The sequence below is a fragment of the Mustela nivalis genome (assembly GCF_964662115.1).
Source record: "Mustela nivalis genome assembly, contig: HAP1_SCAFFOLD_737, whole genome shotgun sequence".
Taxonomy (NCBI): domain Eukaryota; kingdom Metazoa; phylum Chordata; class Mammalia; order Carnivora; family Mustelidae; genus Mustela; species Mustela nivalis.
Window position 1 is genome coordinate 232,600 of NW_028135926.1, and position 72,089 is coordinate 304,688.

General features: G+C 41.3%; 2 pseudogenes across 2 annotated transcripts; both read left to right on the forward strand.

The window, feature by feature from the left end:
* Window positions 1-38,642: 38,642 nt before the first annotated feature.
* Window positions 38,643-40,582, forward strand: LOC309857448 (zinc finger protein 131 pseudogene; annotated as a pseudogene). Its single transcript has one exon. The product of its transcript is annotated as a zinc finger protein 131 pseudogene (transcript).
* A 5,916-nt stretch (window positions 40,583-46,498) lies between these two features.
* Window positions 46,499-47,618, forward strand: LOC309857446 (N(4)-(beta-N-acetylglucosaminyl)-L-asparaginase pseudogene; annotated as a pseudogene). Its single transcript has one exon. The product of its transcript is annotated as a N(4)-(beta-N-acetylglucosaminyl)-L-asparaginase pseudogene (transcript).
* Window positions 47,619-72,089: the final 24,471 nt, after the last annotated feature.

Consider the following 72,089-nt stretch of genomic DNA (forward strand, 5'->3'; position numbering starts at 1 on the left):
CTGAACGGGAAGCCTGCTTCTCCCTCTGCTGTCCCCACCCCTTCTTGATCTCTCTCTCTCTCCCTGTCAAATAAATAAATAAAAATCTTATAAACAACACCACCTTAAACAAGAGTAAATTGCTTTGCCTAAGGTCATCAAACTCTTCCTGGTGGTACTTAACCTCTGTTCCCTGTCTTCCCAAATGCAGATTCTTGTGGCTAGCCTCTCCTCCCAATTAATGGGAAATAAAAGACAACCAAAGGATTTAATCCAAAAGAGCCAATGTGAGAAATGGATAAGTCAATAAGAGAATTGGGAAATGCATAAGCACTTAATATATTCCACCTGACTTCTATTTGCGAGGCACTGTGGTAGGTACTTACATGGATTTTATTTCATTAATCCTCACAAGCCCTATGAAATAAATGGTATTATCCCCAGTTAATATGTTAGAAAATTGAGGCTCAAACTAGTTACTTAGGACAGTTTATGCAACCAGAAGATGGCAGCAAACTATCCAGTTCTCTAACTTGGGTTTCATTTCCCCCTAAGCAGAGATTCTCAGTCTTGGTATTATTGACTGTTTGGGTTGGATAATTATTTCTTGTGGGGATGTTTAACAGCTTCTACCCACTGGACTCCAGAAGCATCCTCACCTCCATTTGCAATAACCAAAAATGTTCCCAGATTCCCCAGGGGTTGGGATGAGGGATCAATCTCAGCTGAGAAGCACTCCCTATAGGTATGGATTCCCTTCTTGAGCTTTATTATATTGCGGAATATCCCCCCCAGTGGGATGCTAGTTCCTTAAACTTGGATTCTCTTTGGCTTCCTCTATGTACCTTATTGTGAAATGCTTATTGACAGTGTTGAATTTTGTCTGGGTCTCCAGAGTCTGGAGAGAAGCAATGATTAGGCAATCCCTTTACCCCCTGGTGTTCGGAAAGAGGCTTAACTTCTAGCAGCCACCATTCCGCATTTGCTTTGATAAAACAACAACTGATCACTCTCCACTTTCACAAGACCAGATACAGACCCTCCAAATTCCCCTTCTTTGTCTAACAAATGATTAGATGAACTGTTTTGTCCCCACTGATAAATCAGAATGCTGGTAACCAAATTCCTTAAGTTTCTCTGCTCCCAGGCCTCTGGGCTTGGATCTATCCTAGGCTGAAGCTCTGCATAACTCTTCCTTAAGATCCCCACCCTGAAAATAGACCTCCTGAGAAAACCTCCTACCCACTGCCTGGCCACCTTATCCTTGCTAATCCACTTCCTCAAAACTCATCTTTTTGTAGCTTTGTTTAATCCTCTTTATGAAGAAAAGAGCTTTCCTGGCTGATCTTTGAGAAGCTGGCAATCTCCTGGTTAGACTTGGTTAGACATTCTTCCTCTTGCAATAGCCCCCTCCTGCTATTACAATGACTCATCCCCCCCACTCCAGTGCAAGAATTTTTTTTCAAATAAAGTTTCTCTTTACCTAAATCCAGATTTTTTATTTGACATTATGATAACATACAGAGACAAACAAAAAAGAAGGCCGATGACATGATATCTCTATCATTTAGGACAGACTCAATATCCTGCATTTAACCTAAAATACAATTTTAATTAAAAAAAAAGTATGTGGAATATACGTTGTAAATATATAACTGAGTAAAAAAAAAAAATAGGTATTTCATTCAGTGATTTCAAAGGTTGCTTGCTTATATTCACAGCCTTCTAAGTGGACTTGTTTGGAACCCTCAGGGCTGAAAGCTGCTCAAGAACTAACATCTATGCATTTGTCAGCATAGGTCACAATTGACATGTCAACTGAGTAGTAAAATGGTCAGGGCAAAGCTAGCTGGAGTGAGTGACTCAAAATGAGAAAAGAGTGTGATGAGATTCATTGCCTGAGGCATAGAACCTTTGCTTAAACTGCCTCCCAAAGGTCTGGATTGATGAGAAGCCAACTTGTCTCCAAGAGCCGTCTAGGTGACAAAGAAACGGTTCACCACTGACAAGGTTACATCAAGGGAGCAAAGGTGGAACAGAAATAAAGCCAAAACTTGATCTGCCATGGAGAGGTTACCTTTTGTAGTCATGTCAGAACTATCCCCTGAGTGTATTTCTTCTATCCTGAAACCACTTTAATTTATTCTGTAATTTAACAGGAGGCAGAGCCCATGTGGTGGTAGGGGTGGGGTGAGGGAGGGAGAAATGGGGGAGGAAAACCAGCTCCACCAGCAGCTGACGTCTCTCTACAGTAATTTTCTACCAATTTTTCATTTGCCTCATCTCCTAATTATTGCCTTCAAAAATGATTGCTTCTCGACCCAAATTTTGAACTTGGTTCCAACTCTTTTATTTTTTTCACCCCCCACCCCCAGACTGATAGTCTACATTAGCATTTTCAGTTGCTATTTTAACATAAAACACCATTAATGACATGAATTCAGGCTTTTTTTCCCACATACCTAGGGTTACCCAAATGGATAAAGAGGTCCCACTCTTGACAGAGGAGAGGGATTGTCTTAGATCCTTGAACCAGCCTGTCAACCAATCTCCTAAATATCTTGTCTCCATTTCTCAACCTTACACTCACCCTCTCTTCCACTGATAAGCAGTCACACTAACACTGTCATTGGAATTTTTTGACCAACACTGGTGACAATCTCAAGAGATTCAGAAGTCTAAAATCATATAAAAGGATATGGGGGGAAAAAAAGCTAACAGGCATGACATATTAAGAAATGATAAGGACCCATGACTGAACAATGTTGAAAGATACTAAAATTCAATTGAAAAATTTTTTTGCAGATTTCTGCTATAGTAAGTTTCTAATTTCTCCACGGATCTATTTATAGGCTTAAAACTGGCTGTTGGAAGACCACAGTGATGTATTTTGTGTGGTTTCTATATTGTTCAATAATTTGAACTAGATCCCACATTTAATTGAGAGTTGATGTAAAAGAAAAAACCTATTTCTGACTTGTCTTCCTTTGCCAATAATATCTAGTCCACATTGCAGCAGGGAAACAATTGCTTGACCTTTGTAGATGCTCTCTTTTTTTGAGGGAGCATAGGCTTTCATGTTCACTACAACCCATTGGATTATACCTACCTGTTCAATCTGTTTATATTAACTTCCAAACCTCTGCTGGCATCCAAGTTTGAAAACTAGTCTACAAATGCTATGATTCTTTTATCCTACTCCAGATTCACACATCCACAATCTCCTTCCCCTGTATACTTCATCTATGTCATTTAATACACACACGTATTGATAATGAGTAAATTTTTTTTCCAGGGATAAATATCCATTGAGGGTCTATGTGTAACCATGGGAAATAGCCTGGTCAAAGAGAGAACCAGGACCATAAAAAATAATGTGTGAATCAATATCATCCTGCATGGTCAGATTGACAATAACAATTACAACAAGATTAATTTTGTCTAAAGTAATCTCAAAAGCTTATGTTGATCAAGACATGTGCATACTCAATAATTTGCAATAAAATAAATGTTCTTCAAGCTTATTCCTCCTCCAAACAAAGATGAGAATATATTAATATATTCCTTTTAAAAAGAGAATGTCTTATTTAAAATTTTGCATGTTCAGATTTTCTTAAAAAAGAATGCCTAGAAAAGTTCTATAAATCTTTTGAAATTATAATAAGTAAGACAGTAATGGCACAAATCACAAGTACTATAAAACTGCCTTAGGCATTATATTTTCTAGAAATTAGCATTTTAGAGTACATTTTGAATTTATGATCACTGGTAATGTATAAGAGCATTTTAACTTAAATTTAAAAAGATGTTGCACTATATACACATATACATGTATATTATATCCTATCTATCTATCTATCTATCTATCTATCATCTATGCACCTATCTACCTAGTTTGAGTCACTGTTAAAACAGTATCTGTCCAAATTTATAGGCTTGGTTTTTAGAGTAGAGGCGTTAAGTTTCTAGCTATCTGACATACAGTCAACCTTATAAATAGTCCTTAAAAATGAAATAAAATAAAAATAAACATGTAACCAATCCAAAAACATTTTTGTTGTTCCTTCTTTATTATAGTTCCTTTTTTCCCTCTTTCTCTACTAAATCATTTCTTTTTAAATATAGAGTTCTAATATTTTAAGGAAATTCAGCTTTGTAAACAATTCAACTAAGCAACAAATTGTCAAATAGGTGATTTCTATTCCCTTCAGGATATAATACCCAAATAAAGTAATATAAAAATCATTAAGATAGAAGATTTTTATATTTCTGTTACCACACAAAATTCTGTGTTTGGAGTTATAATAATCTTTGTTAATTAGAGATTATCAGAATTTAGAAAATTGTTTGAGAGAGAATGCATCTTCCAATGAAGCTCTATTTTAGGAAACTTTTTTTCATTCATTTCTAATTCATGCATAGAGTTTTCTCTTGGGACTAGAGTTCTTGCTTTGGATGCCAAAAAAGCCATCTTGTAGGAAATCAGTCACTGTAAGACATTGGCACAGAACAGAAAAATATTCACTTCCTACTTCACTAGAAGATGCTGTCTGTGGAAATTATCAGTAATTCTAAGCATTTACACAATCACTGTTCAAAGTGACATTATCAGAGACATGGCATTGACAGGAAGAATCACAAAATGGTAAGACAGATAAAGTAATTTGCAGAAGTACAGTAGGCCATCACAATGATGTCAACATAGCTTTAGATGATGGAAATCACATGTATCCATGTCTTTAGATCTAGGAAACAAAGTTTAAGAAACTCAGTTATGTCAGGAATTAGTCTGACCCATGCCTTTAACGTGTCTAAACTACACTAAAACAAAAATTAAAACCTTCGTGTTGCCACTGGTGTACTGCATCACTTCCAAATAAGGTCACTTGTTCATTTGGAATCTTTGCTTGTTTATTTTTCCATGTCATCACTGAAAACTTGTGTAATGAAAACAGTAACAATAACAAAACACGGAAGAGTGAATAATTCATCAGATATGTGTGCTTAACTTCAGTACATATCTTGTTAGAAAATATAAATATCTTGTTTGCTAAGGACTGATATCAACAATAGGCTTTGGAACCTACTCAATGATCTATAACTGTGCTAACCCATTTTGATGTGTTAAAGCATATGGATTTTTGGAATCAAAGTGTGGCCATCTAAGAGAAAAATTAAAAGGAAGTACTATCAATAGTGAGGAAGACCTAGACCCCAAATAGGTGCTAAGGATAAATGATAAAATATAAAATCAGTTCTATGTCATCTTAGGCAAGCTAGAGTTTTACCTTGTAACCATGGGGAAATTCAGTCAATTCAGGCAAACACTTATTTTATAAAACAGATTTTTCTTTTCTAACAAAAGATTGAGAAAATGTTTTCTTTGTTGCTTAGGCATTTTTTGATGTTATGTATAAATGTTGCAGGGCAGAGATCTCTCACTGAATTATTGGCAAGGACAATAAAAATGGATTACCTCTTAATCACACTGATGAGATTCACTTAGTGTGGAGAAACAGAAAGATCACGTATATTGTTGCTAAAGATGCAGTAGATTGCTTCTGTTTTACATGTACATAAATGATTTTCCAAGACCCTTTAATGTGGTCATACAAAATATTAGCAAGACATGTATTTAGTTCTCAAAATATAATCTTGACTGTGAAACACAGTAAAGCAAACTACTTCTTTATTCATATATTAAATGGTTATATATTGATATGTGCTAGGAGTCAGGCACAGCTCTAAATACAGATGATTAAGTGATGAAAGACAGACATTAAACTCATAAAACTTATACATTAGTAAGAAAGGGCATGTATTAAGCAAGCAAAACCAAGAAATAAACATGATTATTTCTGATAGTGGGTAGTTTTGACAACCCTAAAAATGGAGAATGGTACCAGGAAATGGGGTGTTGTTATAACAGCTAAATAAACTACAGTTTAGAGGTTGGGTAGCAGGCAGGAAGGGAACCGATGATATTGGAAGCAGTCCAGATGGGAACCAATGTGTGTAGTATATAGCTGTAAACTGTTTGATAAAATTGTTGCCCATAATAATCTGGGAATAAGACCTGGTATCTATCTACTCAGACTGTACCTGGAGAGAAAATTGTTGAAAAAAAGAAGGGTAATATTGTGTATTGAGATAGTAAGATAAGAAAAAAGTTTATCTGGAAAAAGATTGGTTGAATCACCAAAAGAAATAAAAAGGAATTAAAAGAGTCCAGATTTGAGAGTACTAAATGGTTACCAAACTTTATAGCTTAGACCACTAATAAGTGCCTCTGGTAAGAGGCAGAATACTTTTAAAGATTAAGGGCTATTCATATGCAGCCTGGAAGCAAGGATCAGATTACAGCTGTGGCCATCTCCTCTGAAACCATTGTGCCAGGAAGCCCCAACATCTCCACCATTGACTGAAATGTAAAGTGGGAACATAAAACAGTTAAATAAATCAACCTGGCTTAAGATCTAGGAAAAAATTTTGGATGGGATTACAAGTACAAGGAACATGACTGGAATAAAATAGATCATATGCCTACTAAGTTTTTAAAGAAATTGTATTGCCAAAACTTCTATAAATTTCATCTTTAAAAAGCCTTTGGCATCTGCAGCCTGAAAACAATTCTTGGACTCATAATCTTCCAGGAGCAGGAAGCATGTGGTGAGAGACATTCTTCCCCTACGTGCATTTTTAGAAAACACTGTAGATATCATCATGGAGAGTAGAATCAAGAACCACAGAGAACAACAGACAAAAGGAATTTCTGAAAGACAGCAGAGTCAGGATCTGATGAAGAATTTATCCATCCCCAGTTTAGGAAGGCTTCAAGATTCATACAAGAGTTCCTAAATGTTATTGGCCAAGAATTGCATTATGTTTCTTCCTTTACTGAATGAGGTAATCACCACTTATTACCTGCTGGGTTCATCATTGTACATTAGTCAGCATACAGATAATTTTTACATCGGTTGATAGTTTGCTACATCATGAGGAGCCACACCTGGATCTGAAAAAAAAGTGTACCTCACCTGAAAATTCTGAAATTTGAGCTGGTGGCAGTAGCTGGGTGGAATTTTGGGTTATCTCTCTCTAGAAGGTGTTTAATATGTAGAAGGATGGAACAGAAGGATATTTGAGGCACATAAAAATGGGCTGTGACATCTCAACTGACACCCCTTTCTACTTCTTTCTGGAATGATTTCTCATTATTGATTGCAGTTAAGGTAACCACTTGGTCTAGAGAATGTCAGCAAAGTGATATATGCTGGTTCTAGGCCTACTCTATTAAAAACCTCCCTTGCAAAATGTTCCGTGTTCTTTCACCCGTTTCTAATGGTGGTAATGAGGTGCTCTCCACAGTGATTTTGAAGCCAGATTTTGAAGACTGGTGGCTCCAAAATTTAAAGGAAGCCATGGTTCCTCTATCATTGTTTGGAGGTGAGTCACCTGACTGGGATCACCCTGATTTAAATGTCAAGTGAGAGAGATCTGATTTGTATGGTATCGAGCTACTGATATTTTGGCAGCATGATATTTTTACAGCATGTATTGTTGCATTAATTAATCCAAATGGCTAGAGCTTTAAATAAGAAAAAGATCTTAGTGTACTAAGAACTCCAGGAAAGTTTTTTTTTTTTTTAATATTTTATTTATTTATTTGACAGAGAGAGAGATCACAGTAGGAGAGAGAAAGGGAAGAGATCACAGAGAGAGAGAGAGAGAGGGGAAGCAGGCCCCCTGCTGAGCAGAGAGCCCGATGTGGGGGGCTTAACCCACTGAGCCACCCAGGCGCCCAGAACTCCAGGAAAGTTTTGCAGCTCAAGAATATCAGTGATATCCTGGGAGACTATCATCCTTCCACCATTTTCAGTTCATTTCTCTTTTGTTCTTGTGTTTATTGCTATATGGTCACAAAGTAGTTGCCATAATTTCAGACACTATGATTATAGGGTGAGAGGAAGATGTGGAATGGGTAGGGTGCAGAGAGAGTGATTGTGGCTATAAAAGTACATTTTTTATATTACTTTTCTTTTAGTCAATGAGGGAAATCTTTACCAGAATTCCCATATATTGTGGACTGAATATTTGTATTTCCCTAAAGAAATCACATGTTGAAACCCTGTGCTCTGAGGTGATGGTATTTAGTGGTGTGGCCTCTGGGAGATAATTAGGTTTAGATGAAGTCATGAGGGTAGGGTCCTCATAGTGGTATTAGTGTCCTTACAAGAATAGGAAAATCTATCAGCTCTCTTTTTCTTTGCCATTTTAGAATTCATAGAGAAAACAGAGATTTGTAAGACAAGAAGAAAAATTCCAACAGGAACCAAATTTGCCAGTATCTTAATCTTGGACTTCCCAGGCTCTAGAACTATGAGAAAGAAATGTCTATGTAAGCCATCAGAGTATTGCACCTTGTTACATTGGCCTGAGAAGACTGGCATACGTTACTGTATATTCACTGTCTTGACCCAACACTATGTTATTTTCTCCATTCTTCCTATTCATAGTTAGTGAGAAGAAATCTGGACCATGTAGATACTCTGCAGAATTGGTTCTTGTACCCAGACATTTGGATTAGCTCACCATGTCAATGATACATGTTAATTGGACAAGAATAACATGAAATTACAAAAGTGTCAGGTGCCTCAAAAAGACACATGTATGCCAGATAATAAAAGAGAAACCCTATGAAGATTTAGGAGCCAGCCACATCAGTGATATTTTTGAGAACCCAGTGGTCTAGGCATGTTGGAAAAATCTAACAAAATTGAAAGACAAAGTGATCATACCACTTTGGACTCTAGGATCAGCATGTGTCATACTTTGGAATATCTCATTGATCCATTAACTGGGTGAGAGCAAAGGCTGCCAGTTTTCACTGTATGAGAACATAAACTAAGATCTCTGTAGCAGGTCCAGAAGGCAGGTGGTTCTATCACTTGGAGCATATGACCCAACAGATTCTATACTATTACATGTATTAGTAATGGGAAAGGATGCCATGTGGAGGTTTATTGTAAACTCTAACAAAAGAATCACAACATAGACCTGTGGGTTGTGGTACAAGATTTTGCCACCTTCAGTGGAGAACTGCACTCTATTCAAAAACATTTCCCAGAAGATATGGGTTAGCTGACCATGAAATATTCAAGTGATCATTCATCTAAACCTTTCCATCATTAACTAATTTCTGAAAGATCCAAAAAGTCCTAAGCTGGAATGAGCCCCAAAGAAATTCATCATAGGTTGGAATTGTACATTTGGATTGAGCAAGAACAGAGGCAGAAGGCACAAGTAAGATGCACAAGCAGGTAGCTTAGACCTCCTGTCATCCATCACTCTTATACCCATATTTCTCTCTCAGCTCACACCTATGGCTCACCAATACAAGCAGAAGGCCAGTATAACTAGCTAACAGATGAGCAAATGATTGGTAGTTGGCTAATTATGAGAATGCAAATTAAAAACGACCCTGAAGAACAGCTGTATCCGTAAATCTTCCCAGAGTTTCCCAAACAGAGCTTTGGGTGGTACATCTGGTTTTCTACTTGGTGTGTTAAGACCAGTGTGTCAAGGGAAGAAGATATATGGACTCATGGACTATGGTGAGTAGCCTAATTGGTTGGGGCCCTAAAAGGAGGGAGATTCAATGACTGAGATAAAGACACATATGAGGAATAGTTATGTGGATGGATCTATGCGGATAGTCACAAAGTGTGAATAGCTTTTTGTCATAGGTGAACACTCAACAGAAAACATGTAACATAGAAGAAGCCCTTATCAACCAAACTGAAGGGAGCTGGTTTAGGTCAGCCAGGCCTTCTCATCTGCCTTCTCAGAGCTGGTGCACTAGGCAAATAAACAGAGCAGCTGTAATGACTGGGATAGACCTGTCCATCAGTCCAATGGTATGGGCTCATACTCCGTCTGATTGAATTACTACTACTTCTAAATATCCAACCTGCTAACAACAGAAACCAATGGTGCACCTTTAGTATGACACCACCCTTTGAAGAGACCAAAGCACATTGGTAGTGCATCAGCTCCAGTAGATCCCTTTTACCCTGGAAGGAGCAGAAATTCATCTCGACTAGAATTGCCCATATACCAAAGAGTGGATTTGCCTTTCCTTCCCACAGAGCTTCCTCAGCGCCATTAAAAAACAGACTAAAAAGTGTTTGATATTACGAACATGGATTCCACGTAACATTATATCGAACCAGGGAATCGACATTTCAACAAGAGAGATAACCGTGGAATTCACTAACTCCATCACACACCACAGAACTCGGAAATTTCCAGCCTTATACAGCAACAGGAGACCCTTATAAAGGCACAGTTGAGAATTCAGCTTGAGAAGATAGGGCCCCATTTTCCAGTGGATAAAGTATGCACTGTGCATCAATGACCATTATGTATAACTGTGTTCTTAACAGATATAATATACGATATGGGAACAAAGGGATGGCTTCACTTATCATTACTCCCAGGGATGCAGTTAAGGAATTTGTGCTTCCACAAATCTTGATTCCTTACATTTAAAAAGCTAGATCACAGAGGGTCACAAAAGCCTCATTAAAATTTAAGTTATTGCTGCTACCAAGTCACTCTGAGTTTTTCATACAGTAGACCAGCAGATAAAGAAAGAAGTTAGTCATTATCCTGGGAAGATAGTTTACCTTGACCATCAGGAGAATGTAAGGCTATTATTACACACTGGGGACAGGGAAGAAATTTTGTGACCCCCACATGATTTACCAGGCATCTCTTTATATTCTCTTACAATTTTTTATGGTAACTGGACGGTGCAACAGGCAAGGCCCGAGAAACTTATAATACGATAGCCCAAGCCTTTCTAGCAAGATGTCCAATAAGGTAAGGCCCAAACTGTAAGGCACCTAGACTAGCAGTGACACTAAATAAAATGGAGGGGATTCTAGAAATGGTAATGGAGGAGAGAAACAATGAGTATAACTTATGGCTTTGAACTAGCTGTAGGGTGTGGGCTATAGCTCATCTTATTTACCATTTGTATGCTTCCCCAAGAATTCTGGAGGAGCTTGTCCTAGAATTTAATGTATGAAGCACAAGGATCTGAGTAGTAAAGGAAGTGGAATGCAGTGGTTGCTCTTGGATACCATCATTTCTCATGGCAGGACTGAGGCTCTGGGAGTAGTTTTGGCTGATAGCTCTTAGCCAGGACCTTCCTCTGGGATTTACCCTCCCTCAGCCAAAGAGAGTTGATATACCCACAATTATATCCCCACTGCTCATCAATGCTTGACTGAAGAGGAGGTATAAGTGTTTTTCTCCTTTGCAACAAGTTGGGATAATTTTCTATTGACATCCTAGCATCAGAGCTTGTGGGAAAGTCAGTCTGCTGAGGCCTTGATTCTGACTGCATGCCTCTGCCCAGTCTGGTTTCCTTCACTCCTCCATGGGTGTTAATTCCAAGGACATTGACCACTAAACTTCCTACACATACATCTTTGTACCAAAGTCTAATTTCTGGAGAGACTTATCTAAGACTATGATCAATAAGGGTCTCCCTACAAATGTGATATTTGAACTGAGACTTAATGACAAGGATTCAGCCATAAGAACTATATAAAAAAAAATCCAAAAACCAAACACCAAAACCAAAACTAAACAAAACACTTCCAGGTAGCAAGATAAACTTTATTGTTTATCTGCAATCATTGTCCCACTCAGGGTACCCCAATCATACCTATATTTGTTACCTAAGGAAAGTCAAATATGGTTTCCAAGAAGTTTCAGAGACTTATTACACTTTAAAAGTTGTACTCAAATGAATTTTGAGCAATACTTGCACATTTCATTAATGCCATTCTTTAATCAATTACAGGCAGAAAGCAAACTAGTACTTTTATCATTTAGAGATTCTGGGTCATGTTTATCGAGGGATTAATGTGTTACATGTTCATGGTATAGTTTCTTAACTAGACAATAGTGACCATTATCTAAAGAAATTCTTCATTAGTGAGATTTCAGTGATCAAAGAGTACTTAAATGAGAATCGATATTTCTAATCTCTTTCAAAGTATTCTAGCAAAGATCTTCACATTAGAATTCAATACAGATACAGATCTGAAATATCTATATTTTTAAAAATTTGATCCTTTACTAAGATCAGAGATGATCTTAACATGAAGTTAGGGGAACACTGATTATGTGGAAAAGATTTTTTGAGGGTCTTTGCTAGCCAGACTGCAAAAGCCTTATTACTATTATCACCTTTAATTATATAAAGAAATTGTTCCACTATCTAGGGTCTTGAAAATGTAGCCAATTGGAATGTCAGCCACACAGTTACATAGCTATTTCAGTTTAATCTCTACCAGACTAGGCTATCTCCTTAATATCAAAGTGGTTATTTTCACAAGAGTATAATACTGAGATTAGGCAGGCATTCAGCTTGAGAAAACCTTTTATTGCTATTTAAGAGATAGCACCGAGAGAATGAATTTAAACTTGAGAAATAGGTTTAAAATGAGCATTCATTGATTTATTTATCTGAAACACTTACAACTTTCAGAGAAATATAAACTAGATACTATCATATCTGAAATAAGCATTGCCACAAATATAGAATGAATTTGCTAGCAATGATTCTTAGAGAAACTGACATAAATACATATAGGTATACATATGTACATAGAGGTACACATTATACACTAAACTTATTAAGTTGTTTACTCATTCCTTTTGACCCAGGCTATCTCTAATCTACCTCCTATCTTCCTTCTTCCCATTCCCCATTTAAATATTTATTTTTCATTCTATCTTATTTGCCAACCAGGAAACTCTTCATATATTTGAACAATGTGTATCTATATGTCTATGTATCTAAATCTAATCTGAGTTCAGCAAATTACAATGTGGGATAGCCACCCCTTTTTATAAATTAAAGATTAATTAAAATATAACATGCTCATTAAAAAATATATATTATATGGTTGCTTTTGTCCTACAACAAAGTTGAGTAGTTGTGTAAGAAACTATGCCCTAACTCGAAGAGATTATGCTGAGTGAAATAAGTCAAGCAGAGAGAGTCAATTATCATATGGTTTCACTTATTTGTGGAGCATAACAAATAGAATAGAGGACATGGGGAGTTAGAGAGGAGAAGGGAGTTGAGGGAAATTGGAAGGGGAGGTGAATCATGAGAGACTATGGACTCTGAAAAACAATCTGAGGGGTTTGAAGGGGCTGGGGGGTGGGAGGTTGGGGTACCAGGTGGTGGGTCCTATAGAGGGCACGGATTGCATGGAGCACTGGGTGTGGTGAAAAAAATAATGAATGCTGTTATGCTGAAAATAAATTAATTAATAAAAAAATAAAATATATCTTTATTCAAATGATTAAAAAAAAAAAAAACTATGCCCTACAAGCCAAAACTATTACTATGTGGCTGTTTCAGAAACAAGTTTGCTGACCCCTGATATATACACGCTGTGTTAGTTATCTTGTGTTATGACACTAATCATCCTGAAACTTTATGGAGTGAAACACTGGTCCCTTTATTTGCTCTAGATGCTGAATATTGGCAAGTTAGGCTGAATCCATTTGGAGAGTTCTGCCACAGGTTTCCTTGAGGCTTACTCACTCAGTTGGTTGTTCAGCAGGGAGTCAACAGTCCAAGAGAGACTCTCCCTTGTGTTTAGTGGTTGGTGCCAACTGTTGCCTGGGACTTCTCTCACTTGGTTTCTTATCCTTGAGAAGGCTAGCATCAATTTTTTTTTGTTATCAGGGCAGCATTCTAAGAAAATAAGGGCAGAACCTGGAAGGTAGCTTAGAGTCCTAAATGTGGAATATCACTGCCATCAAATTATGAAGGTCAAATTAAGCCATGAGACATAAACTGAAAAACTAACTATTTCTTACTTGGGAGAATTAGAAAGATCAGATTTTAAAAATCACATTTCAAAAGCCTATCATAAAGAAATCAAAGACATTTATGCCCCCCCCCTTTTGGTAATGTGCTTTCTTATACATACCCTAGATTATATGGATACTGTATTATGTGGCAATTTCAGGAAATGCAATGTTCCTTATAGGGGTGCCTGAGTGGCTCAGTCATTATGATCTGCCTTCAGCTCAGATCATAGTCTCAGAGTCCTGAGATCCAGCCCAGCGTAGGCCTCCCTGCTCAGCAGAAAGCCTGCTTCTCCCTCTACCATTACTCCTGCTTATGTTCCATCTCTCGTTGTCTTTCTCTCTGTCAGATAAATAAATAAAATCTTAAATAAATAAATAAATAAACATTTTTTTTAAAAAGAAGTGTCCCTTGTAAAAATGTTTTCCAGCACCTCAAAAACGAATCTATGAAAAAAAAAAAAAAAACGAATCTATGAAAACTTGGAAATATTCATGAGAGAGCATTTTCACTACTGTCTGGCATTTTATCCTATCTTCCAATAGAGAATATGTTGATTATAACTTAACCTATATTCATGAACAGCTTTGTCACTCTCTAGTATCATTTATATATAGTCCTCTAATATAGCAGTGGTCTTGGGAGTTACTGATGGGTATAATTGCATGGAAGAGTTGCCCCTAAAGCAAGTGATTAAATAGCTCTTTATAATTTTCTTTGATGGTTTAGCAATATCCTCAGATTTTATTTCTTCTTTCTAATCTTTAGTTCCCAGATATTGCCTGGAAATTTAAATTTAAAATGATATTAGGGTGCACCTGGGTGGCTCAGTATGTTAAGCCTCTGCCTTCAGCTCAGGTCATGATCTCAGGGTCCTGGGATCGAGCCCCGCATCGGGCTCTCTGCTCAGCAGGGAGCTTGCTTCCCCCCTCTCTCTGCCTGCCTCTTTGCCTGCTTGTGATCTCTATCTGTCAAATAAATAAATAAAATCTTAAATAAAATAAAATAAAATGATGTTAGGATTGTGTCTAAAGCAAAAACATATACATTTTTTAAAAATTTTTATTTATTTAATTATTTTGAAAGATTTTATTTACTCATTTGAGAGAGAGACACACACAGAGCATGAGCAGATGGAAAGGCAAAGGGAGAGGGACAAGCACTGATCTGGGAGCCCGATGTGGGGCTCAATCCCAGGACCTGAAGTTCATGATCTGAGCTTCCAGAACTATGAGAAATTCATTTCTGTTAAGAGCTACCCAGTTTGTGGTATTTTATAACTGTCCATACACATAAAGAAAATAAGTATTAGTGATGATTTGGAAATTGTACTAGCTCTCTCTGTACATACACATACATGCATTATATTTTATATAATACAAAACTTTTTTTTAATCAAATAACCACTAATCTTTATATACTACTATTGGTGAAGTTTTTCAGTGAAAAGTATACAAAACCAAAATTTTTCTTTGGTCTTCATGTGTCTATGTGATCTTAATGGTATTCAAAATTTTGTTTTTAATTAGTTGTCCGTATATTAAGATTAGGAGATTTCACATACGAAATCTAGCTCTCTGACTTATCTAAAGTTAGAAGATCTGACAATGATGGTAGCGCTTTCCCACCTCAAAATCATCTTAAAAAGCTGGAAGATTGATAACATATTTGATACATTTGAATCAACACATTTGAACATTCTGTTTTACTTCTCTTTCCTACAACCGATGTCCTCTCATTCTTCTTGCCCATTCTATGCACGTGGCATTTAAGTCCGAGAGCCCAGGTTTATATTAAACTTTCCTTGGACCTGCATCTGTCCTCACTAACCTGGGTTTATTTACTCTTAGCAGTGCCCTAGGAAGTTCTCTTCTGTGGGGCTCCCCTGACTGTGCACATAGTTAAGATCAATTCTTAAAACACCGGCTTTTCTGCAGGTGTTGATTTTCTGTTTCTGTGACTTCCTGTGGGCTGATGTTTGTTCCTTCACACCTGTACATTGCATGGCATCATGCTGTCAAAAAAAAAATTTTTCTTTTTCTCAGTCTCTTTAGGAAAGCAATGACCGTTCTTTGTGTGTGTGTGTGTGTGTGTGTGTGTGTGTGTGTGTGTTACTTTGGCCCATATTTTAATTTCTGCTGGGTTTCGTTTCCTATGTATATTGGATACAGTTACTTCTGATGTAAGAATTTTCTCTAGCAGGAAGCTCACTCTTTGAAACTGAAGGTCTGAAGGTCTGAAGGTGTAGTTTTCCTTTCCTTTAAGGAGTACCCATACCTTCATGGAAAGGACAATTTACTACTTAGTTGCATCTGTTTTTCATTTTAATGATTGCCTGCCCAGGAAACATACTCACAAATGGGATCTCACCCTAACGAACTGATGCAGATTGCCCATCCAGACGTTTAATCGCTGCCGGTGATTCCCCTCTGCTCACTTTCTTTCTCTACCCACCCCTGCTTTTAAATTCTCGTCATACTCCTAGGAATGTGTGGAAATACAACATAGTACTCAAAAGATTATAGTGAGTATAAGGTTTCCTGCATATGACTGAAATTCCCTCCCCTTCCCACTCTGCCACTACCATATTATTATGGAAAAATGGTGCTATAGGGTTCCGTGCAATTCTTTTAGAATCCTCACTTCTAGTGGGCCCAGAGTTGCTTTGTAAGTCTGTGTGGCTTTCTGGTTAGAACTGTGCAGAATAAAACAAATGTGATTAAGTTTTTTTTTTTTTTAAGATTTTATTTATTTATTGGACACAGAGAGAGATCACAAGTAGGCCGAGAGGCAGGCAGAGAGAGAGGAGGAAGCAGGCTCCCCACTGATCAGAGAGCCGGATGCGGGACTCGATCCTGATGCGGGACTCGATCCCAGGACCCTGAGATCATGACCCGAGCCAAAGACAGAGGCTTAAACCACTGAGCCACCCAGGCGCCCCTGTGATTAAGTTTTTAAATCACAATTACTCTGACAGATATACTCAATATTTGGCTTACTTAGCCTCAACAAATCAAATGTACTAGAAAACCATGACCCAAGAAAGGCATATACATCACCTGAGAGATTACCAAACTTTCTGGATCATAGGATGTTTAGCGGCTTAGTAGTATTTTGCAAAAGTAATGATAGTTTATGTCCTAACAACGTGTTGAGCAATGTGCCACTTCTCAAACCTTGGAATCAGATTGTACACCACCCGTCACTTCCCACCCTGCACTGATTTTCACATGGGGCCTGCTAGTTTGCCAGAGCACCTGCCTAAAAGCCAGCTCCTAAAAGGCAGGACATGACTAAAAGGAACGAGTTGAAACTGAACCACAGGTATCTCCCACTTTTCGCAAGTTCATGTTATGAGGCCACTTTGCTTTTACAAAACACCTGCATTCGTACCTGTTTTCTCTAACCAAAAGAAACCTAAAAAAGATTTTCACTTTTACAAGAGAAAGAAAAAAGCAAAGGCAGTGTTCAGCGTTTGTTTTAAAGTGATCTGCTAGGGAGAACTGCAGGCGCCGGGAGCTGCGTGCACGGCCCCGCCAAAATCCTCCTGGGGGAAAGTGTTCGGCATCTCAGCATCAAGCTGCCACAGCATCTGGGCTTCGTCTGACTTTATTTTGTATAATGGTTAGCAAAATATTAGCTTCTCCTGGTGACATTCAGTATCAGAGAAGCCTAAGTGAGGTTACTTTTTGGGTCTGGGAACACCGGAAAAATTTTTGTATTTTAATCAATGGTAAATGCTTCTTTGCTCTATGCTATTTTTGGCTTATGAATAATTTCATGGGAATGCTCTACTTTTGGATGGTGGGGGAAACCTGTATCTCCATATAAAAGTTTGCACAGTGTCTCTTTTGAGTTCCCTGTGGTGCCGGAGGAAGCTCTGGCATACAGTTTGGGAGCTAAGGGTCTGTGTGTTAAATGAGTACACACACTTACACCTGTGCATCTTAGGGGGTTTGATGAGTCATTCTGCACTTCAGACGTTTAACTAATAGAAAGTTCATGTCTTCCTGGCATTTCGGAGATGAATAGGTCATTAGCAACCATCAGGTAAACCTCTTCACCTGACCCATGAGATGCTAAGGCTCCACAAAAGGGTAAGGGCCTTGCCCACCTTCATAGTGCTTCAGTTTTTCTTTCGAAGTTTATCATTACACCACTTGAAGTTTCCCTAGGTAAGATATTTTAGTTTGGAAAATGGCATGTGACTCCTTTTTTAATGCAACATTAACGGACCGCCGTCTCATCTCATTTAAAATACAAAAATGAGTTGATTATAGTTCGTTTCCATTGTTCATGTGTGTTATATTGCATGTGCTGTTTAGTTAGAAGTGCAGAATTCTCGAACACCTGGGCTACTCAGTTGGTTAAACATCCAACTCTTGGTTTTGATTCAGGTCATGATCTCAGGGTCCTGGGATCGAGCCCCACACCGGGCTCTGTGCTCAGTGGGGAGCCTGCTGGAGATTGACTTCTTCTTCATCCTCTCCTTCTCCCTCTGCTCCTCTCCCTTCTCTCTCTCTCTTTCTCAAATAAATAAAATCTTTAAAAAAAAAAAAAAACCACAAAACAAGTGCAGAATTCTTTTTGGCAAAGGGGAGCACAGTTTCCTCGCCTCTGTCTAATATTTCCTAGTGCTAGATCCTCTTTTTTTAAAAAAAGATTTTATTTATTTATTTGACAGCGAGAGACAGAAAGAGACAGAGAGGGGGAACACAAGCAGGGGGAGTGGGAGAGGGAGAAGCAGGCTCTCCGCTGAGCGGGGAGCCCAAGGCAGGGCTTCACCCTAGGACTCTGGGATCATGACCTGAGCCAAAGGCAGATGCTGAACAACTGAGCTACCCGGGTACCCCTAGTGCTAGATGGTCTTGTGTCAGAAGTCAGACCTCAAGGACAAATGGCCTGCTTTGCCCATCGAGCAGGCAGTGGCTCCTGCTCCAATGATCTAACCCTCACATTGTTCTCAAAGTCCATTTGATTATGAACTTCCTACTGCCAGGAAGGGTATGTTCTTTTATCTAGATCTATCTGTTTTCTAAGGTGCACTTTAAACTCCATTGATTTTTGTTTTCTCCTGATGATGTCATTCTCAGTAGAATCTCCATATTTATTTAAGCCCTATTATCCACATCACCCACACAGCTCCCAGAATTTGCTAACTTATGTGCAAAAGAAAGGTATAATTAAACAATTCATTTCATTTGTTTACTTTGAATTCACAAGAAATTGATTTCAATTCATCACCTGATTACCATTTTGTCCATAAATTTGCATCATGAAGGACCAAATCTACAGAAATATTTAGGTCAGCTCTGTGAACAAAATCTTCAAATTTATTGCACAAGGTTCTATTTCAGAGGTCAGCGAAGGACAACCCATGAACCAAATGTGCCTGATACCTGGTTTTGTATGATCTGTGAGCTAAGAATTATTTTTATTTTTTTTATTTTGTATTTTTGTATTTTTTATGATTTTAAATGGTTACTTTTTCTTCTTCTTCTTTTTTTTTTTTTTTTTCCCTTACAGAGAGAGAATGGGAAAGAGGAGCAGAGAGTGAGGGAGAGAGAGAATCTTAGGCAGGCTCCATGCCTAGTGCTACGGCTGAAGCAGGGCTTTATGTCACAACCCTGAGATCATGACCTGAGCAGAAATCAAGAGTTGGATGCTTAACTGACTGCCCCTTAAATGGTTACATTTTATTTATTTTTATTTTTTAAAGATTTTATTTATTTATTTGACAGAGAGAGAGAGAGATCACAAGTAGGCAGAGAGGCAGGCAGGGTGGCAGGGGGAAGCAGGCTCCCCACTGAGCAGAGAGACTGATGCAGGGCTTTATCCCAGGACCCTGAGACCATGACCTGAGCCAAAGGCAGAGGCTTAACCCACTGAGCCACCCAGGCGCCCCTTAAATGGTTACATTTTAAAGAGGTAAATAAATACCACATCATAGCCTCAATTTTGCTTTTTGATACTCTAAGCTTAACATATTTACTATCTGGCCCTTTATAGAAAATGCTTGCAAAACTTTAGTATACTTATTTCAGTGCTCATTTTAATGCTGTTTGTCACCATCAGCTAAGTATAACTAGTTATGTTTCATGCATTGCTTAGGTAATTCAACTACATTTGAATACAGATCGTTAAATTCTGCTAACTTCAATAAATACGCATGGAGCTTCTCTTTCAAAATAGGCATTGTGCTAAGTCCAGGGGATGTAGAATTTAATAAGACAGGAAGCTCACAATTCAATAAAACCTCCTCATTTTACTCAAAGAACATCTCCTTTACATTTCATTTCGTATATTACAATTGAAGTAGTTTACCACCTGTTGTAAGCTAGAGGATTGAGGATTGCCTTTTGACTCTTAGGATCAATGAGAAAGTTTGCTGAAGGTAGGAAAATAATTTTTTCTTTCTCCCAAGATGTATACCCAGGGCAGATATTTGACTTCTTTTATCACTTTCACTCAATTCACACTAGAAATTGAATAACATCCACAGAGCTTTTGTTGCAGTAAAGCATAACCATCAAAGTCAGCTGCCATCATATTTTTAACTCTGAATGGAATAAATCTATTTAAATGACATGATCTTGATTCTAATTGGGGCATCACTATGTAGAGTAACAGTGATTAAACCTACTATGGAACATTTTTCTCTTTACATTTAGTAGAAACATGAACTCCATCCTTCACAATTCATTACTTAACACTTCAAAGTTACCTGACACCCCTGAAACAGTAGGTGAGGCTCAAATTCTCCCACTCAGTTTTAAAAGAAATCATACTGTAACATATGTGACGTTTTTTAATCCCTAAGTTACCCATTCAGTTTCATAAAATATCACTGAAAATATATGTTTCACAAACACAAAGAGGAATTTCTTCTTTGTTAGAAAGTTAGAAAGGAAAAGACGATCTCTCTCTCTCTTCCTCTTTCTTTCTTTCTTTCTTTTTTTTTTTTTTTTGGTGTGAAATGGTGGTATGTGAAAGCATGGGGCAGGACCTGTGGGCAGGCAGAAAGAGCTGCACACTGGGGTTGTGAGAGGTGGTTGGTTTTATACTATGGGGTTGAGGGAGTAAGGAAAGGGAGGTTTCAAAAGAAGTTTCTTCTAGGAATCTCTCAATTATCTCTATGTTAACGCCTTGCTAGAAAGGGAAAAACAACCTAAACTTGACAATGGCAAAGCCTCTAGTATCTTATAGGTTCTTCAAGATGGTCTCTTTTTAAAGTAGTTCACAAATGTGTCCACACAGAGGCAAAATACACTCTCATAAATGATAATAAATTTACTTAAGAGAATAATCAATGCGTTAGGTGACATATAATACATTTCCCTAAAGCTTACAGTTCTTTAAAAAAATTATTTTTATTTATTTACTTATTTTTAAAAGATTTTATTTATTTATTTGACAGAGAGAGCACAAGTAGGCAGAGAGGCAGGCAGAGAGAGAGAGAGAGGGAAACAGGCTCCTAGCTGAGCAGAGAGCCCAATGCAGGGCTCGATCCCAGGACCCTGAGATCATGACCTGAGCTGAAGGCAGAGGCTTAACCCACTGAGCCACCCAGGTGCCCCACTACTTTTTAAATATGAATTAATGTCCCAGTACTTACTGGTCAAAAGAATCCTTGTTACCGCCTTGTCATTTACCCAGAAAGACTGTCTCGCTTATGTTTTGGTGGCTGCCATTCACTGATTCACTCAACAAATATTAGGTATATACTGCTTCCCAGACATTAGGTAACATAAAAGTATTGCTATGTCTCCAAATTTGGCTACTCCACGAAACAAAATAAATAAACTTTTTATAACTATGCATTTTAAAGTCTGGATTAAACATGGAAAGTTTCATTTTTAATTATAACTATCTTTTAGAATTGGCAAGTAATAGTGTAAAGGATAGTGTAGTCCTTCACTCTAGTATATTCCTTGTGTTAGTCAGATCAACACATTACTCATTGTTGATATTGACAATACTATCCTGTGATGCATATCATCATGTCTATCGGATTCAGAACACATTAGCAGATTCAACAGGAGCACCCCTATGTCAACTGTTTTACACAACTGTATCTCTGTGTAGTGAGTCAGTAACAGTTTTCACAGGTCCTCTCTACCCCTTCTCTAAGGTGGGTCTTGACTTATCATGGTTTGTTTCCTTGAATTCTAGTTAGACTTTTACCTTATATCTACAATTTTTCCTGCTTTTTATCTTCTAGCCTTTGGGAAAGCCCAGAGGCAATGTAGAGCTAGGTCATTTAGGCCGGAGGAAAGACCTTGTCAACAACTTCTGCAACTGTATTTGAGGTTCACAGTCTTGGCTTTACATGTTGTTTTTGTTTGTATTTATTTATTTATTTATTTATTTATTTATTTTTGTGTGTGTACTATATAGCTGCCTAAAAGTCACTTCAATAATTAGTCAATCAATAGTTTTTTAGTTACAATGATAAAATGTAATTAAATAGCACTTTATGAGTTATAAAACACTTCTGCATCCATTATTCTATTCAATTCTCTCTTGAAGTGAAAAGTAATGCAGTGTTGTTATTATTATTACCATTTTTCCAAGAACAACATGATTACGCAATACCATTGCATCTGCTAGCATTACACTGCTAGGAAGTGCTAGAATTGAACTTTAAGTCTTATGTCAAGTGCTATGCTATTTTTTTCTTCGCTTTTTCATGCTTCCTCTCTTCACATTATTTTTTGAAATCAAGTACTGAAAACAAAAACAAAAAATAAGTGTGTACCAGATAGAATGGAAGATGCAAAATACAATTCTCGAGACCTAAAGATGGTAAGTGTTTTTCCAACATGAACTGGTATGTTAAAAATAAGCATTAGAAACAGGCAAACCTTAGTAGAATAGAAAAAAGAAACATTACTTCATTCAGAGTAGTCAGGGGAAGGGAAAGATAGAAGATGAGATACAAACTAGCTCTTTAAGACTGGAAGGGATATTTTATGTTAAAAAGAGTGGTAGAACCATTTTGGAAATGAATGATAAAATGAACTAATTAGTGAAGAGGTGAATCTTCACCCTGTGTCTACACAAATTGTTTGGAAAGTGAGTTATTCGGTATTAGTTTGGATAGTATTCAAGTGTATAGACTGAAGTCAAACAGGGAGATTCTACCATCTACTAGTGAGAGGAAGTAGTACAAATTATTTAAGCTTTCTGAGGCTTAGGTTCTTTATTTAAAAATGCTACTAGACAAGTCCCAGGCTGCTGAGGTGATTAAAATTTATAAAAGCCCTTAGCAGAGTGCCTGGCAAGACACATGCACTCAATGACACTTACTCACAGTAGTAGTAGTAGTAGTAGTAGTAGTAGTAGTGTCTTCATGTAGCTAGAGTCAGGATCCCTATTTTTTTTTTAAGATTTTCTCCGTTCATTTGAATGAGAGACAGAGAGAGAACACAAGGAGGGGAGTGGGCAGATGAAGGAGACAAGCAGACTTCCTGCTGAGCAGGGACCCTGCTGTGGGGCTCTATCTCAGGACCCTGAGATCATGACCCTAGCCAAAGTCAGATGCTCACTCAACTGAGCTACCCAGGTACCCCTCAAGATCACTATTTAATGGCATGCCCAGAAAGTCTCAGAGCACCACTGTGACTATTTTCAGTTTATACTAATAACGGGATGTTTTTCTCAGTACTAAATGACAAACAAACATAAAACCAGATAACACAATAAAGAGGCAGGTGGGCTGCATGTGTACAGTAGGTCCCTCTTATCTACTTGGGAGTATATTCTAAGAACCCCCAGTGGTATCTGAAGTCACATATAGTACCGAGCTCTGTACATACGGTGTTTATATCTACCTATCTATCTATCTATCTATCTATATCTATGATCAAGTTTAATTTAAAAATTAGGCACAGTAAGAGATTAACAATAATAGTAAAATAGAACAATTATAGCAATATACTGAAATAAAGGTTATATGAATGTGGTCTCCCTCTCTCTGTCAAGATATCTTTCTGTCCTATACTCACCCATGTTGTGATGCTGTAAGATGATAAAATGCCTGTGCAATGAGGTGTATGACACGGCGACTGTGACTTAGCATTAGGCTTACTATTGACCTTCTGACAATTCCTTAGAAGGAGGATCAGCTGCTTTCAAAAGGCAGTGGACCGCAGGTAAGGAAATTGCAGAAAGCAAAATCGCAGATAAGAGGTGCTACTGGACACTCCGATGGAGAGAAACTGAACTGAGCTGCAGGTCAAACGAAAAGAAAATGAAGCCTTTCCTCAAGCAAAGTATAGCTACAAACAGGTTTCACTTTTTTCTTTGTAATTCTGCCTCTTTAGTACATTGCTCATAAAGATCATTTCCATGTAACTTGACAGGGCTTCCAGTGAAAATGGCAGAGTTAAGTCATTTTTATTCTACCCCTTCCCTTAAGTCTCACTGAACAAATATATACACAAAGGGGAAGAAGGGAGGCAACACATTTTTTTCAAAGTGCCGAGAAAGCCCCTCACTGCAAACCTAAAACCAAAAAATGTTCTTGTCACACGCTAAAATTTGGACCAAACTGGCTATGGCTGCTTAAAGTCAATATTTATCGTCTCAGACTTTGGATAACTGCAGCCTTCTCTAAAAGAGATTAAGACTGTCGTGAAAAGGTGATTTAAAAATACTGTGGGGAGAGTGTTGACAAGATCCAGAAGTGTGCATGATATGAGGGAGGAAGGGAGAGTCACCCTGTGCAGACCCCAAAGTAACAGGGCAGAGCAGGAGAGGGACCCTACGATATGGATTCCTGCTGATGCGCCATTTTATGATCTTCGACTGTGCTTCTGAGCACAGGGTGGTGACTGGCCATAAGAGAATAAGGACAGAGGACTTCACCGTGAGCTGCAGTTTTGCCCTAAAATCTAAATGCTAAACAGAGAGATGTTCCTAAATCCGAAGACATATTAGATTTTGTGAGAGGGAATTTGAAACAACAAACCAGAATGGAAGTTTTAGTGTGTTCCAAAGCACGTGCACCCCATCCCCCACTTTAGTCTCCACTCCATTCATCTTCAAGTAACTGCTCTCGGGGGCACTCATGGCCATGCCACCACCTTCTCTGAAACAGGTGTAATAACTAAGAGAAACCAGCAGGAGACTCAAGGAGGACATGTTTTAAATATGCATAGTGTTGTGTTCAGAATGTCATTTAATGAGTGCCAATAAAGGTCACCTCTGGGTGAGCAGAATTCTTCTTTGCACTTTTATGTCTTCCTTACATTAAAAAAAATAAAATGTAAGCATTTGGCCAAAGGATAAGGAAATGGAACATCATGCAAAAAGTAACAGCGAAGAAGAGAAAAATAAAGGGAAATAACTAGGAGACACAAAATAAGAATCAGGAAAAATGCGGCGATGGAAAGAGAGAATTCACCCACAGGTTCATTTACTGAGCTGTCCCTGTGATGTCCCAGCTCCTAAGCCAGTTGTTGGAATCAGAGATGAAAGGTGAGAGTTCCATGGAATCAAAAGTGTACAGTCTAGTTTGGGAGACAGGGCAGGAAAAATACGGTTTCAATAGAGTGAGGTTTTGCTTTTGGTTTCATTTTAATGGCAAATGGAAGTGCAGACCACTATGGGTAGGCCCTGTTTCTGAACACTTAAGGGTTGCCTACTTTCTCAGGCACTACCCTGGTGACGGGACATAGAAAGTGCAGTGGGGAAGTTCCCCAGCACTACCCCTGTGCTGGCTCTCATTTCTGCTCTGTGCTCCTCTGAAGCAGCAAGCGGTGAGGCACAGACTAGTGAAGACAGAAATATCAGCACAGGGAAGGATGAAGGAAGCGGAAAGGGATAACTGACTGGTGGTATTATTAATAATATTATTTATTTTTTTACTATTACTCTTATTTCATGTGGCTGGCATGGGAGGAAAAGTCTTTTTCCCAAGGTAATGGACAAAGGGACTTCAGTGGGCTGTGGAAAATAACAGGAAGGACTAATCAGGGGGCATAGACAACTACTGCCTAAGTAACGTTGCGGTTCACACCTTTCTTTCTTTTTTTTTTTTTTTTTTTTAAGATTTTATTTATTTATTTGACAGAGAGAAATCACAAGTAGATGGAGAGGCAGGCAGAGAGAGAGAGAGGGAAGCAGGCTCCCTGCTGAGCAGAGAGCCCGATGCGGGACTCGATCCCAGGACCCCGAGATCATGACCTGAGCCGAAGGCAGCGGCTTAACCCACTGAGCCACCCAGGCGCCCGGTTCACACCTTTCCACTTGCAAATTCACATGATGGCTCTACTGTCCATTTCTAGCAATGATCAGTAATGTAGAAGTCAAAGGGAAAAAGAGGATTGGATTGGATGACTTTGGCCACATACAGGAATGACAAGCAATGACATTTTTAAAAATAGAAAGACATGATCATTTATTTGTGACTGTGATGACTGCCCATACAGTCTAGGTGTGTTCAGAAAAATAAAGAAAACCAAAGGAAATGAATTGAGAACTTCAGAAAAGAGGGGGAAAAAGAAGAAAACAGATCCTGGAAGCTTCAAGGAGGTAAGAGGATGGCATATAAGAATTTAAAACATAAGAGACGGAGGAGCGTTGCATAATGACAGTTTTCCAGGATGCTACTCTGGGGGTGAGTAGCCAAAACGGGAGAGCAGTAATGAGTGTGGACGTCTCCTTGTGCAGGAATTCAGATCTGGCTAGAATTGAGAGTTTTCCACTCATTGTTCAGTGGAAATGGAATGCAAAATTCGTAAAACCCCATTGTGTGTGTGTGTGTGTGTGTATGTGTGTGTGTGTATGCTGTTTTTAAATTCCTTGTGGAAGTCAGTGACATAGCACCATTTTTTGTTTTTCTCAAACAATTCTCAAGTAATGTTTTAGTTAATTCTGATGAAACCCAGGTTGAAGAACCCTCTTTAATAGTTATTGCTCTAGGATCCCTGAGGGGCTCAAGAGGCCAGCAATCTGTGGTTTAACCAGACTTCTGTGTGATTCTGATACATGCTTGAGTTCTAGGACCACTGCTCTAGAAGTTATTACATTAGTTCATCGGATGATTCTTTTTTTTTTTTTTTTTTTTTTGGTGAAACCCCAATTTTCTACCAGTTTTTGATATTCGTCTCTGCCCTCAGCTCTTTTCTGGACGGTACCGACCATCATCATAACACCACTATTTTAACGTCCAGTGTGTTCAGCTGGGGGTTTCAGTTTGGCAGATTCAGCTTCTTTTAACCAGGATGGATCGAACCTGTTTACTATAAGACAAGATAAATGACAGCACTGTGAAAGAGAGCAGCAAAATAAATAAAATACATTAAACTTAAGTTAGAACACACAAAGTGTTTATTGGCTGAGGATGTCGTCCTGTGACCGGTTAATGTTCGTGGGATGAGAGGAAGGCGCACACCCAGAAGTAGCTGCGATCATGGGTTAAGGCCACAGTTTGGAGGATAATGTAAGGTAACTTAGCTGTTTCTAAACCATATTTTATATTATAAAGTAGTTTGCATATAAACCACATTGTAATGAGCCAACACTTAGAAGGCTGATTTCAGTGGGGTATTGTTTGAAAGAATGCCTTTTTCGCCCCCTTCTTTCCTTCCTTCCTTCCTTTCTTTTAATTTTTAGTTAGAAGTTGGACGGGGAACCCTGAGATTTCCTACCCTATATTTTTATGGATTTGGCCAAATATTCATGTGACATCTACTTCTGATTTTTCAGTTTAAAATACAGCCTTTTGGGGAAGTATTATTTTATTAGAATGCTTCCTTTGAACTATGGATTTTCTCATTTATTTATATTCGGGTGATTTATTATAATTTGGAAATGACTGGGTTGAAATGAACACTTCTGTTCTTTTTTCTTTTTTTCTTTTTTATTTTTTTTAAAGATTTTATTTATTTATTTGTCATAGAGAGAGAAGCGAGAGTGAGCACAGGCAGACAGAGTGGCAGGCAGAGGCAGAGAAGAAGCAGGCTCCCTGCCAAGCAAGGAGCCCGATGTGGGACTCGATCCCAGGACGCTGGGATCATGACCTGAGCCGAAGGCAGCCGCTTAACCAACTGAGCCACCCAGGCATCCCAATACTTCTTCTTCTTCTTCTTTTTTTTTTTTTTTTTATTTCCAAACCTGTTATATTTAAGGGGAAATATTTAACCTGTTCCAGCAAATGGCATGCTTTCAGTTATCATAACTGAATGGATATGAACACACACACACAAACTTACACATACCCCGAAATGATATACACAGGAAATCAGAGTATTCTACCTAAGACATACCTTCCCTGACTAGCTGACTAGACATTAGTGTTATGAATGTGTTAACACTAGCCTTTACTCTCTCAGTTTCTTTCTTTAAGTATGATATGTAGATTAGAATAAAACTACTTTTAAAAATCATTACATGTTTTAATAGAATATGTTCTTATTTCAACCACTCTCTGTTGTTAATCCATTATTATAAATAAAGATACAATATTCATATAACACCATTCCTTCTAATAGAAGTTAGTAAAAATATTTTTCCTTTTTTAATTTAGTGTTTATCCCCAACTTTTGATATGTTTTTTACTATTGCCAATATTTTCTTAAAATTTCTTCCCCTGCAATATTTACATGTTTACTAACCTATTTGTCTTTGCAAAGTGCTAAGAAACCAATCTCTACTCTTATCTGGAAGCTATCTGAGTATATAGAAAACTCAAGTCATAAGATCTATTGTAGTCACTCAGCCAGATAGTCTGATTTATAATGAATATGCACGTATGCAGATGGTATATATTTATATGTGTATCTATTTATATATCTATTTACATATGTATCAATTTATAGATATAAATTTGTATATTTATATATCTATAAATATAGATACACATATAAATATGTGTATATGTATAGGTCAATATATATGTATTTATATATGTATCTGCTTATAGATACATCATAGCTATATGTATATACATGTATATATGTATATGTGTATAGATAGCTGTATGTATATGTGCACACATATATGTACATATATTTTATATGTACCTGTTTATAGGTATATAGCTTTTTTGTGAGTATTTAATTTATACAAACACAGAGAGAGAATGAAAGAAAGAGGAGAGAAGGGAAGGAGGAGGTAAGGGAGAGTAAGGGAAGGGAGGGATTGCTTGAGTAGATCAAGCAAATAGTACAAAAGAGCACATAAAACAAGTCAAGTGAAAGTTTTGTATTCCCTGGGTAAACTATTGGCTCAAATTCAGTCTATTAAAATAAAGAAATAAATAAGCAAACAAACAAATCCTCACAGGTAAATACAGATTGCACTTTCAGGACGTGATTCATTTCCAGGGGTCTTAGCCCTGAGGTAAACTCTTTTACAAGAGATAAGCCAAGAGACAGTTAGCATCTTCTCTATAACCACACTCTGTGCTATGCGCTCTCCCCAGAAGAAATGTTTCACCCAACTGAACAGCAGTGTGGTGCAAAAACAGAACTCTTTCTGAACCAGCGCACTTGCAACTCTGTAACCAGGAAGAATAAAAATAAACTCTCGTCTTAGAAGTGCTAATCCATTTTTCTGAGGTTGTGTTGACTAACAGAGCGCATTTAGGTATACTTGAAACTGTGAGCCCTCTGGGGGGATATCAACCCCACACAACTTGAGGCAATCATTATTACAATGCAAGCAGCTCTCGGGGTCCAGCATATGGACCACAAACTGGCAGAGAGCCTGAGCTCTCCCAGGAAGGACGCCAGTGCCCCTCTATCGTTTCCTTAGCTGTTGGGAGAGATCTCAGCTCTTCAGCAGTTTCCCTTCCTGACCAGCTTTTCCCAAGATAAATCTTAGCTAGCGCCGTATGTTTCAAGAACAAAAAAACAGCTTCTGAATTATTACAGCACAGTGTACTCTAGCCCAGGAAATTCAAGCTGCTTAGGCACTAAAATCATAGCACCAGGCAGAATCTGAGGGAGCAGTGAACCCGATTTCACAACCCTTTGTCAAACAACTCTTGTCTACACGGTATAGGACTCCTTGGGAATTTCTCTGAGATAAGAGAAAATGTGGGCTATAGCCATTAGTTATTTTGGAATCCTAATCCTGGCTGAATGTTCAGTTCTCAGATGATGTTGAGTCCACAAGTATTACTGAAGCTTGGGGGGTCGTCAGTGTTTTCCTGAAGTGGTTTTTTTTGTTTGTTTGTTTTTATTTTTCTATTTTAGAGCTATTGAATGACTGTAATTATCAGTAACTATGCTAAATGCTGGGAATATAAAGACAGTTAAGATATTATATTTGACTTCACATAGTTCTAATAAAGTAAATGGACACATCATCCAAAAAAACCTGCAAAATTGTATACAGGTCTATTTATAGGGATCCCTATAGGGCTGAGCAGGACCACAAAGGAGGAGCATCTAGATGTTTCATAAAGGGCTCCTAGAAAGAAAATAGAGTTGAGTCCTAAAAGAAGGGCTGTGGTGCATGCAGTGACTAGCAGAAGAGCAGCTGGGCATTCCTGGTTGAGGACAAAGCATCAGGAGAAACAGGGAGGCAAAGAAAGAAAGATATAAGAGAGGGACAACAAGAAGTTGGATTTTTGTTTGTTTACTTTTGGGTAAAATGTTCAAGAAGGAATGGAAAAATTAATTCAGAAGATATGGACAGGGGACAGCCGATAAAGAATTTCTCATTGACTCCATTCATTCAGCCATTCAGTACAGCAGCTTAAAACAGGTACAGATTCGGGACGCCTGGGTGGCTCAGTTGGTTAAGCAGCTGCCTTCGGCTCAGGTCATGATCCCAGCATCCTGGGATCGAGTCCCACATCGGGCTCCTTGCTTGGCAGGGAGCCTGCTTCTTCTCTGCCTCTGCCTGCCACTCTGTCTGCCTGTGCTCACTCTCGCTTCTCTCTCTATGACAAATAAATTTAAAAAAAAAAAGTCTTTAAAAAAAAAAAACAGGCACAGATTCTTTGACACTCTCCTGATCAACAGGCAGAATCCCTTCCTATTGAATCTGGGCTGCCCTTGACCCTTGCTTTGCCAATAAAATATGATGAAAGTGACGTGAGGCTTCCAAGGTCATGTCCTGCGAATTGTTTTCCAGTGCAGGCCACTCAGAATTCTTGTTCTTCAAATCTAGCCACCATGCTGTGAGGAAGCCCAAGCAGCCCCATGAAGAGCCCTACATAGAAATAGAAGTTCCTTCCCACTGCAGTGGCTGAGCACCCCGCCTAGTATCAATACCACTTTGCCAGTCGTGTGAATGATGCATCCTGGAAGTAAGTGGCAGCATGAGTGTCATGTTCCAGCTGGTGGTGCACAGAGCCTTCTTCTCTGAGCCCAGCCCAAATATATAATTTTGAATAACGTAAGTTATTATTGTGGCTATAAGCCACAGAATTGGGGCATAATTTGCTATGCAGCAATATAATTAACTGGAAGAGTCAGTCCGTATTTACTGAATGCTTACCGTATTCTTAAAATACAATCTTAAGGAGTTTACACTTTAATCCTGACAAAGATTTTTCTCCTTGACCAACCTGTAGCCAGACTCCTCTAATCCCTCTTAATGACTAGGTCTCAACCTTGGCCTCTAAAAACTGCATACTCTTAACACAAATAATTCTGTCCACTCACCTTCTCTCACATTAAAAGAATTAAACAAACACTAACACAGTTTCTGATAGCTCAAGGCCTCATTCCTAGGATGACTCTGGCCTCCCTTAAAATATCTGCCTAAGAAAACTCAAGGTTCCCAAAAAACTTTACTGGGTTTGTTTTGTTTTGTTTTTTAGGTCAACACTTGAAGGTAGGCCCAAACCCCTTTTCTTAGAGCATTTACTAAAAAGAGGTTTCAACTGTCAATCTTTCCTCTGTCCCCTTAAGATGTATATGTATCTTCTATGACTCAAGTGTATCTTTCTTAAGGACCTGAAAGCCATTCCTTCCTTCTTTTCTTTCTTTCTTTCTTTCTTTCTTTCTTTCTTTCTTTCTTTCTTTCTTTCTTCTTTATCTATCTATTTAAAAGTTTTTTAAAAATTATTTATTTATTTACTTATTAATTTCTTTTTAAGAGATACCTTGGTGTCTCAGTTGGTTAAGCTTCTGCCTTTGGCTCAGGTCCTGATCCCAGGGTCTTGGGATCAAGTCCTGCATTGCACTTCTTGCTTAGTGGGGATCCTGCTTCTCCCTCTGCCTGCCTCACCCCCTGCTTATTCTCTCTGTCTGAAAAATTTAAAAAAAAAAGGTTTTATTTGTTTATTAGAGACAGACAGTATGAGCAGGTGGAGTGGCAAAGGGAGAAGGAGGCTCTGTGTTCAGCAGGGAGCCCAAGGCAGGCTCCATCCAGGGATCCTGGGATCATGACCATACCCAAAGGCAGATGCTTACCTGAATGAGCCACCCAAGAGCCCTAACAGCATTCCCTTAAAATATGAGCATCAGAAAGGATATTGCCTCAGTCTCGGTCTCTTTGGAGGATAGAATCCTAACTTCTGTATTTACCTTCTAGCAGACACAGATAGCCTAATCAACATTTACACCATTCAATCCTTTGCAATTTTTCTCTTCCCTCACTCTACTGAGCCCCAGTATGCCCTTCTTTCCACTTGCTCATTCTCCCTTTAAAATACCCAGTCAACTCTTTACCAATCAAAATGAGTTCAGTTCATGCTAGATCCTCTTCCCTGTTACAATAGCATATAACTGATTAAAATCTGTCTTTATGTTTTAGTGTCCAGCTTTGTTTACCCTTGACAATCTGAAGGTAAGTAGATTTCAGCTTTAAATCTGCCTCCTGGCCAATAGTAGTAGCTGGACTGTCTTGCAGAGTTGGAGTCAAGGCTTACCATGAACTAAAACAGGAATCACTTTGGGATTCTGTTTCTGTCAGAGGCAGAGAAGATAATCGTGGTAACCTATGTGCTTAGGATTTGCCAAACCTGTGCAGTAAATGCTAAGCTTCTGAAAGTTTTTATTTGTTTGTTTGTTTTTTAAATAACTTATTTTCGCAGTTAAATTTAAGGTGGTTATAAAAGAAAGAAACTAGATTTAGGGAGACTAGTCTAGAAGCCATCAGTGTTTCAGGAGAGAGAAGCAGAAGGCCAGGGCTGGGGCAGAGAGATGGACATAGAGAAGACACAACTATGATAAGGAGGACAGAGTCCAGTAGAGTCCTGTGTTACCTCCAGGTTTCTCTAACTGGCCACTGGAGGACTACTTAACAGGATAGGAGATGGAGGAGTAGCCAGCCAGCCAGCAGGTGGCAGAGAAGAACAGATATTACACAGTTTGGGATACGTTCAATTTTAGGGTCTGGGGACATATATCTAACTCAGCTAACTGTCCCATTACATATTCAAGTCTGTAATGCAGGAAGAGGTTTTGTACAAAGATAGAGATTAGGTCATCATAACCACACAGTAGGTTGTTGAAAGAAAAAAACAAGGGAGGAGAGCCCATGGGAGAGTTTGTGGATGGAGAAATGGCAAGAAGATTGAAACCTGGTTAACACTTATCGGAAAAACCAGAAGAAATAAAATCTACAAGGGAGATGGGGAAAGAACAAGGCAGAACTTCTAGTAGAATCACAGGAATCAAGAGTACAGGTTTTAAAATAGTAACCAACAGTGTCAAATGGTATAAATGGTCTCTTTAGATAAGGGCTGAAAAATGCTCATTAATTTGACAATTAAGAGGTTTTTAGTGACTTTAACAAGAATAATTTTAATAAAGTAACATAGGTATGTGAGTTAGCTCTTTCTGAGAATGAAACCACTTTTAGATTTAGTGGCTTCAAACACAACCAGTTATTTAGCTCATGAAACCATGGGTTGACAGCCTTGGCTGGGCTTGGCTAAGTGTTTCTAGTCTGGGCCAGAACTGACTGATCTCAGGCAAGATCGCTCACGGATCAGCAGTCAGTGGGGGGGGGGGGTTCCCTGCTTGAGCGAGTGGGGAATCTCCCCATGTGGTTTCACGTTCGCCAGTAGTCTAACACGGCTTACTCGCTCAGGTGAAGTTCACAGGGTTCCAAAAGTAAGAATGGATGTACTTAGAGATTCTTGAAACTCTTCTCAGAACACATATCCATCTCCTTTCTATAGCATTGTGTATACCAAAGAAAGATAAAAATCTGCTCAGATCCAAAGGGTGGGAAGGGTCCAGTGAATTACAATTTCTCAGTCTCTTGCAGCACCAGCAAACAGTTCCTGGAATTCTGGTTATCCGCCATAGGCACAGCCCTTTAAGGACAAAAATGGCCTCAATTTATTTTAGAATGAGCTTTTTAAATGTCAGAACAAAAAAAAAAAAAAAAAAAAAAAAAAAAAAAAGCATGGCGAATTTCTACAGCCCTTTATGTCCACAGAGAGTTAAAGACTGACAAATTTCCCCTGCCCCACCAAGGCAGCAGAATAAATCATTCTCCTTAGCAGAAAGCTAAGGCCTCATTTAACCTAGCCACCTTATTTTTTTAAATGCAAGTCCAGAAGACTTCTGGCTTCTAGTAGTGCAAGGGCCAGGTTATTAACATGTACGCTCCTGTTGAAAACAACTTTAGAAAACTGGATAAAATATTACAAAAGAGCTTCTGAGAAGCAACATACAGACAACAGGACAGTAAGGAATTACCAGGCCCAAGTGGAAAATATAACAAAACCCAGAGATTTATGCCAGCACAGGAAGCAATTTTGCCCTGAAGGTATATGACTTTTCTGAGAATGGGACCAAAATCAAAGCCCAGAACTGAACAAACCTGGGAAGCTGAATCAGACTCCTTCTTGGTCAGCCAGACCCTAAAGAAGTGACAGAGCCTGGGTAGAATTTCAGTCAACAAAAGACACCACTCCTGACATTTCCAGTCACATGACAGAAGTATGGGATGGCCCCCAATCCATTTTTCTAGGATAGTTCTGATTTATGATTGTTAAGTATTAATAGCACGTCTTCCATTTAAAATTGTCCCAGTTTGGACAATATATTGTTTGGCCACTTGCATTAATTTCCCATGGCTGCTATAACAAATCACAACTAACTTAGTGGCTTAAAACAACACAAATTTATTATTTTACAGTTCTGGAGGTCAGAAGTCTGCAGTGAGTCTCAATGAGCTAAATTCAAGATGTCAGAAGGCTGAATTCTTTTCTGGAGGCTGTAGGGAGAATCCTTTTTGTTGACTCTTCCAGCTTCAACAGGCTGCCCACACTCTTGGCCCATGACCCCTTCCATCTTCAAAGCCATCGGTGATTGGCTGGTCTTTTCACATCATATAATTCTGACACTGATTCTGCCTTCCCCTTTCTCATTTGACTCCCATAATCATATTGGATCCGACCATATAATCCAAGATAGTCCTATTCTAAGGTCAGCTGATTAGCGGCTTTAATTTCATTTTCAACCTTAATTTTCCCTGGCCATATTAAAAAACATATTCACAGGTTCTGGAGATTAGGATGTAGGCATCTGTAGGGGGTCACTATTCTGCCTACCTTGTCATCCAATAGGCTTCCCAAATTTAGCATGCCCCCAAATTGGCTCTTGGCTTTCCCCAAATCTTCTCCTTCTGCAGCTTCCTATCTCAGTAAATTATGTACCATTCATTCAGCTGCTCAAGCCAAAAGACTCGTGTGCATTCTCAAACCTCTCTTGCTCTTAAACTACATATCTAATCAACACATACTGTAAGCTCTTAGTTTACCTTTAAAACATGTATTCAAACATATTTCATCCCCCTCCAACCCATTACCATCTACTCCAAATCACTGTCTCTCTCATTTAGACTATTGCTAGGCCCTATGTGGTCTCCAGCTTCTGTTTTGCCTACCCCATTTTCTGCCCCAGTTTATCTTCCACAAGACAGCCAGAGAGATCATCTTAAAACATAAATTGCATTATGGTCACTCCTCTACTCAACCGAGCTAATGATTTCTCATCACTTGGAATAAAAGGCCAAAGTCTTCACCATGGCTTGCAAAGCCTTTCCGAATGTGGTCCATTGCACCCTGTTCTACCTCATCTGTTACTTTGGCTCTAGGACACTGTAAATATGGTATCTCCTACCTCTTTTCTTCCTGTGACTCTAGGAAAAATGTTCAGGTGATTGCCGGGCTAGCAAACCAGAGCTAGGATAGTGCTATTATCAAAGGGGAACATATGGGATTATTTTGTTCTCTGCTTATATTTAGATATTTTCATAACCAAGAAGAAAACGTTACTGAAGCTTAGATCCTTTCTCTAGGCTTTGTGAAATAAACCACCAGTGACCCAGTAGGATCAGTTCTGTGCCAGAGTTTTGGAGGGTATTAAAGCATGACAATAACTAGGTTTAATAATAGCCTTTGCACTAAGACCTTGGGGGATTTCTGGCAGCCTCAATTACTCCAGTTCTTACTTTCTTTTGCCCTGTATTATCTTTAGTTGCCCTTGAATGCAGAGAGACTTTCAGCCGGAAATTTTCAATTTCCTATTTCAAACTTGCCACAAAAAATGTCCACCTCTCCCACCATATATTCTGTATACATGTACAGATATTCTGTAGATGGTATAGACTCTGCTTCATTTCATGTGATTCTGTTTGCTTAATTATTGTTTTCTCCTCTTAATTGCTCACAGTAATCTAACTCTACTGTGCTTGCTAATGAGCACAGCTTAGACGTTCCACATATAACGAGCTTCAAGAGTCTTTCTCTCATTATCGTCACTAAATGTTCCCATATATATTCTCACTTGACATGTATGAAAGCAAAAATAATAAAAACTATAAAATTCTATGGTGATCTGAGGAAGTGTAATGTTCATAAGTAGAAAGTTGTGGCTTTAGCTTATACTTATAAAATGCTAGCTTTGAAAGAACCTGGAAAAATCATTTAGTTAGCCCCTTTGTTTTAATATGAGGAAACTGAAGTTCAGAGACATGGCATGCCTTTGCTGGAGTCACACAATGACAAACCCAGCCAGCTCCTGGTCCTGTAAGATTCCCACTGTGGAGCCTTTGTCCTTAAGAACACATTGCTTCTCCTGTTACTTAAATTGAGTTTCTGCAAATAAATGGACTAGCATGTCCCCTGGGTTGTTATTTATAACTGAAAACTTGAAAACAATCTAGGTAGCTAACATTAAGAAAACCAAAAAATAAATGGTGATATACTTAGGTAATATTCTCTAAATATTATATAATTATATATGGATATTATAATTATATAATATTACACAAATATTAAAAATAATTTTTAGAGATACTTAACAGGGTCAGTCAGTAGAGCATGGAACTCTGATCTCAGGGTTATGAGTTTGAGTCCGATGTTGGATGTAGAGATGGCTTCAAAATAAAATCTTAAAAAAATTATTTTTAGAAAATATCTAATGACCTTTTGAGACCTCACAATATAATGTTGAATGGAAACACGTCAGGCTACCAAACTGAATATAGTGTGGTAGCAATTTTGTTTTATCTATGTGGTAAGAGTAGGACACATCAAAAAGAGCTTTTGAGATGACAGGACTGCAAATTACTTTCGTTCCCTTTTAAAAACTTTTCTGTTTTACAGATTTTCTACAATTTGCATGTTTTCATTAAATTTATAATTAGAACAAAATTGCAGTTTTTTAAGAGAAAAAGATATGATCAAGACTTAATAACTTGAAAGAGATTTTTTTTCTCGGACTGAGGGGGCAATTGCAGAGGATTATGAAGAAATTTATAGAAAGAAGAGCTGTTTTCACAACTGCTGTTGAATTATTAAGTGGCAAAACTTGGGCCAAGTAAAGAAGACAAGTCAGCACCTGATGCTGTTATATTTCTTCCAGTGTCTTCTTTCTCCAAACAATATTTGCTGAGGGTCAGAGGCCATTTCTATGAGCATGCATTGTTGTGTATGTTGGCAGCACTAATGAGGTGAAATGTAACTTTTCTTTTTACGTATGTGTGTGTGTATAAGTGACTGTTTGTGTTCACAAGGTTGATTCTACCAGTCCTCTAGTGATGTGACACTGGGTGGCTAACTTAAGGCTCTGTTTTCTCATCTTTTAAATATAAGATCATGAAAGTTTCTGAGCTTTAGAAATAACGTTTTGATTGTTTGCCTCTCCCAGGGTGAATCAGATAACTTCTGCCACAAAGCTTTGTGGAGAATCATATTATACTCTAAGCTGTGGGCAGAGTCAAAATAAGAGATACAGGCAAAGCTTTGAGTTGAGGCAAAATCCTAGTTAACAAGTCAGAGAGCCAGGTCCAAAGGCTTTACCTATCCCAGAAAAAGGACTAGATCCTGCCAGAGAGTAGCAGAGTGATCCTGAAGGAACTGTAAGTTGAGGGTGCCTGGGTGGTTCAGTGGGCTGAGCCTCAGCCTTCAGCTCAGATTATGATCTCAGGGTCCTAGGATGATCTCAGGGTCCTGGGATCGAGCCCCACATCGGGCTCTCTGCTCAGCAGGGAGCCTGCTTCCTCTCTCTCTCTCTCTGCCTGCCTCTCTGCCTACTTGTGATCTCTCTCTGTCAAAGAAATAAATAAATAAACTTTTAAAAAGGAACTATAAGTTGAGAGAGGGTAAGAAGGTAGTCCTGGGGGCGCGGCCGTCCGGGTCTCGGAGCGAGCACACGTGCGCCGGCCAGACCCAGCGGAGGCAGCGACCGGGCGCTCGCGAGGAAATGGAGGGCGAGGCGCTGCTCAGAGCTCGGGAACAGTGTGGGCTGAGTTTCGCCCGGAGAGGGGAGAGCGAGGAAGGAGAAGCTCTGACAGCCGGAGAGGAGAAAGGGAGGATGGCGAGCTAGAGCAACCCGACGGCCATGGAGGCCGAAGAGACGATGGAATGCCTTCGGGAGTTCCCGGAACATCATAAAATGATCCTGGACGGATTGAATGAACAGCGAGAGCAGGATCGGTTTACTGACATCGCCCTGATTGTCGACGGACACCATTTTAAGGCTCACAAGGCTGTTTTGGCTGCTTGCAGTAAGTTCTTCTACAAATTCTTTCAGGAGTTTACTCAGGAACCTTTGGTGGAGATAGAAGGTGTTAGTAAAATGGCCTTCCGTCATTTAATTGAGTTCACATATACAGCAAGGAGAAGAAGCAGCCAGTGATGTATGGAAAGCAGCAGAGTTCCTACAAATGCTAGAAGCTATCAAAGCCCTTGAAGTCAGGAACAAAGAAAACTCCGCCCCATTAGAGGAAAAATACCACAGGAAAAAGCGAGGCAAAAAAAAAAAAAAAAAAAGAAAAGATTGCAGAAACTTCAAATGTTATCACTGAGTCATTGCCCTCTGCAGAATCAGAACCTGTTGAAATTGAGGTGGAGATTGCCGAAGGCACAATCGAAGTGGAAGATGAAGGCATCGGAACGTTGGAGGAAGTGGCTTCTGCCAAGCAGTTCATAAAGTACATTCAGAGCACAGGGTCCTCTGATGATTCCGCCCTGGCACTGTTGGCAGATATTACCAGCAAGTACCGGCAAGGTGATAGAAAAGGGCAGATAAAAGAAGAAGATGGTTGTGCATCTGACCCCACAAGCAAACAGGAACATATGAAATCACACTCCACTGAGAGTTTCAAGTGTGAAATATGCAATAAAAGGTATCTTCGGGAGAGCGCATGGAAACAGCACCTCAACTGTTACCACCTCGAAGAAGGTGGAGTCAGTAAGAAGCAAAGAACTGGGGAAAAAAATTCACATATGTCAATACTGTGAGAAACAGTTTGACCACTTTGGACATTTTAAAGAGCATCTTCGAAAACATACAGGTGAAACACCTTTTGAATGTCCAAATTGTCATGAACGATTTGCTGGAAATAGCACCCTCTAATGTCATCTGACTGCATGCCAGACTGGAGTAGGGGCAAAAAAGGGAAGAAAGAAGCTTCATGAATGTCAGGTCTGTAACAGTGTGTTTAACAGCTGGGACCAGTTCGAAGATCATTTGGTAATACACACTGGAGATAAACCCAACCATTGTACTTTATGTGACTTGTGGTTTATGCAAGGAAATGAATTAAGGAGGCATCTCAGTGATACTCACAATATCTCAGAGCGTCTAGTAACTGAAGAAGTTCTTTCAGTAGAAACACGTGTGCAGACTGAACCTGTGACGTCAATGACTATTATAGAACAAGTTGGGAAGGTGCATGTGTTACCATTGCTTGAGGTTCAGGTGGATTCAGCACAAGTGACTGTGGAACAGGTCCATCCTGATCTGCTCCAGGACAGCCAAGTGCATGATTCACATATGAGCGATCTTCCAGAGCAGGTCCAGGTGAGGTATCTAGAAGTGGGTTGAATTCAGACTGAAGAAGGTACTGAAGTACACGTGGAGGAGCTGCACGTCAAGCAGGTAAATCAGATGCCAGTAGAAGTACAGACTGAACTTCTAGAAGCCTACTTGGATCAAGTGACCCCTGAAATCATGAACCAGGAGGAGAGAGAGCCCACCCAAGCAGATTGTGATGAGGCTGCCAGGGAAGATCACGAAGATGCTGTTGGTTTAGAGACCAAATCAACAGTGGATTCCAAAGCTGAAAGGGCAGGGAAAGAGAACAGAACACCTATGCCTGTTTTAGAACGAAATAACAAATGAATATATTTTTAAATTTATGTTTTGGGTTTTTGAACTGATGTTGGGCAGTGTGACTGTCCTTGGGCTAACAGACAAGTGGACCAAAGTTAAGTCTTTCCTGTTGTGAACTGTTTCTGTTGAAACAGATTTCCCCCCACTTAATGCCACAGAGGAGGTATCTTTCCCATAAGTGAATGGAAAGCTTTGAGAAGTGTTATTTCTGGAAACTTAAATGGATTATAATCTTACTATATAGTTGGGTACGAATATCTATTTTCATTGTGATGAGGGTTCTCCCTTCTCTCTTTCCCAGGTCATGTCCTTTCTCAGATTTTTTCAATATTGTAAAATCAAGCGTAAAATCATTAGAATACAAATTTACGTATTCTAATGCATGTTAGAAAATTGAATGTATAGGAAACACAAGGCTGCATGAAGAAAAGTACATTGTTACTGTGCAGTTAAATTTTTGGCTTCTGGCTTGCTTTAGTTTGAACAACCTTCTTGTCTTTACTGATAGTCACGGATGTCATCTCTGCAACAGGAACAGAGTGGTGGTGGCAAAATTTCTAGAATGTAAAAAACAAAAAACCACACCCATGTGCTACAAAACTTCTATAAAGTGTCTCTGGTTCTTTCAAAGTTTGTGTTGTAAGGAGCAATGTAGGTGATGCTGTAGTAGTTTATGTTTTTGCTTATAATGACAACTACCAATTCTTTTTCTTGGTAACTTAAGTTAGGTTGGGAAGTTTCATTTAATGGCAACCAAAGGGCCATTTCCAATTGGGAAAATTCATTTATATCTGTGGTAAACTTTTTTTTTTTTTTTATGAAAAGTTGCACTAATATTTTACCACCAGATGAAAAAAAGATGAGCATCATTTAGAAATTAATGTATTTAAAATAAAGTACAGAGAAAAACATGTATATAATATATCAGGCTTTGTTTTGAATGAATCTTTTCCCCCCGATCCTTAATGTAAAGATCTTGTGCTATAACTTTTAAAGCCATACAAATAAGAGTGCTAAACTGTGGACTTAAAAGTAGGTGTGTAAATATTTTTAATCAGTATTACTTGGAAAATAAAATATAACAACCACATAAAATAAACCAATATGCTATTTTCTTTACCTGTTAAATATTGGGAGATACTTACATTTTTAAAGTAAAGCTTAAAATTATGTGTTAAAAAAAAAAAGAAGAAGGTGGTCCTTGGACAAGGGCCTAATTTCTGTTTTTGCTTGTACCCTTATTTATCTATCTGTCTGATTATCTATCTATCTACAACTTTGGAAAATTCCAAACCTATGTTAAATAGAAAGAAAGATGTAACAAACCCTTATATATCCATTACCAAGCTTCAACAAAATGAATGTTTCATCTATCATCCCACCCATTCCCCCTCCCTGGTTAATGTTGAAGTAATAATTCTATTACTACATCTGTAGATACTTTGGTATGTATCTCTTAAAGATATAGACTTTTATTTAATATGACCACAGATTATCAGAACTAAAAAGTTAGTGATTTCTGTTAAAGGTGCAGTTTGAAGACTTGTCCCACAGAGAAGTGAGTGGAAGGGTCTGATACACTTGAACAGTCAAAGGAGCACCCTGGGATCCCAGGCCCATTAGTCTGACATCACTCCTTCCCCTGGCACTGCGGAATGGACAGCTTTGAGAACCACTTGGGTCACCATCCACTGAGTAGGAAGTTGGCAGATTCGGTACAGAGCTTTGCACTATATAGGTACTAAAGACCTAAGTCAGGACTCGGACTCTGGAAGAGTCCTTCAAATAGACCCCAAACAGGGAGGTCCCTTTGCTGGTCAGGGAGGCATCTATGCAGAGATACGTGGAGGTAGGAGAGCACAGGATGGGAAGCCCAAGACCCCCATCTCCATCTGACCTCAGATCAGCCACTTACCTTCAGATGCATCATTTGCAAAGTGAGGACAGCATTGGTCTTTGCATGAATTAAATGAAATTCGGTATGGGATAACACCTAACACATACTGGGCATTGAATACATTTTAGCTGATATAATCTAAATATATCTGCCAAACTGAAAGACTAACATGCTGAGAAACTGACAAGATACCATTTTTCAAGAATTTTGGAAAAATGGATTTGTCATATTTCTGCATATTAGTGTATGTTAATTTACATAAATTATTTTGTGTTCTCCCAATGACCTAATTCTAAGCCCATGGATTAAGCTAACCTCTCGCAAACTAATTCCAGTCCAGGATTCACAATCACTGCACTAGGTGGGACAAAGGAACTCTTCAATAAAGGCGGGGGGGGGCATCTAAGGGATTATTCTTCTGAGCATGATATAGCCAGAGGTAAGGAAACCAACTAACAAGTGTCCCAGATCCTAGGCACATTAAGTGGCCCCGAGACTGGGATTCAAATGTACATATCTTTCTTTTACTGTTCTCTCTTGAGAAAATGAGACTCAGAAACATTTTGAAGTGTGATTCATAGTGACTCCATCTGCATAAAATCAGGGCTCGGAGCTTTCGTCTTACAGGGGAACTGTTATGTGACGTGACATTATTTGCTATGATTCACCACTGCATATCAAAGAGGAAAGATGGGTAGTGAGAGGCCCCCTATCTAGGGGTTAGGGAGGTGTTAGTGAGCACAAGGGGAAAGGATGAGGATGGCTTGTCAGGGCAGCAATGAGGAGGCAGCAGGCTGATGCAGACTGAGGTCCTGGAAGGTGAATTTTTCCTTTGCTAAAACAGAGCTGAGTTCAGCTGGGACAAACAGTAGCCCTGAATGTATCCGAGTTTCTTTCCCTTTTAGCTGTCCCTGGCAGAGGCAACCCCCCTGGCAGCAGTAGTAGGATTTTCTGGATTTTTAGCCAAACTTCCTGCTTCCCAGGAGAACCATTCTCTGCTCCCCCAGGGTAATGGGCTGTGAGTTTTGCCTGATGAAACTGCTTTTGTTTTCCAGCTCACCAAAATCTGGCTCTTGACACAGAACCCGACACTGTCCACCATCAGCTATAAAAACAGGAATGAAATGTTTGCTTGGCACTTGTCAGCCCAGAATTGTGACTGAATGAATTTCAGTAATCCTCCGTTGTCATGGAGATGTGGAAATAGAAGGCTCCAGATGGGGTGTACACAGGCAAAACCACAAAGATGGGGTAGTGTGAACTGATGGTTTCCTCTGGCTCCTCTGACATTAAAATTCAAGCTCAAGAAAGCTCCTGCTCCACATAAATCACTTACCACTCTGCTCACCAGCCCGAATACGCCCATCCCCAAACTATCATAAATCTTTTTTCCCTCTTTCCCTCCACTCTCACTTTCATTTTCCCCAAACACACTCTTTTGCATTTGACTGCCTTTAATAAATGTGTTTTTTTTTTTAATATGGGATGCCAATTCCCTGAGAACTGCAGCTCTCTGATATTAAAGGGGCCCTTGATTCACTCTAACCTTTTCTTAAGCAAGGGATGAAATGGGAATTTCAAGGTCCTGCACAGAAGTGCTCTCTCTGGACAACTGAGATAGTGACTGTAAAAATATATTCCTGGGAGTGAGTGTGGGTTAGAGAACTCTGTCTTGGAAAAAGAGGGAACCATTTATTACCTCTTTTGCTTCCAAAGGGCAGTAGTGTCGTAGGATACCAGGAGAAAAGTAGCAGCTCTTGAGTGTTCTGGCTGAGACTGAACCAGGGAACTGGAAGATAGTCTAAAGACAAATACTAAAGTCTAAATAAAGCCAGAAATGCCCACTGGAGATGACCTGGGGGAAATAATCTTGGGTGAAGTTGGGGAGGTGCCCGTGTTCATCACAGGTAGATAAACTGACAAGCGGGAAAACAATGATAGAAAACAGGCTCTCTGGTTCTTAATCTCAAGCCCAACTGAATTTAAATGCAGCTTTGCACTTGTTAGCTATAGAGGGTCACAGGGTCAAACTTGAAAGCCAAGGCACAGGCTGGTGGGTTTATCGTGACATTCCCACCTCTCACTCTTTGTGTTTCTGCTTCAATGAGACCACTCCTGATGCTGTAAGTTACATAAGAAGAAAATATGCCAGCCCACAAAGGAGCTCGCAGTTTAGTGGGGTCATATAGACGATCAATAACCTGGAAGGTTGGAAAGAGAACAGGGAAATGTTGAGGGTGGTTTGTGTTGCTATCTTCTGCGTCCACACTCATCTTGGCTCTTGGGTTTAGTCTCTGCCCTGGAATCGGCCCTTCCTTGGGAGGGATTCTTTGTCTTTCTATCAGGATACCCACTTCCTGGAAGTTTCAGGTGATCCTCAGCAACCACTTTAGGGGACTCCCTGTTCTCTGCTTACCCACTAGCACTGTTCCATCTGTGATCTGTGACACCAGCCTCCCATTCTCATACTGACCTCCTCCTTCTAGCCCTTTTACTTTTTTTTGCTACTGATACCTTTCTTCTCCCATCTCATCACTCCATGTGGTCCCTAGACAAGTCCTGTTCTCTGAGTCGTCAGCTGCCCCGTGGTTTCAGGTCCTTCCCTATCCACCCGGAGCCCACATTCATTATTCCCTCCATTCGAACCTTCCTGTGGCTTGAGATGCCTCTCCTTTCTAGTTTACTCATGTGCACTTGTTGAAAGTACTCTTTAAAGGTTTTTCTTCCTTTGTTTATCTTTGTCTATCTAGTCTATCAAGCTTTCCTTTGGCCCTTTACTTTTCTTCCTCCGTACACTCTCAAGGTGACCTTCTAGATAAGACTTGCATTCTGACACTCCTGAGTCCTTGATTCTCCTCTGCTAACTTGTCTGTAATCAGGACCTATGACCTATTTTGTATTGTCTCCTAAAGGCCCATGTAAACCCCCACTGATTCATAGGCCTGGGATTGGATTGAGGGAAGCGAAAGAGGTCTCTCAATTATTGGGTCGTTAATGACCTGAGCTTCTGTTGCTTTGTGGTTTTTATTAGCCACGCTCATTTGATATACGTCACCACTGGTTAGTGGATCCCATTTTAATTCCTCATTTTTTAACAACCACATCCAAGAAAGCAATGAGAAACCTAAAACTTGTATCAGAACATGTCTCCACTCTTCTGGAATACTGACCTTACACCATATGTTACGATAAACAGATTGGCCGTGTTCACTGCTCTTTCCTACTGGTGATAAGGGGAACTGACATGGGCTTGGCAAAGCCCCCCAGATTAACGAAAAGGAATCACAATCAAACATGCTATGTCTGAGCCCAAAGAGGAAAGCGATTCTATAGGAATGAGGACAGACGTGAAACCTGGTATACCAGACCCTGACAAGTACTTCATTTCTCATGGAGAGTATCCTAGGATCCTCTGGGAGTTTGGACTTCTGTGGTCTCTGTCTGCCCACCAAAGGTGCCAGACAGAGAAAACAATGCCTGGTTTGTAGTTCTAACAACAGTGGCAGCATGTTCCTGACTTTGTGAAGAGAAAACGAGTTCATGCCATAGGAATAAAAAGAAAGAAAGAAAGAAAGAAAAGATGTGAAAAATTAATTTTGTTGCTCAGTTTTTAGTTCTCAAGTATGAATAAAAAGATAAAGGTGATTTTTCTAAAACCTCCTACTGGAATATTAATTTCAGTCATGAAAAATAGCTCTGAAACAGAGATACTATTTTAGGTGAGGTGGGTTTTTTCCACTGATTTTTTTTTTTTTTTAATTTCAAGCTTATAGAGAAATGAATAGAAGAGTTTGATGAACACCTGGGTATTCTTCACCTGATTTCACCAATTTTTAACATGTGATGGTAGACTGGGTGGTTAATGTCTTTTGATAGTATTGGCAGTTTTGTGTTCATTTATGATTTAAACAATTTAAAGACAAATGTTTATTGAGAACAAACCCATAGGGACCAGACACTGCTCCGTGCCCAGAGATACACTGGTGACAAGGACACACAAAATCCCCATCCTCGTGGAACTTAGGTTCATCTTGTAGGGAAGACAGACAGAAAATTAATGAATATAACATGAATGCAATGTAATTTATGGTAGTAATAACTTAACTGATTCAGTTTTAAATGCCTATAAGCCAATTGGCTAATTTATGGAATTTGATCATGCTATTCAAAATGTCTGTGACTCGGCTCGGCGCGGGGCTCGCGCACTGCTCCGGCCCCCTGCCCCTGGTCCTCAACACTTGGCCTTTTAAGAATGCAACCGAAGCGGCATGGAGGACGTTAGCCTCTGGAGGCTCTGCCCTGGATGCGGTTGAGCAGGGCTGTGCCGTGTGGGAGCGGGAGCGGCGTGACGGCACCGTGGGCTTCGGAGGGAGTCCCGATGAGCTCGGAGAAACCACACTGGACGCCATGATCATGGACCGCACGACTAGGAACGTAGGAGCGGTAGGAGATCTCAGGAGAATTAAAAACGCAATTGGTGTGGCTCGGAAAGTGCTGGAACATACAGCACACACGCTGTTGGTGGGAGAGTCAGCCACCAAGTTTGCTGAAAGTATGGGGTTTATCAATGAGGACCTATCTACCGCTGCTTCTCGAGCCCTTCACTCAGACTGGCTTGCTCAAAACTGCCAGCCAAACCACTGGAGGAATGTTGCACCGGATCCTTCAAAATACTGTGGGCCTTACAAGCCACCTAGTATCTTAAAGCAAGAAGGTCCTACCCATAAAGAAACAGGAGATAATTACGGTCAGGATACAATTGGCATGGTCGTAGTCCATAAGATGGGACGTACTGCTGCTGGTACATCTACAAACGGTATAAAATTCAAAATACCTGGTCGAGTAGGAGATTCGCCAGTCCCCGGAGCGGGCGCCTACGCAGAGGACAGCGCGGGAGCGGCTGCAGCCACTGGCGACGGCGACATTCTGATGCGCTTTCTTCCCAGCTACCAAGCTGTAGACTATATGAGAAGAGGGGAAGATCCAACCGTAGCCTGCCAGAAAGTGATTTCCAGAATTCAGAAGTATTTTCCAAACTTCTTTGGGGCCGTGATATGTGCCAATGTCACTGGAAGTTATGGTGCTGCTTGCATTAAACTTCCCACATTTACTCAGTTCAGTTTCATGGTTTATAATTCTCTGAAAAACCAGCCAACTGAAGAAAAAGTGTACTGCATCTAATCCATCTTTTCCGTCGGCATCTCTAGAATAAAGAGGAAAGAAACAAAGGCGGAAAAGGTGACTCACTGTCCTCGGGTTCTACGCCTCACACATTCGACCTTCCTTGTGTAGAACAGGCACAACAGTAAATGTGTGCTGAAGCAGCACTTTCCCTTTCAAAAAACAAAAAATGTCTGTGACTCTTTCGTAGAATGCAATCATAGGGTCAGAAGCCCACGCAGGACCAGCAAACACAGGGTCTGTTGACCACCAGGCCCAGCTGACACGTCCTTTGAGAAGTTTGCCTGAGAAGGGCAGAATAGGGGTTAGTCTGGGGGTGGAGGGGGACTTGGGAGACTCTACCCGGTGTGGAAGTGGACCCCACCTTCACACTGGGTGCTCCGGAAATGCAGTGGGGGTGGCAGTGAAGAGGAAGTTATGTGGAGGGAGGGCGGCTGAGGGGGGTGGGACACAACCCAAGACCCCATGTCCCTGAGAAAGTGCAAGAGACTGGGAACCAGAGCGAGGAGGGGAAGTAGCTTTTGCCCCCTATAGAAGGGAGAGGAAGGGAGACCAGCTGGGAGTGGCCACTAGCTGCCCTGACTTGGGGATAAGAGTTTTGAGAGTTTCTAACCATCTTCTTCACAAACCTGGAGGCGAGGAAGTCAGCTGAGGTTAGGAACAGAGGACAAAGCTTGGAATGTTCCCTGTAAAGAATTTGAGAGTGAGGTGATGGGATTTCTGCTGGTGCTCAGAAAATCCTTTTTGATTGAATCTGCATGTGTCATTTTAGAAACTCCCACCCGCATTTTGTCAGAAGGGAATCAAAAATACAAACCCCCGCTCCACCTCCCTCCAGCCTCCATCAGAAGTTGCAACGAGGTGGGGGGGGTCTGTTCTTGTTCAAAATATAAATGGGTGGCTTTGCAGCCCTGGCCTGCCTTTCAGACTGCTGGGTCCCCTAGCAAGGAGGGGACTAACAGATAGTTGGGTATCCGGGCTCACCAGACGACAGGTCAGTGCCAGTCCCTAAAGTGGGCAGGGAATGAACATAGTTACTCAGTGGGGCAGGGACTGCCTTCTGCTTTCAAGTAGAACGGTGAGGTCCCTGGAGCCTTCTGCCCTGCGGCAGTGAAAGTTGTAGCTTATTAGAAAGGGAAAGACCTGAATGAATATTGAGTACAGCCCATGCAAATGCTTAATTAGAATGAGTTTTAAAAATCTTACTGTAGCCAGCTGGGTCAAATGTATGAGAAAGGTTGTATTTATCACCCCCTCCAGTCCCAGGTAGCTCATTAAGAAGAAAGTGAAGGGTTCTAAATTTTACCAGCCCCTCTTGCAGCAACACTCTGTGGATTGATCGCTCAAGACATTTCCATTTAATTTACAGCAAAACCTTTCCTTTTAACTCATGTGTAAGGGGCTGAGGAGAGAGGAGATGGGCTGCTGGTGATGGATGTGTGGACAAGGAAAGGAAAAAGAAGGGAACTGGCTTTTTTAGTGATCTACAACCGACAGACATTCTATGTCTCCATCCTAGTTTTCCCTTGCAACAACCCTACACGGTAGCAGCCTCTCCCCTACCACTCTCCTTGCCTGGGTCTCCTGGAAATGTCCTGCTTTACAAAAGGGTCAGACAGTTTTATAAGTTGCTTGAAAATCCAGAGATAATAAGAGAAGGATCTTCCTGTCCCCAAAGACAACTTGTTTTTAACTAACTGTGTCGCATGGAATCCCAGAGTTGAAAATTTGGTCTTAAGAAAAACGGTATATGTATGATCTTCTGGTTCACACTGATGGGAAATGCTCTCAGTCAATAAAGATACATGGGGTGGGGGTATGTGGGTGGCTGTGCAGCTTAGTCATTTAAGTGTCCAACTCTTGGTTTTGGCTCAAGTCTTGGTCTTGGGTGGTGGGATTGAGCCCCATGTCAGGCTGCACACTCAGTGGGGAATCTGCTTCTCTCTCTCTCTAACCCCCCTGCCCCTCCTTCCATTCACATTCTCTATCTTAAATAAATAAATCTTAAAAAAATAAATAAATAAAGACACATAGGGTGTCTGCTATGCCTCAAGCGTCCTGCTGGATTGGTTGGTATTTGGGGTTGAGTAAGATATATTCCCACCTGTAGGAGCCCAGAGAGCCCCAAATATATGTCACCCCCTCCGTGGAGCCATTGCTATGCTATGAAGGGACAAGAAGAATAATGTGAATCTCTGCCTTTGAAAGAGAAGACATTCAGGCAGAGTTGTCTAAGAAGAAGCCAACACCTTACATGCCTGTCAGCGTAGATGTTAGAGCATGTGGGACAGGTACATGCTCCAGGGCGACGAGCAAAGTGGGAGATGACAGAGGCCCAGCTGCTGGGAGAGGGTTTCTGTAGAAAGAGGCATGACTGGATAATATATCTAGTGGGGCCAGGAAGGGCTCCCGCTAAAGTGGTTTCCCCTCCGGGGTCATTCACTTGATATAATGGAAAAATAACATTTGGTGATCTTGCCCTGACTCGGCTCCTCCCCACTGGATGGCCCTGACAAAGTAGCTAATGCCTTTGACCTAGGCTTTGTTCTCTGTCTTTCTTATCTATGAGCTGAGAGGAATGTGGAGTGTGATAGGCTTTTCTTTTTTCTTTTTTTTTTTTTTTTAACCCCATGGCTCTTTGGCCCAGAAGGAACCACAGATTCATCCTCCAAGGGTCTCTTGGAGGACACAAGTTCATTTGACTTCATGGCTATGCTACACATAAAGTCAAGGGATCTCCCAGGACTTAACGCAGAAAGATAAAACATGAGACAGAAAAATGAGATGAAAGTTAAAACAGGTAGAGGATGCATCCAGGTTATCCAACATCTGTCTAACAGGCATTTCCACTAAAGAAGATGGAGGTGATGGCGTGTCTGGGTGGCTCAGTCAGTTAAGCATCCACCTTCAGATCAGGTCATGATCCCAGGGTCCTGGGATAGAGCCCTGAATCAGGTTCCCTGCTCAGTAGGCGTCTGTTTGTCCCACTCCCTTTGTCCCTCCCCTGGCTCATGTTCATTCTCTCTGTATCAAATAAATAAATAAAATCTTTAAGAAAAAAAAAAAAAAAGAAGATGGATGTGAAACAAAAGTCACTAAGAAAAGAACATTTCCTGAGATGAACAAGCATAAGAGTTTTCACATTGAGAGGATTCACTGAAAACCAAACAATTTTAATGAAATACCCCCCCCCCAATTCACTCTCATTCTAGTAAAACTACAGGACTTCAATAATGGGGAAATAGTTTGAAAACTTCCTAGCAGGATGAAAGCAAGGGATTTAATAAAAACAAGACTAAAATTGCCACCAAAAAATTCCTTCAATGTTCTGAAAGTTATTTTGAGTTTAGGATTGTATCTCCAGTCCAGTGATCAAAGAAAGGATATCCAAGTGCCCAGTAAATGTATGAATAGGTCCTCAACATCTCTACTTAATGCAAACCAAAGCCACAATGGGGATGCCCTTGGGGATGATGGAAAGTAAGAGCTGTCGCTACCGAGTGTCAGTGAAGTGGGTTGACTGCAAATCCTATCCTTTGCTGGTAGAATGGGAATGGTTCAACCATGTTGCAAAACTGACTGTATCTACTCTCTATCCAAGAGATGTCCACAAAAAGGCATATGCATGAATGTTCATAGCACACTCATTCGTAATAGCCAAACCCTGGAAACAGTCCAAATGCCCATCGACAGGAGAATGGATACACACCTTACTACCAAGCAGTTTTAAAAACACACGCTACTGGTACACACAACAACATGGAATAATCTCATAGCTAATACATTGAATGAAAGAAGACAAATATGGAGTAGAAATTAATCAATTTATGTGACTTCAGAACAGGCAGAACAAATTCATGGCAAGAGAAACCACAATAGTTTTCTGAATTGATGAGGCAATTGCTTTGACCCAGGAGGGAACTTTCCGGATAATGAAAATGTTCTCTATCTTAATATGGGTGGTGGTCCCATACAAAAGTTCATCCTACTATATGCACTTAAAGTCTTTTTTCTTACAATGTATGAATTATGCCATAAGAACCCCCAAAATGAAAGCAAAAAGAAATTGTCAAACAAATGGGAGTAAATGATAGATATGTGGGGTATGCAAGGATTCAGATAAAGTTGCACATTTTTACAAACTATTACAAACAAAATTATTCATGGACACACACCAGCAAAATAAAAAATGAAATATTATAGATCTATCTATGCAATTTCAATGTTTAAAATCAACTTAAAGATGAAGTATGAATGACGTATTTAGTCACAAAACCAAATGTGTAAAGTTTGCAAGCCTGGAGGATGTAAAGTTGATATAACTAACTGTACTTACGTCTTATTCCCTAAGTCTGTAAGTCTATAGATAAAACCTTAGGTAAATGAATCAAGAAATTGGGGATTATGTATATTATATAAATTCATACAGGTGATTAAATATTATGAAGAATAAAAATAGCGCCATAACAAAATTGAGAAAGAGAGGAGATGGTGAGAAGTAGTATAAGGTAAATCCCTTATCTTTCAAAGCAGATTGTCTGCAGATACTATTCTCAATCTGTGGACAATCTGCTTTGAAAGATAAGAAACAGAGCTATAAGGAATGATCATAAAAGTTTTAGAAAATAAGGCAAGAGGAAAAAAAGACAGTCAACTTCCCCGGAATGAGTCCAGAGATGGAATTATAAGGACAGAGGCATTTACATTTTATTTTGTTTATGCTCTCCCATATGTTTAATTATGTTGCGTATATTCTAGATTATTTTGGGAAGGAAGGGGAGGGAGGGAGAGGGAGGAAGCAGGCAAAGAAGGAGGGAGGAAGGCGGGAGAAGAGAGAGGGGACAGGGATGGTGATGGGGGTGGGCGACGACAGGGAGAAAGGCAGACAGACAGACCACAGCTTTTCTGCCTGAGGAGCCCCAAGATGAAGTGCTAAGGTGGCAGAAGTGGGTCAGCTGAGCTGGAAACTAGGGTTTCTTAGAAAGGCATTGAAATGATCATTTTGGTGGAAAGGCAGAAACATACATATTCTTCTGCCTACAATGATTCATGATGAAGGAAGCAGAAGAATTTCGGGCTCAGGAATCTGAGAATTGAGATACCAGAAGAGATCGACTCTCCAGTCGGAAGGGTAAAGAACTCTGCCTTACCTCTGGGGAGCAGTTTTCTGGAGATGAGGCGAATCTCTAACGTCCTCTTCAGTTCAGACAATACTTTCAGAAATTAGACACCATCTGAGAAAATAGAGTCCCTCAATAAGCCCCCCAACCCCGCATTCATTCTATAGAGACTTACAGAGCCCCACTCTGGCCAGCACTGTACAGCCTTGGAATAAACAGTGAGAACCCCTCCTCCCCCTGCCCGCCACGGCAGTTTCTCCCCTCCTGGAGTATGCAGTGGGGGAGAAGGGCCGGGCAGGAGCCAGGGTAATCTCAGTGAGAATGGAAATAAGACCAAAGGAGTTTATGCACATGAAGGAAGCCAAAACCCGTGAGCATGGGAGCCAGATAGGACCTGGTTTCAATGCCTGGCTTAGCCTCTTACTAGTGAGCTGACCTCAGTTTCCTACCTGTAAAATGGGCACAATAGTTGTAAAGAGCTGAGAACAAGGCCAGTCAGGCTCATAGTAAGTGCTTCAAGAGGGTCAAGATATATGGGTGAGGCTACTCAGGACATGTGGAAGGACCATGAAGGAGCACAGCTCAGGGTCAAGTGCTATCAGCCAAGGCTTGGAAACCCAAAGAGGGAACAATCAAATCATGTCCAAAAGTCTCCATGGCTAGGTGCATCGCCCCCAGCCTTGCTTTCAGATAAGCCAGCTGGAGCCAGAAACTGCTCCAAGGTAGACTGGCCAGAGCAGTAAAATGGTATGGGAGGAGCTCTGCTGCCCCTGGGCCTCATCGTCCTCTGCCTTGTTGATATGCTCCCCACTGCTGGTCCTTTCTCGACACCCTACTGCCCGCCTCCTGTTTCCAGGCCACAAGGACTATGCCTCTTCCAGCTGAGCTCTGGGACCCCCCCCCCCCCACTGCTACAGGCCAGGCTGCGGAGGTACCTAAGCTCCAAGTAGACAAACTAGGGGCTCAGAAGCAGAGGATGGGAAGGGGCTGTGATGATGTAGAGCTGCTCTGGAGAGCTGGTCCCAGATCACCACACAGCGAAGGCGAGCTTTTGTCAAGATCAGGATGGTGCCTGTGCCTGTCTTGCTCAGGAGCCCATATTTCTACAGTTGAGTTGGGCTGGCTTGTGAGACATTCACCTCTCCTTGCAACCCTGTTAGTGTCTTCCTGTTCAGAACCATCTCTTCTGTTCAACAGCCTCAGTCCCCAGTCTGAGTCCTGACAGTGTGGTGCCTGGGCATGTAGCCCTTGAAGTATGGGGCTGGCATTGAAGGCTACAGTCCTAGGTCTGCACCTTTGCTTCACCTGAGGCCATATACCTGCGGGCTTCCTTGACACCATGCCAGTCCTCATCTTCAGATCCTTGTGCTCTCACCCTTTTCCAAGTGGGGCTCAGCAACTTGCAGATCCCTCTCCTCCCCTCCATGAGCTGTGTGTGGTCCCTTCTCAGACTTATCTAATGCCACCTTCTTCCAGGGTAGGGGTACTACCAGGAGAATCAGCCTGTGTTCTTGGCCTTGCTCTAGACCTAGCTGAGGTGTCCCTTGAGGTTTTTATTATCTGGTTCCTTTCACCCAACCCTTCACGGAGGCCCAAGCAACATCTTAATTCAAGAAGCATCTCCTTCAGACTTCTCTAAGTATCTTCCAGTGCCAGGAGGGATTTTCCCCTTCTGGGTGGCCGGCTGTCCTCTGACACCATTTCCTGCTTTCCCTATATACTACATCTTATGGCAATACTCCATGTTGACATGGCCAATGGCCAATGCTTGTTCGTCTCATATAAATAGAAGCTTTTGAATTTAGAACTTTTCTGCATCAATGAAGTCTGGCTTTCAAGACTACTGTTTCTTTTCTGAAGAATCTCTAATTGGAGTCTCAAAATGAGTAAGGATTTCTTTCTTCAAGGTGGTATCCACCTTCTCCCCCTACTGCCAATAGGGGGAAATACTTATGTGGTAGAAATACCTTATGTGGTATAAATAACACATCAATATAATATGATAAAAGTGCACACACTCTCTTCCCATGACACAAATTAATTAAAAACCAATCAATTAGCAGTTAAAATGAGAGTGCTACTTTCTAGATCCTAGACCCAAGAGGGCAGGTGAGCCCACTTAGGCATCAGTCTGTGGATTCCTCTCTCCTTTGGGAGGAGCTGAAGGAGAACTGCCTTTGTAACATAGTAGGTCCTCGTATCCAGGGTTTTGCTTTGTGCGATTTCAGTTAGCTGTGGTCAACCATGGTTCAGAAGCAGACAGTCCTCCTTCTGAGTCAGAAAGTCACAATGCCCACATAATTGACCTTGCTTGGTCTCATTAGTAGGCATTTTGCCATCTTACATCATCAAGGGAAGAAGGGTGAGTGCAGTACAATAATGTATTTAGAGAGAGGGAGACCACATTCATTTAACTTTTTGTATATTGTTATTATATTTTATTATTAATTATTGTTAATCTTTTCATGTGCCTCTTGTATAAATTGAAGTTTATCATAGGTATGTATGTACAGGAAAAACACATAGTGTAAAGGGGGTCTGGTTCTATCCTTGGTTCCAGGCATCCACTGGGGGTGCTGGAAGTCACCCGGGGTGATAAGAGGGAACTGTTGCATATAAGGTCATTGTCATTGTCAGGAGAGAGCTCTGAGATGCAGTGGCAGGCATAGACAGAACCCTGATGCTAAGTGAGACCAGCCATGGAAAGCAGAGCTAAGTTAACCAGTGTCTGCCCCAAAAGGGAGGCCGCTGCAACAAAACTGTTCTTTCCTGTATGATACAGATATGGCATTTGGACAAGATGCTAGCAAAAAGTAGTAATTCTGGGAGAGGGTTCTGGATGATGATAAGGTTGGAAATGGGTTTAGCGGGTAAGAGGCGCCCCAGTGCCTCTGCTTCCGAGGGTCAAGATTCCTCTAATGCAAGAGGCCAAGAGGAAAGAGAACTCATCAGATTTCTCCAGACTGTGGATGGTGAGGTTCTGAGAAGTGTAAGCACAGGTGGGTGGCCCTCAGAAGACAGAGAGAGAGCCTGGCGGGCATCAGCCTGAGCCAGCTGGGCCACTGGTTGGCTGAGGAGGAAGTCGCTCATAGGCTGGCTCCCCCTCTGCCCACAAACAAGCCTTTCCTTGCAGGGAGACTGTCACACTGACTAAGCCTTGAGAGAGCACCGAGGGCCAGAGGGCCTGAGCCATGGACAGCCCTCCACAGCGTCCACAGCTGCCTACCTTTCCTTGTGTGGCTCCTCCTGGAGGGTGGTAGGCAGGTGTCTCTAAGTCAGAAGTGACACAACTGTGGTTCTGACAGGATGGGGGGTCCATGAGAGGGACAAGTAGGACCCAGACAGGGAATGCTTGGGGGACACAAGGGCTGCTGCTTGCCCAGGACTTTGGAGGCTTGAATGAAGGGCTCCCACCCAGGGTCTGAGTAAAAGCCAGTGCCCCCCAAGTCAGCCTGACCTGCCATTACTGCCCCATCTGCATGTTTTATGCTCATTTATGACATCAGACTCTGCTTGTGTGGCCCAGAACTTGCAGACTCCCTCACAAGTCCAGCCCATGCCTTGTGGGGTAGAAGCTTGACTTGGGGGCTCTGACCTTGATACTCCTTGATCAGGCTGCCTTCTTCCTTATCTTCTCTCAACACCACTGATATGACCCTGGAGGTCAGGGAGCTGTATCTGAACATGAGTGTTTGGTCAATCCCGTGACCTGGGGGCACGTCTGACCGACTTGTTTGTTTGATCGCTCCCACAATGAGTGTTCCCCGTACATACTATTACTGCATCAATGTGGTCCCAATGGTAACTTTCGGTGGGGAAGTAGGATAGCTTCTCAAAGTGATTTTTTAACTGACAAAAGTCCATGGAATAAAACTGTTGAAGGCACAAGAAAGCAGATTTGTAAGTTGAGAAAACCAAAGTCGAGATTCCATTACTTTGTATTAATGTAAAATTTTACTTTTCATGGTACATGAAAAATAAAACCAAAACCTTAGGGGCTTTGGCATAATTCAGCTGACCTGACATTGCAACTGTGCTATCCTGAGAAGAAAACTTCTTTTCCCAATTCTAGTGATGCTCTGCTTGTAGAGCGTTGGCTCTAAGAGGTTCTGACACCTGATTTCTAATGTGTGAGATGGTGGAAGAAGGGGGTTTCAGCACACATCCAAGGAATGCTTCACAGCACCAGCTGAGTGTCCAACGGTTCAACTCAGTTCTGACACTATCTACCTGGGAGCAGCATTGGATTCCATGCATTGAGGACTAAATCCCAGGAGACTTCCCTTCATTTCAGATGTGCCAATCACAACTCCAGGTTCTGATGGTTCGGCTGTAAGTCAGAGGGCCCATGACCCCCTCCTTGAGTTTGATTCATTTGCTAGAGCTGCTAGAGTGGCATGCAAAACTCAGAGAAACATTTTACTTACTAGATTAAAAGGCTATAAATCAAGAATAGCCACATGGACCACATGGACCTTGCCCTCTAAACATAGGGCAAGGTATAGGGAAAGCCATGCTCTATTTGAGCCTAGCACTGCCTCCAAAGCTTTCAAGCCAGAAGCTCTCCAGACCTTATCCTTTTGGGGGTTTATGGAAGCTTCATTAGATAGGCATGATTGATTAAATCATTGCCCATTAGTGATTGATTCAACCTCCAGCCCCTCTCCCTTCCCAGAGATCAAGGAAATTTCCAACCCTCTAACCCCTTGGTCTGTTTCTCTGGGAACTGGCTCTCATCCTTAGGCACATTCCCAAAGTGCATAACAAAGACACCTGCTGGGGCCCTCTTAGGAAATTCCAAGGATTTTAGCAGCTCTGTGCCAGAACCAGAGGAAGACCCATTGTATATTTCCTACTGGAGATCACAGTATCACTGCTGCCTAGATCAGTGGATCTAATCCCACAGAAGCTTCACATCCAAATATCTGTGATGAGTATGGCTCCAAACTGATGCTTCTTCTAATGAAGGACCTTGACACTCTTGGTCAGGGCACCATACTCCTCAGTGTCTGGTTGGCTCCCAGGATGTGTCTGTTTGTGCATTCTAAGAGCAAGCAGCCCAGAGGTAGGAAAATCAATCTGCCTCTAAACAGTGAATACAACCCACTCTGTAGGTGCCTGTCTCTCTCCCTCTTTTCAAAAAACCGTTTCAAGAAATTCTGCGAGGAGCCAACAGTGGGGCAAGGGGTTTGGAAGATACATCTTTGTTCCAAGGGGTACCTTCCTTTTGCTGCAGAACATTGAGCACCAGACCCAGATGAATATAAATCCTGAAAGCAAAATCTATTCCTGAGCCATGGCTGGGTGTCCTCAAGTGGGCAAGGCCAGATTCCTGGGCCATTAAGAGATTCCTTGCCATTAAGAGTCTCACTCCTTGTGTACCCTACCCTTCAAAGGCAACAAGAGTAGGTTACCTCGAAGGCCACAGGTTACTTCACAGACCAATAGGGCCACATGCTTGTTGGTAGAGAGGGAGTTTTGGGGAGATGGTCATGGCCTCTTTCACTTCCAGACAGCAATGACATTGGGTTCATTTCATGGGGCAGCTCAAATGGTTGGTAGTAAATGGAGCACTGAGTTCATGAGGGGGCCCCTCGATGGAGAGATGAGTCTTGTCTTCAGGGGGCAGAGAAAGGAGGTATGGGAGACAGGGCTGCTCACTATTCATCTGCATTGGCTAAGATGCAGGTATGTGACAGAGACCCGGAAGAACAGCGGCTTAAACAAGGAAGAAGTGTATTACTGTCTCTCAGAAAAGCCTGAGCTAGTGTGGTGGCTGCTCTGCAGAGCCCTGGGGACCCAGTGGCTGTTTGTCCCACACGCCTTCCCTGGGCTCACTGCCAGGCCCATTCCTCTGGGGCCTGTAGCAGGCATGCTCATGAGAAGCTGTGTGATGCCTTTGAAGGGAGCCTGTCTTGGGTGGCAGAATGTGTCTCTGATGTAAAAATCTGAGAAAAGATGATAAACTGCCCTTAATAGGCTTTGTTTAATTAGAGATGAAGGGTTGGATAATAGGAATCTGAATCTTTTCTGGTGCCTCAGGAAGCAAAGTGATAAAAGGTGAATTAGCAACTGTAGATAAAATGCATTTTAATTCATTTTATGTTCACCCAACCAGGGCCAGAACCTGAAGGAGCCAAATATGTAACCGTAAAGTAAAGTTCAATCATCCAGAATCCTGTTCCCTAGTCCGCTCCAGACTGTCATTGGAAAATTCTCTGATAGAGAATACAACAGGAGACACACAGGCCTAGTTTTAAATTTTGAATTGCTATCTGTTTGGGCAAATAGTAAAGTGTTGTTCTCTTTTACCTCACTGCAGATTGGTGGGAGCGTTCAATGAAATGCAAGTGCCTGGTCTCATTTGGTATAAAGTGTTCCACTAATACCCACTGTTACTTCAACCGAGGAAACCCCTGGGCTCAATCTCCTTTATCTTCTGCATATTCAGCAGCCTGCTGGAAGGTACTAGGTTCCTAAAAAAAACAATCCAAAGAGCCCTAAGTAGATACTTTCTGACTCTAAGCAAAATTCACCCATGTTCAAATAGTCTGACAATATATATTTGTTACTTTATTTTTGTCATTTAAAAACTTAAAAGATTCACAAGTAAGCACATGAAAAGATGTCCAACATTAAGGAAACGTAAGTTAAAGACATAGAGAGATATTACTACACACTGACCAGAAAAACTAAATAAAAAATAAAAAATAGTGACAACACCAGGGGCGCCTGGGTGGTGACTCAGTCATTAAGGGACTGCCTTTGGCTCAGGTCATGATCCCAGTGTCCTGGGATCGAGCCCCACATCAGGCTCTTTGCACAGTAGGGGGCCTGCTTCCCCCCCTCTCTCTCTGCCTGCCTCTCTGCCTACTTGTGATCTCTCTCTGTCAAATGAATAAATAAAATCTTAAAAAAAAATAGTGACAACACCAAATGCTGTCAAGGATGCAAAGAAATTAGATCACTTAGATATCACTGGTGGGAATGCACAATGGCACAACCATTTTGAAAAACAGTGTAGCAGTTTCTTTTAAAACTGAAAATGGGGGGGAGGGGCGCCTGAGTGGCACAGTGGGTTAAAGCCTCTGCCTTCAGCTCAGGTCCTGATCCCAGGGTCCTGGGATCGAGCCCCACATCGGGCTCTCTGCTCAGCAGGGAGCCTGTTTCCTCCTCTCTCTCTGCCTGCCTCTCTGCCTACTTGTGATTTCCATCTGTCAAATAAATAAATAAAATCTTTAAAAAAAACCCGCAATGTTATAAAAAATTAAAAAAATAAAAATAAATAAAAATAAAACTTAAAATGGATTGCCGGGTGACTTAGCAGTTGTACTCTTATGGCATTTATCTCAGAGAAATGAAAACTTATGTACTAAATACAATGTACAAAAGTATTTATAGCAGCATTATTCAATATAGCCCCAAACTAGAAACTGCCCAAGATGTTCTTCAACAGGGAATGTTTAAACTAATGATTAAAGTAAACAGTCGCGTCGTGGAATACAATACAGCAATAAAAGGCAGGAGCAATTGATATACACAACAGCCAGGGTGTATCTCAAGGCAACTGACTGAATGAAAACTGCCAATCCAAAGTGTTGTTTATTGTGTGATTCATTTATACCATGTTCTTTTTTTTTTTTTTTAAAGATTTTATTTATTTATTTGACAGAGAGAGATCACAAGCAGGCAGAGAGGCAGGCAGAGAGAGAGGAGGAAGCAGGCTCCCTGCTGAGCAGAGAGCCTGATGCGGGGCTCGATTCCAGGACCCTGAGATCATGACCTGAGCCGAAGGCAGCGGCTTAACCACTGAGCCACCCAGGTGCCCCTATACCATGTTCTTGAAACAACAAAACTACAGAGATGGAGAACAGATCACTGGAGTCAGAAGTGAGGGATGGATAGAGGAGGGAATCATTATAAAGGGGGCCCTGTGGTGATTGAATAGCCCCTGATCTTGATTGTGGTGGTGGTTACATTAAACTACATGTGTGATTAAATTGCACAGGACTCCACGCATACACAGACACACACGCAAGTGTATGTGTAATTGGAGAATGCCAAAACAACTCTGTGGATTGTACAAATGTCAACTTCCTGGGTTTTATCTTGTTGCACAAGATGTTAACTTTGGGAAAGACTGGAGGAAAGACGCATGGAACTTCCCTGTACAATTCTTTGTAGTTTTTTTTTTTTTAAATCTATGATTATTTCAAAATAAAGACTTAAAAGACTTCTTTTTTTTTTAAGATTTTATTTATTTATTTGAGGGATAGAAAACAGAGTGAAAGAAAAGGCACAAAAGATGTCTTGCAGTGTCAGAAAGCAAGAAAGTGTTTAAAAAAATGTACACTAATAGTAGTATGTCAGGGCACACAGCAGCCAACAGAAGGAGCTCTCAATGGCCAAACCTGGAGCAGTGTGGACAACAAAATAAATAAAATAGTTTTGTATTATGACTTGAAGTATAAAATAAATACCCATGAGTTTGTACTAATATAGACAAATGACTGAAAAATAAATAAATGGAGAGAAGAGACAAACCTCTCTTGTAGGACAATTCTAAATAATTTATGTAGATACTCCACCTCAAGGAGTTAAAATATAATTCTTTCCTTAAGTGTGGATTTTGCATAGTGACTTCTTGCAAAGGGTAACATATGGAATGGGAGAAAAAGAGTAACTTTGCAGTAGAGAAATCTAACAAACACTCCCTCAGCCCAGTGATCAAGTGCGATAGAGACAGTGATAAATCATGGATGTGCCCTTGCAATGGTGTGAGGTGAATGCCTCCTTCCTCTGTGGTCTTCATCCCCAGTCTAATCATAAGAAAAATCAGACAAATTCCAAAAGATGGACATTTTACAAAATATTGACCAACACTCCTAAACCATAAAGGTCATTGGAAGCAAGGAAGAGTCTGAGAAGCTTTCACAGCAAAGAGGAGCCTAAGGAGAGAAGCCAACAGAATGCAATGTGTAATTCGGGAATAGAAAAGGGTCATTAGGTACAGACTAAGGGAATCTGAATGAATCATGAACTTCAGTTAATAATAATGAGTCCATACTGATCCATTAATCCTAACAGATGCACCACACCAGTGTAAGATGTTAATAATAGGGAAAACCGTGGGAGGGGGATATGGGAGCTCTCTGTACTATCTCCTCAGTGTGTGTGTGTGTGTGTGTGTTTTGTAAATCTGAAAACTGTTCTTTAAAAAAGATGAAGTGTATTTCCAAATAAAAGTTTTAAAAAATTAAAGATTTGATTTGTAGTTTTTGAGCAACTACTGTGAAGCAGGCACTTTCATAATGATTGTATGGTTGAAACCATCCTGATGGTGGGGATGTTAGCATTCACTGTGTCACTGAAGGAGACCTTAAAACTCGGTAAGATCAGTTTTTTAAGATCCCCCAGTTGGTAAGTAGTTAAACCGGAATGTGTGCTCAGTCTTCTGACTTTCATCCCATGCCATTTCCCATTATGCCACCCAAAGATTTGAGGGAAAACTGGTTATTCAGTTATGGTGTTGAGACCAGTTACCAGAATGTTGTATGAACCAGAGCTCCCCATTCCTCAGTCATGTGTAGCTTTGTCATTCCTCCAGGACTAAGCACAATTCCCTAGTCTTTGCATAAGCAAGTTCTTTTTTTTTTTTTTTTTTGATTTTTGATTTTTTATAAACATATATTTTTATCCCCAGGGGTACAGGTCTGTGAATCACCAGGTTTACACACTTCACAGCACTCACCAAAGCACATACCCTCCCCAATGTCCATACCCCCACCCTCCTTCTTCCAATTCCCCTCCCCCCAGAAACCCTCAGTATTTTTATTTTTTTAAAATTTTTTATAAACCTATATTTTTATCCCCAGGGGTACAGGTCTGTGAATTGCCAGGTTTACACACTTCACAGCACTCACCAAAGCACATACCCTCCCCAATGTCCATACCCCCACCCTCCTTCTTCCAATTCCCCTCCCCCCAGAAACCCTCAGTATTTTTATTTTTTTAAAATTTTTTATAAACCTATATTTTTATCCCCAGGGGTACAGGTCTGTGAATTGCCAGGTTTACACACTTCACAGCACTCACCAAAGCACATATCCTCCCCAATGTCCATAACCCCACCCCCCTTCTCCGAACCCCCCTCCCCCCAGCAACCCTCAGTTTGTTTTGTGAGATTAAGAGTCACTTATGGTTTGTCTCCCTCCCAATCCCAACTTGTTTCATTTATTCTTTTCCTACCCACTTAAGCCCCCATGTTGCATCACCACTTCCTCATATCAGGGAGATCATATGATATTTGTCTTTCTCTGCTTGACTTATTTCGCTAAGCATGATACGCTCTAGTTCCATCCATGTTGTCGCAAATGGCAAGATTTCATTTCTTTTGATGGCTGCATAGTATTCCATTGTGTATATATACCACATCTTCTTTATCCATTCATCTGTTGATGGACATCTAGGTTCTTTCCATAGTTTGGCTATTGTGGACATCGCTGCTATAAACATTCGGGTGCATGTGCCCCTTTGGATCACTACGTTTGTATCTTTAGGGTAAATACCCAGTAGTGAAATTGCTGGGTCATAGGGCAGTTCTATTTTCAACATTTTGAGGAACCTCTGCATAAGCAAGTTCTAATTTTCACGTCCACTCAGGATGGTAGGAATTGTTTGTTCCATGTTAAGGAAGGAGAAACAGACTCAGAGAGGTGAAATAACCTGCTCAAAGTCACTCGGCTATAGTGGATCAGGATTCAAACACAAAGTTTGCACTCTTCCCTGTAACCAGCCCCTTGAATGCCCAGCATGGCCCTATTGAGGAACGTCAGACAATCTCAGAAGTAGCCATGATTCCTGAGTCTTTTCTCTGGATGCTCTTTGTTTTGCAGGGACTAGTAGTAAGTAAGGACTCAGTTTCATCTAATGAGCAAAATCTTTGGACTATTTTTGCGAAAGGGACAAGGAAAGAGAGTAGATCACTGCCATTACAGTGGCATTACAGAATCCCTCTTATAAGTCCACATTATAAACCACAATGGCAAAATATTGCACAACCACCCCACTGTCCCCATGCCTGCTTTGAAGGCAGACATGATTAATCAATCTGGAGCTCTTGTCAGCAGAGCCTGGACTCAGCCTGACAAGCCCTCCAGGCAGCCACTACTGATCCTCAGAGCCAATCCTGAGATGAAAGCCCTTTCCTACCCAGCTATAGGCACTGCCACATTTGTACGCTTACATTTTTTGATATTTGAAAAACAGGATGAGATGATGCACAAGCCACACTGGCAGCCAATGCTATAGTCACAACACAAAATTATTTCGTCAGCCTTTAATTAGGATGTGTCATCCCAACCCCATTCCTGATGCAACGTGCCTGTGCTCTGGGAAGGGAAAAACTGCCAAATGTCTGGCCTGCAGTGTCTTGATACCCCAGTGTCTCCTCTGGGCAAAACCAGGAAGCCAGTGGGAGTCCAGTGGGCTCAGTGGGCCAGCCACCCACAGGAAGAATCATCAGGGTTTATCCTTGATAGAAGACTCTGGCAACTGTAAGAAGTGGTGCCTGCAGGATGAGGTTTTATGTTTTGTTCCAGATTGTGAGCCAGTACTTGTAATGGCAGCAATGACAACAGAAAGCAGTAGCCTACAGGCTCAGGAATAAGCCAGAAAATTGCCTTGTGATCCCTGCCCACTTGCTGACCCGATCAGGCCCCGGGGATCCATAACAACCGGAAGTCTAGGGTGTTGATCACAGACAGGACATAGTATTCTAAAATACGCAACCAAATTACCCAAGACTAGTGCTAATGGGAATTTGCCAACCCTGATGAAAGCTAAGAAGAAAACCATTAGTCTGTACCATAGCACTTCTAAGGAGCTCACAAATTGCATGTTAGCTTAACTCATGTTTACTAGCATTTTTGTTTTCCTTTGCAGCCATGTTTCTTCCTTTGGTGGGTTCCCACAGCTCAGGACTGAGGGACCACATGGCCCCACACATAATAAACACAGGAAGTGCTCTCTGCTACGTGAATGAGTGTGAGAATATTTCCCACAGACAGAGGGCTGGCCAGGTGTTCGAGGACATAATGTCCTACCTTCTTTTCATTCTTAAAGATGTCACCACTATTCTGTCACAGTCCTGTGTCCCTGGGACACAAAGAACATACAGCCATTCCCCCCTACTACACATGTGTATGCACACACACATACGTGCACACACACGGCTACTGGGGCACTGAATTTTCTTGATCAATTGAAGGGAAGAAGCAGGTGGACAGAGATGGGCCCCTGCATTCTCCATGCCCTTCTGGGAGAAGATATGGTTCACCAAGAGCCTAAGGTTCACCTAGAAACCTATTCAGTTTCTCTGCAGACTGGACAAGTCCTGCACATGCTTGTCAATACTCTGAGAACGTGATCACCTGTGATGTTGGCCGTTCAGTGAAAGATACCAGAAACCTGAGTGGCAGGGGACACCGGTGTTCTGTTGTCCTTCTGGGTTCCTGACCTCTCCAGACTGAGACCTACAACAGGCTCTGTGGAAAGGACATGCCCCCTCAGAATACACCTGTCTTCCATACTTTCTAAAGATACCATGTTATCAATTTGTCACCATCCAAAGTCGACCATTTATTAATAAAGTTTTGTATTGGTCCACCTCAGAGATCATGTTATAACCCAGAGGTGGTTGCCATAGGCTGGGCACCAGCTTCAGGTCCAAGGTCCATCCATTCATTTATTTATTCACTCAACAAGTATTTATTGAGTACCTATTATGTGCTAGGTACTGGAACTTCACCAACAGTTAAGAGACACTGTTCCATTCTCACAGAACTTGGTGGTTCAATCAGTTGTAGCCAGCATAGCAGAAGTCATTTTGATTGACACATGCCATGATGCACTGGGGGGAAAATTACCCATGGCCACTTTCCTCAAAGGAGATCATGACCAAGGCAGGGGTTTTGGGCTCATGAGCATCTCACCTGGACAGCCACGAGGAAGGCTCTCTGCTTTCCTCTCTACCTACTCTAGAAAACCAGGATGCTATGATGACCTAGGGAAGGTGGGTCTTTGGAGTCTCAAAGCCTTGGCCCCAAATCCCAGCTCCCCCCTTTCAATCCGCATGCCCTAGGACAAGCCACCTGGCTTCTTTAAATTTCATTTTCCTTGTCTGAGAAGTGGGGGGTGACAACCACAGCTCCTGAATCAGGTTGAGAACTGAAGGAATTAACAAAGGCACTAACAGATAGTAAGCTTCCATAAATGTCAGCTTTCATGTCTGCAGTCAAATGGGTGAGTACCCAGTCTTCACATATTCCTGGGTATGAGCCATAGAAGTACAGTGGGCAGTATCCAGAGAGCGAGGCAGGCTATGAGGTTGCAGGAGGCACAGGTAGGGCTCAGAATGTCCTATTGCTCTTTCTTGTAGCTGCTTGATGGCTCCTGGAGACAGCAACCCAAGGGGCCTTGTACTCTAATAGCTCTAATGGTAGAGAGCTGAAAATCCAGACCATAGGAGAAAATACAGAACAGCTCCCCGAAACTGCATTCAAGCAACCGCCCAAAGCCAATGTTTATATAGAAGTATACAGTGACCAGCAAGCAAGACCTTGGGGGCTGTGTTTTAACACAAGACCGCTGACTTAACAAACAGATATTTGTTAATATTTGGATTTTACTTCTGGTGTCAGAAATGAAAATATTTAGATTTGCATTTTATAGTGAAGGCACAAACAACTCATTTTTATCCTATGGAAACATACCACCCACATGAAAAGTCAAGACAGTTTCCAAATCATTTTGCTGTCTCAGTTTGTAGAGCAAACTCTTTCTGGAACACACCATAGCAGGCACGGGACAGGATGACCCCAATGCCTCTAGGTCATCGAAAGCCAAAAGCAAGGATGCCGTGTGTTTTGTTTCACTGGCGGACCTGTGGTCTGTGCAGAGGGGATCTGACCCTCTGCCCCACAGCTCTGGTCAGCTCCGTGCCAGGATCCTGGGCCCCTGATCTGGTTCAGCATCCCAGGACATTCACAGGGGACAGCCACCTCCCTCCCCTCTCCACCATTCACTGGTCTGAGCAAGCAGTGTCACAGTGTTCCCTAACAGGTGTCTGTGCCCACAGCACTTACCATGGCCATGACCAAAGCAGCCACATCCGTGAGGGGCCTCGGCAGAGAGGGGAAAAGCAAGAAGAGAGCTGAGTCTAGCCACAGATTTCAGAAGAAGAACCGGCTCTCCTTCTGCCCACTCTTGCCCTCCTACACTATTTTGGCAGTTGGCAAGCCCGAAAGCACAGTGTGTGAAGTTCAAATCTGGGTCTGCACTGTCAGCTCCAGCCTGGGAAGCCAAACGGCGAGAGCACGCTCTGAGATGCGGGCTGCTTTACAAAGCACCAGTCCAGGGTGCCTGGGCTCTGGGATAGATGAATGCTGACGGTCGTGTGGCCCAGAGTCTCGGGCAGGAGACAGGAGAGCTGGGGTGCTTGGGAGTCCCTCCCAGAGACCTGCCCTCAGAAAAGTCGGGCCAGGAGTTAAAGTCAGCACCCGACAGGGCTGCAGCAAGGGCCCTCCATCAGGGTGCCCCACGCCAGCCACAGAATACTGCAGTCCCCCTGGAGGGCAACTTCTCCCACATGGGCAGGTGGGCTCCTGACGCTCTTACACACATTCACTGGACAGTGGCTGAGTTTGTGCCACATGAGGCGGGGCAAGAGGAAACTGCTCAAATGCCTGACGTTTGATAGGCACATGCTTACAGACCTCGTAGTGATGGGATATTCTTCTGCATAAGCCAGTAAATGAACTTGGCGCACTAAATTGAATAGCTCTTATTATTCTGAGAAATCACTGTCTGTATTTGGTGACCACATTCCAGACACAGAGGCCAATTCTGGGCTGCTGATCCTGATAGCCTCAGATGTTCCTGAAAGCCCTTTCTTCCTTGGGCATGACTCAGGGCCCACCCCCTGAGTCGGTGGAGCCCTTCCCCTCCCCCTAAACAGAGAGGTCCCTCCTCCATTTATTGTCACACGTCAGCAGGTCTAAAACCCAACCGGTTCCCTCTCCATATTAAAACGGCCTCCTTGGCATGGTTTAGGAAGAAGTACCCTGGTAGTAAATCAGGTCTTTCACCACAGATACTAAATAATGAATGTTATTCAGTGTGAAAATGGCAGCAATTCTTCACCTGTCAGATTAAAAGGGCACAGAAAAGAGGGGTTTAAAAATAGCACCGACACTCAGGGTGTGATGGGGACAGCTGGGAGCCTGAGAGCCGCTGTCTGGCAGTCAGGGAGGCGGCAGGAGGGAGACAGCCGGGCACGGTCGGAGAAGTTCGGGAGCTCCTTGGGGCCCCAGGACTCCTCTGTGAGAACTGAAGGACTTTCTCCTTGGATGCCCTGGCCTTGGGACAAGGTCTTGCTGCCGGATTTCAACTGCAGCCCATTCTGATTCACTCCCACAATAAGTCAAAAACAGAGAGGGCTTCACTGCACACAGCGCGATGGAAGTCTCCGGATTTCAGCTTCCCACGAGCTCATTCGGAGACCCTCTGTAAATTGAGGGGCTGGAAGAGGGTCCTGGGTGGGCAGCATAATGGAAAGAGCACAGGGTCTGCGGTCAGAAGACCTGGAATTGAACCAGATCATACAATAACTTTCTGCACAGCTCCGGGGGTTGGAGGGAGTTGGGGAGGAGATGTTATCCTGGCCTCAGGGAGCCTCGGCTTTACTAAGTCCATTCGGAGGATGGGATTCCTCCCCGCACGGGGGGTTTCATGAGATATTCTACACGAACCACCTGTTTGAGGATCTCAATGAGTATAAGTTCTGTTCCGACTAGCTTTAGCACTCTGGCTGCAACGCTGTATGGCTGCCTGTGTTCTTCTAGCCTGTCTATCTGCCCAAAGGCTCTGTGTTGGTTTCCACCTTTACCATTTCTCTAGCTTAGACAATCACCAGCCCGTGAGGGTGGTGGCTGTTTCTCTTACCATCACAGTTACCCAGTGATTGGAATGGACCCCAGTGCCCAGGGATTGTTTACTTTATATTCAGTGATCTGCTCCTCCCTAAATAATCTTGTTTTTAAGAAAACAAAGGTACAGAGTCAGAAAAAAAAAAAAAGATTGATTCAGTCAGCGGTGAGGCTGCTGGTTGGCAGCTGGAGGGGCAGAAACAAAACTTCTACTTTAGCGGACCTGCATAGTTACTGCCTCACGACTTACTCACAATCCTGCTGTCCGTGCGTTCTCAGGCCCGCCCAAGCCCGCCATGCTTCAGGGAATCAGGGCTTCCTCAGTGGACCGGTGCTCCCTCATTTGTAGGTGCAGCTGAGTTGCACGGGAAGGACTGGGGCGGCTTCCAGAAAGCCCGACCCCCAACCTCTGACCCTCAAACCTTCACTAGCCAGTCTAGCCCTTCTTCCTACATCCTGCTTTCAGAGAGGAAAAGAAGGTGAACATCTGGTCGCATATAAATTACTATGTTGACAATATATCTGGTTATTTTGTTAATTAGAACACTTAAAAATTCTCAAGAGAAGGTGTGGTGAGATCCCAAATCCTCCGCTCAGACTGAGGCCCTGGAGTGGAATCAAGAACGGTTCTTAAACAGGCCCTGACTCTGGTCCCTGAAAGACTCTGGCTCCTCCACCCAAAGACTGCAGACCTGCTTCCAGCATGTCATTCTTTCTCCACCGCATTGGGTCCTTGCCAAGCCCTCTTAAGGGCCCTCTGTAAGTCAAGTGCAGGGGAAGAGTTCCTGAAAGCATCACCACCATCAGCTACCCAGCTGAGGGATGAAAAGATCAAAGGGCTGCCCATGCATAGCCTGGGTAAGAAGTTCCCATTCTAAGAAACACAACATTGTTGAGTTTCTGGAGGGAAGCCAGTGAGGAGGAAAGGTCTGAGCCTGTATTGAGCGGACATTGGCAAGTCCAAGGCAAAAACATTAACACCTCCTGATGAGGTCAGGAATTGTGACTTCTACAAATTCAACCACATTCACACCTGTTGTGTCTCAGAGTGTTGTTTCATTAAGGTGCGGGTCGAGCGGATGATCCCTCCCACTGCAGTATTCGCGCTGCACCTGCTCCCCTCCCCCGGCTCACGCAAGTGCAGTGGGGACATGTACCCCTGCTCTTAACCTCCATTGGGGTTTTCTGCCTCACTCCGGCAGCCTACTTGTGTCCAGGGCCAATGAATTTTCAGGGAAAAGCAATTTTTTCCTGGGGGCTACAAACACTTCCCTGTAACAGATGAGTTACAAACCCCACAGTGTCTGGAAAAAAAAATAAATAAAACAGTCACATTTCCATCTTCAATATTGTCCTGCCTGGGTGCCAGTGATTCGTTATCAACCACTGAGGACAGCCAGAGTCTGTCCATTATAAACTGGCTTAGTGATGACTAGCACATACAGGCACCGAGGGAAACTAAAAAATAAAAACAACAAAAACAAAACACACACACACACACACACGGAACCCATAACTAATGGACATGATTAAAAGGCAGAAGGTTTTCAAACAATCTCTCTCAATTCCTTTTAAAAATCAAAGCACAATCTGTTTACTTCACCCAGTGGTGTCTCTGTAACTTTTCAGTGTAGTAAACTGAATTTAGATGAAAAGAAAATACTAGATGTGTGCTTGGTGTCCTTTCTTGAGGAAACCGGTGACTTGTGATACATAGATGTATTCAGTGAATCTGTCAGGGCTGGGATGCTGAGACTTAATATTGTTAAAATGGCAATATCCTTCCAATTACTCTACCAATTCAAAATCCCAGCTGTCTTTTCTTGCAAAAATCGACAAACCAATCCTAAAACTTATATGGGCCCAAGTAGCCAAAATAATCATGGAAGAAATAGCCAAGTTGGGAGGACTGATAATTCCTGATTTCAAAACTTATTATAAAGCTGTAGTAATCAAGACAATGTTCTACTGGTGTAAGGACAGATACATAAATGGACTAGAATTGAGAATCCAGAAAAAAGCCCTTACATTTATGACCAGTTTATCTTTAACAAAGATACCAAGACATTTTATTGGGGAAAGAATAGTTTTTTCCCCCAAATAGTGTTAAAACACCTAGATACCCACATATAAAAGAATGACCTTGGACCGTTACCCCACACGATATGCAATAATGAACTCAAAAAGAGATCGTAGACCTAAATGTATAAGCTAGAACATAAAACCTTCACAAGAAGGTACAAAAGTAAGTCTTAATGACCCTGGGATTGGCAATGTTTTCTTAAATACAACGCCAAGAGCAAAAGCTACAGAAGTAGATAAATTGGACTTCATTGAACTAAAAACATTCATACTCCAAACAATACCATTAAGAATGTAAAAAAGGGGAAAGATGATGGAGCAAGCGTAAAGAAACATGATCCTTTTCATTCCAGAAAATCTGGGGGAAAAAAAAAAGAAATCTTATCAAGCCCTCAAAGCTACTTAAGCAAGGCAGGCACTTTTGGAAAAGAAGGAGAAATAGAAAGGAAAAGGGGTCAGGTTTAAATGACTGGACTGGTTCCTACATGGTTCCTGGAGGCAACAAGATGACAAGGTGCACCTGAGATGATTAAAAGTGCAGCTTTGTGTCTTGGAAATGCCAGATAAACATCCCTTGGCCTTTGTTTTTTGCATCCAAGGGATTAATGAGGTGAGTATTCTGGTGCAGGGGACCACTGCAAGGCTTCTCAAGAGGGTGGGCTCACCCGGCTCTCCAGATAAATGCATCAATCAGCTCATTTGACAACTGAACCAAACCCAAAATATCAGTAAGCATAATGTGTTGGAAACAGTTTGTTTTTTGTTTTTTGTTTTTTGTTTTTTTTTTTTTTTTTGCTTTTTGCAACTGTTATACAGTATCTTCAAAGAAGATTATTTTTCTGCCATGTCTTCAGAAGCTGCAGAGAGGTCAGGGAAAAGATGATGATGTCCATGGCAGACACATCCCATCACAGCCCAGCTCCAGGGGGAAGTTCCAGTGTGTTTTCCATACTGGCTGCCACTGCCATCTCTGAAATCAGCAAAGGACTCCTGCCATGGAGGAGGGTCCTGCTTTGTCACATCTTCCATCCTGGAACTTAATGTTGGTGAATGAATACTCAAGCATGAATACAAGACAGTAGGGGACCAAGCCTATGGGTATACTTGAATCTGGCCATTCCTAGAGCCATGTTTGGGAAAGAACTTGAAATACAATCAGAAAGGAAAAAAAAAATGACATCCCACAGTCTCAGAGACAGTAGCTGCAAATCACTTACCTGTTAATGGACTTGAACCCAGAATATGTAAAGAACTCTCACCACTCCATAACAAGAAGATGAATTTGTATCTTTGAAATCACATGCTGCTTTAAAAATGGACAAAGGATATGAACAGATATCTCTCCAAGGAAGATATATGAAGAAGGTCAATGGACACATGAAAAAAAACCCA